Below are 72,089 nucleotides of genomic sequence, written 5' to 3'. Positions count from 1 at the left end.
AATGTCTTTTTTTTCCTTGGCTGTGGGATTCCTCATTAGGGCAAGAAAATGCGGAGATTTCTCTCAAAAGACTGCATCTTAGAATTGGGAAGTATCCTGAACTACTCTTTTTCTTCTATTTTCTTTTTCCCAAAGCAATTAAGGATTTTGTTCAATACTTTCTTGCTTGCTCAAGGACGAGTTCACAGCATAAGCAAACTACAGAAAACTCAAACCAACTCCCTCTCTCCAAACTCCCCCCAGCTGCTTTGCCAAGTTTGGCTTTTAAGCCTTTTCCTCAGATGCAGATAGTTTTATAGTAGGCTAATCATTAGAACAGAGTTAGACCTAGGAAATGCCGTTCTGGTTTGAGCAAGGAACTGGGAGATAGAGGACTTTGAAAATCTGCTGCCAGCCCAGACCATTAAGATCATAGGCCTAAAGCTCATGTCATTTAAGGACACGTGAATTAAAAAAAAGTGATCTGAAGGACCCTGTTCCTCCTAGTGGAGAGATCCTCCATTGGGCTGTCCTGCTAGGAGTAGCAGCAGAAAGGCTGAGAGCTCTAGAGCCTCAAAAACCTCATGGTTTGCACACTGCTTTCTAGGTGAGGCTGGGGAAACACGGGAGAAAATTTGTGCTAATGCTAAGGGGAAGGAGGGCTTGCTCTGTGAAGGGGTCAGTCATGCCTGCTGCAAGGACTGTGCTTGCATGTGCAAACAGCAGAGAAATGCCAAATGACTGACTCCTTACGGACACATGTGCACATCTTGGATTCTGTATGGAGTCTAATGAATTTTTGCAGAAGCATTTCACTCAGTGAAGTACCATGAAAGCCTACTTCTCTCTCCATTTTCATGACACTTTAGATGCTGCATAGCTTTAAGACCTCTACTCTGCTTTCAAAGCTCGTTGTGGCTGATCTGCCTGTTCAGTATTTGGTGGAGGAGAAAAGACAGACCCTGTGGCCATGTAGGAATTATGTATTCTGTAGGAAACCAGCTGATAATAAATAAATTAAAAAATAAATAATCTCGGCAGGAGTGCAGAGTTTGTGGTGTGGGGACAGTGCTGGCAAGGCTCTTGCTACCGCTGAGCATCGTTGCAGCCCTGTCCACCCTCCAGCTGCCTGAGCTGGCTCTTCCCAAACTCCATAGCCCCATCATAGATGAGCAATGCCTAGGCCAGCAGCCATGTGGAACGAAATTCTGTGGGTTGCAGGCCAGGCATGCCAGACCTCCTCACTTGCTTCCCTGATGTGCACAGGTAGAGCCTGAAACAGATGTAAAGAAGTTGTCTCAAGTCCCCCGGGGCAACATGGAAATCAGAGGGTCCCACACAAGGTGGGTAGCTCATGCTGCTCTCCCAGGTCCACTCCTGAACTTGGGGAATGTGCATACAGAGGGATGTGCATATGAGAGATGTGCACGGGCTACAGAGGTGGGAAAAGAGTGCACTGCTGAAATGTGAAGCAGAGTCATTGAACTGATTTCCCTTCACTGGGCTGTTGCAAGGGAGTGATGGAGGCTACAGCTGTGTACCTTAGAAGGAACGGGGCTGCTCTGTAAAAAGCCCAGGGTGAGTGATGCCGTCTCTGAGAAAGGCCCCTGGAAGGGAATGGCAGAACAGGACTCTGCTTTCCAGACCGAGCCAAGACCTTTTCCACTTCCAGAGTGTTGGCGTCCTTCTCTCCACGCTCCCAAGTCAGGCAGCGTTATTGCAAACCATGTCTAACCCTCCTCCCTTCCGTGTGCTTTAACACTATCATCCTGTTTTTCATGCCTACCTGATCTGTGTGGGTGCATCCTTTTCCCTTTCCTGTGGTCCTCAGCTATGAACTGAGGACAGTCACCTTCCAAGAGCCTCCTCCCTCTGCCTTCCCTTCTCTACAAGGGTCCTGCAGGAAACACCCTGTTGCACATTCCTGGCATTCACAGGCCCAGCACTCATTTATCAGGAACTTAGTCCTTTTTTTCTTTCCCTTCCCCTCCTTGCAAAGTTAATTTACAGGAAGCCACAGCCTCTGCATGGATATTGTTCCTCTCTTTTTGTAACCTCCTTTATTTCCCTGGAGATTTTTCCATGAGCAAGAACAATAAAATAAAATAAATTAATTCCTTGCTTTTTTGTTTCTTTCTTTCTTTTTTTTTTTTCAATACTCTGTGTATTTTAATTAAGAAAACAAAACAAAACAATAGAAACACCCCACCAACTGTTAAATCTTGCTGGGATGTGCTGGACATGATGTGCCTTGCGGAAAGATGCCCTCTTGAACGAAGAGACAGGAGACACGCTGGGGAGGCCACTTCCATGAAATGCAGCCTGTGACATCTGAGTTGGCCCCTTGCAGTGCAGACTGACTAGCTCAGGCTCAGATCTACCATGATTATATGAGCCTGAGGCTGCCATGCTCTCGCTAAGGTGCTCAGAAGGGTTTATTACCTCTGGGCTGAGGCAGCTGGACATCCTCCAGCCTTCAGCTGGCCCCATTCCAGGCAGCTCCTGTGTCTCTGAACCGCAATTCCCAGCTCTTCCAGATCTGGGGTTAGCAGGGGCAGGATTAACACAGGCCCAGGCTAAACCCTGACCTGCTTTATCGCTTCTGAAGCAGCTCCACAACAGCGTTGATCCACGCTCTGGAAACCCTGGAAGCCACTGCTCTGCATGTACCTACCGAAGCAGCAAAGCCTATGGCTGCTCTGGGGCTATGGAGCTGCTCTGCCTCAGCCCCGGCTCAAATCAAAGCATGCCTTGCTGCTGGGACATAGCCAGAGGTGGGTTGCCACCACAAAGTAGTCGATTTGCTTCATCATGTTGCTTGAGGACCCATTGACTGTGTTCAGTCCCCTCACCAGGACAACCCACCCATCTCCCTTTGCTGGCAGCCTGCTCCCACGCTTTTCTTAGCACCTTCTCCAAGGGACCTGAAACCCCTCCTATGCCACATGGAGGTGACTTGCATAGGACAGACCCACTTCTAGTTACAGGAGTGTATAAAAGCTGGTCACTGCTGGCTTTGCTTGCAAGGTGCAGGGACAGGGAGCCAGGAGATCTTCCCTGTGCTCCTGAGCTCCCCCAGAGCCTTGGGTAGGTCTCTGGTACTTTCTGACCTCCTGTCTCCAGCCACTGAGAGTGGTGGGGCAGTGGTCTTTGTTGGTGCCTCCAGACTTGACTGCAACCCAAAAAAATGAAAGGTGAAATTCCACAGTTGGCTGAAGCTGCCCTAAGGTGGAGCTGCTGAAAAGGGCAGCCGTGCCCTCTGCCCGCACCTGGCCGCATGACCCTACCGTCTCCTTTGAATTGGTTCTGGCCATCAGATGGTTGTGGGTGATTTACTGAAAACTATCCCAACAAAAGCAAACGAGCGCTGGCTTTCAGATGAACTAGGGAGCGGGTGGGAAGCAGGAGAGCTGGGAGATGCTAGGGGGACCGAGGGGAATCAGTGCATGGGTGAGCTGAAGAAGGTTGTGAAACACTGACATTTGAATAATGTTGCGCTCCTTCTATTGCAAAGCCATTTTTCTGTGATACAGTCATTTATATCCCTCCAAAGTGGATATAAAGTATTGCCACATTAGAATTTGGCTTTGTATAATCTTCAGATAATCAAGCCTAGTATCTCCTCGAAGAAATCACGGTTGCTTCACACCAGAGCATTTAAAGTTCTTTCAGAAGCAATGTTTTGCTGCAGCTTTAATCCAGCCCTTTTCAGTACACGATGAATAATGAGTAGAAAAAGACACGGATCTATTGAAAAAGTACATCTTTTAAAATTATCTTCAAAATTTTCTCACTAGATATGCAGTAGGAAATTTCTCTTTTGTGTTTAAGAAGTTGTGAAAAATATCTGCTTTGTTACTTGCTCATCTAAGAGATATGACATAAAAGTCTCCTAAGGAATAAGGAGGAGACTGTGGTTTTGAGGTTAAATTTACATTCTTAATTCTGCATTTCCTAATTTCTGAGCATCTGATTTCTCAACTTTTCCATTTCATTAACCTTTGTTATTTGCGTGCAGTATAAACTACTCTTGCAGATTGCCCAAAGGAAATCATACACATTTTGGCTATTCCTTGGCCTCTCCTGCAGTCTGCCATCCTGAAGACGGCTGAACTAAAACAAAGTCAGCTTTCATGAAAGCTGCCTCAATCTTTCTCCTTACGCCTCTCTTACTGCGTCCTTGGATATGTGTTTGCAAATGAACTTGGAGCCCTGCGAATTAGCATCCAAAACCTCGTATTTTAGCACTTGTGGCCAGATGGAAGCAGTTCACAACCACTACCCCTCCCCGGTCTGCAGCAAGTTGTTAACAAGCCTTCCTGCTTCTGTTCTCTAAGTACACAAGATGAAATCGATATTAAGACTTTTCATGTGACAGCCTTTAAAATGCAATAATTAAGAGCCCAGATTATTGTTGAAAACCTGGATTCCGTGTTGGCGGAGCTGGGCTATCTGCAAGCTGTGAGAAGTGTAATGGCAAGTTGATATTTGCCTAATCCCATGTCACTTAAAAGCCTTCTTTTTATGAGTTTTAGACCATCTAAAGGGGGAGTTTCTGAGATATTAATGTCCGGGCATGGAACCTTTGGGAAATTGACTATTTCCATGAAGGATCTTTTCCGAAACAGGCTATATGTGCTCAGCACCTGAGTGGGTCTCACACTCAGGGGCTGCACCCTGCTATGTCAGCATAGCTACCCCTGTGTGCAGATGCCAAGTCTTCCTGGCTGGCTGGTTCTCAAATTAATGCTTTTACATTGAAAAATACTAATGAATTGAAAACAAAATTCTAGGTTAGCACGTGGACCATATTCCACCACAAAATATTTTTGTTTCAACTTGTAAGGTATTAAAACTGTAGAATACAAAAGAAAAACTTTAACTGTGTGGGAAAACCCTAGAGTGAACAAGTCCCATCCCTTTGCTCTTTTCCTCCTCTTTTTAGTTTTACAGCAAATTTCACTTTTCTTAATTCTATTTCAGAAGGGAAAAGGTCTCAGGCTGTACTGTAAGGTGAAAGACACTGTTTTCTACCTAATTCAGACCCCACAACACATGCACACCTATATATGGACACAAACCTAAAGCCTTTAAAAATCTTCCCACTTATATTTAAAGTGTCCTAGCTCCCAAACAATGATAAAACTCAGACCAAGAGAAGTTCATAGGAAATACAATGACGCAGGTGCAAAATTTCCTGTTTTCAAAGATGAGAAATGTCAGCAAAAATGTCCTGACTTTAAACTATTGAGCCAATTCCTTCCAAAAAGACAAAGAAACTTAGAGATACCTTAGAAATCCACAAAACAAACCAAGTGTGAAGAATAGATTGAGCTATTTTTAATTTTTATGTGACCAAGGATTGTAACTGGGAATATCTGGAGAAATGGGCTTGGTTTTCCCCGTTATTTCCTTCCTTTATTAGCTCCTCTCTTTTTTTATTGATATGTGTTTACATTAAAATTTTTAGCATGATTTTATTAATATTCAACCACACCTCTCCCAAAACATATCTGCCTTTGGAGAGATATTTAGAGTAAGTGAAATTTCAACACAAAGAGAATTAACTATAAAAAGTTATGGGAAAGTGAAAAAGAAGAGACAGATTTCAGTTCCAAATAAGTATTATGACTATTTTGTGCAATTTGCTTAACCTATATATAAGGTAATGCATCTAGAACTACAAAAACAATTAAGAATGCCTCATCAAAGCATTACATGCAGTCCTTTATGGATGTTAAGCTTGCTGGGAAAGGCAGCGATTTGGTGATGAAATTCCCGTACAAAGTAGGTAGATTTTAAATCTTAGTCATCACTATCAATCTCCCCCACCTTAGAGGATTACTCAGCTGTCTTAGCGCAATTTGCCTTTAGTGTACCAAAGTATGGCGTCCAGTAACAAAGACGGGAACTTTATTGTCCCTGGGGGAAAACAGAAGATGATCCCCTGTGCTGCATAACTAACTGTCAGGATTAAACTCCAGTCAAGTTGTAACTGAATTTCCATCTGAGGCCAAAAGCATTTCTTAATGTGCCCTAATATTCATTGGAATCCGTGGAGTGTTTTCAAGTTGCTGTTGTAAAATGTATGTCAAGCCCTGCAGCATCTCTTCATGCAATATTCCTTCTTTGGTGTTTCCTGGTAGAGTATCTCCTCTTGGGTCTGACAGAGCTGTGGCCTCTTGCTACACACAGGCTAACAAGTTGTGGGTAATGGACAAGGATTTATGATGGAGCTAAATAAGTTTAAACCTCTTCCTTTGCCATTTAGTGTGACTGATGCTTTACACTTCTGGGTTTGCATTTGCTTGGGGAAGAACAGAAGGGCGTATCTCCACTAAACAGGAACTGGCCATCACTTAACTCACCCAAGCGCAATCATGCACTGAGTCTGCATCATTTTTTTTAAGAGGTACTTGATGAGCTAGGCAGGTGGGGATATATTTTTTGGAAGAACAGGGCAGAAGGAACCCTTTCGTTAGGAACCGTGTACAAATGAGCCACAGCAGTGAAGGACTGGAGTAAAAGAGAGGAGCACATTTAGCATCAGCTCCCCGGAGATCTGGAGAAAGAAGGGATAACAAACTCCTTGGCCTCACACCTGGGCAAGCTCAGCATCTCATCAGCACCCTGGCAGGGTGCCCAGAGGAAGATCCTGCCCAGCATCAGAGCCCGCTGTCTGTTCTGAGCAGATGCAACGGCAGGTCAACATTTGCACTTGGCAGCCAGCTCTGTCTGTCACACGCAGACACAACACATGCATCTTCCCTCACCTCCCAGGAATTTGCTTCAGATCTCACACTAGATTGAGGGATGGCTCATGGAAAGGAGTGAGGGAGCGAGAGATGTGGGTGTGCTACTTGCTGTTCAGGATAGTCACATCAGATGCCCACCCTGATTCTTGGGTCTCCTAATAGTTATGGGTGACCAGGGCAGAGTGAGGGGGACTTCTGGGACCATTTCCATTCTATTTATTGACATCATGACAAAAAAAGGACAAATCCTGGTTGCTAGAGAGAAAACAGATTGTTGTCTTTGATGACAAGTTTAAGGTACTGTCCTTCGGAAATGCAAAGAAAAGGGAATTTCTGGGAAGGTCAAAGTGTCCCTGGCACCTGGAAGCTAAAGATTGTCAGTCATTTTTGAATATGCTTTCACTGACAAATGAACTCAGGTGACAGCTGCCCAATGGGGAACTCATGAGTTGGCCAAGCCTTGCTGTAAGCCATCCTGGTGCTGAAGATGTTTTAGGGTCAAACGTGCTTTTGTTATGGGAAGCTGATGCATCATAGGCCTTTCCTCACAAATCTTCTCACTTCTTCCTTTATGGAGAGGGGAACTGTGGGAAGGCACTGGAGGGCTATCAGCTCTCAAGCACCCTCTCCACAAGGAAGGCTGTGACAGCAGAACAGAGGCCCCAGCCCTCATCCCTTGCTGGGCCAACTAACCTACAACCAACACTCTGCAGTCAGGCGGGTGGACCTGTGTGGAGGCAGAGATGGGATGGGGTTAATAAGAAGTTGCAACTGGTTCCTTCCCCAGCTTGAGGTTACCATAAAGCTCTGAGCGCAGCAGGGAGTGGTAGATGAAGCCTTTTACCTTCTTCATCTTGCAGGGTAACAATAATTACTGCTCAGCTGGAGGTAGGGCTATTGCTGCAACTGGGGCAGAAGCTTGCTTGATCTGTGCCACATGCATGCGTGTGACTTGGTTGCATAATGTGAATGATTAGTCCCCACTAACACTTGACAAGTTACGTGGGTGCTTTGGTTTATAAGGCTGTGTTTAACAAGTGGTAGGGAATCTGTCTGGAGCTGCCAGTTGGCAGAGGGAGGTTCACGTGCCCCTGTGGATGGGAGCTCTTGTTCCAAAGAGAGCACAGCAAAAGCTTCTTGCTCTGCTTAACCCCTCCAGGGAAATTGCTTAATGATTATTTTTAAAACTAGAGCTAGAGGCTCTTCCCTAGGTCAGGGTCCAACAAAGCTAGGTGCTGTACAGACACATAATAAACAACAACCCCTGCCCCAAGCACCCTTGCAGCTAAGGCACAAGTCAGAGTCAGGGAATTTGGGTCCTCTCCTCAATTTTACCAAGGTATGATGTGATGGTGAGGTATTTGCTTCACCTTCTGGAAACTCCATTTTCTTGTTTGTGAAGCAGAAGGAATTGCAGATGTTTTGCAGTGCAGTGCGCAGCTATGAACCTTCAGTGTCTGTTTAGGCTGGAGGTACTTCAAAAGTGCAGAGTAGTTGTAAAGATTTATTATTGCTAGCATCTTTCCCTGCTATACAGTGACACCCACCTATGATTTAATTGTTACTCATGTTTTAGAAAAGACACTGTCTGATTTTGATATATTTGGTTTATCAGTGGTGGACCCTGCACACACCTGAAAGTATAGATGATTTCACACTGTCCTTAACAGGGACTGAGGTGCACACATCAACAAGTTCCCAGCCATAGGAAATAGAGAAAATGACATACCTCCAGGGTATGACAGTCCTGAGAGCTGATCCAAGCACCCTACCTTCAAACAAGAAGTTGTTGTTGAGTCGATCTCAAATTTTGAGGGAAGATTCATCTCCATACTGTAGACCCCTAAATCAGATATCTATTGATGTTTCTGCATGAAGTCTTAAGCACCCCAGTATAATCATGGAGAACAAGCTGACATCACAACCAGAAAGATTTTTTGCTTAAAGACAACCTCTAGGGCTTGACTCAGTTGCCTACATTGAGTCATCTTGTATTGCCTGAGAGGTCCTGGAGCAAGTGCGACATCCGCACAGGGCCAGCAGATTTGATACAGCAACTATTGAAACCCATAGCTGGTGGTGGAAGTTGGTGAATTCAGGGGTTCCATAAACTGGGGTGGGTTTGAACATCAGGGTTGGTTCAAACTGTTAGGGTTAGAGTAATGGGACTTAGCTGTACCTGCAAATCCAGAGAGTCCCAGAAGTGTACACGTTTGTGAAGATTTGAACAGCTGCTGAATTTCATGGGGATCCTGTCATTTATACTCCTGCATGGTCTGATGCAATGCTCTTCCGCAACTCCCCAGGGGTCACGCTCCTGGGTGAGTCATGTCCCAGACTTTGGGGGAAGAAAACACCGAGCAGGGGACCCCAGCAAGAAGAATGGGATTCACCAAGCCCACAGTATCCTGGAGAGGCCAGTTTTATTGCACCAGCAGTTTGGTGGCCCATTCATGGCTAAAGAGAGAAGAAAAGAAAATTGTAAAAGGCTTTTCATTTTGGTCTTTTGTCTCTGGAGAGAAAGCTAAGGCTTTGCAAATCAATGCTTTGTGTCAAGCAGGCAGAAACTACTATGGTTTGGAGACATGGGACATCCCTTGAGATGCAGCATAGACAGCGTTGTCAATCAAACCATTATTGTTTGTGTCAGTGAGCCCCCTACAAAGCATAAAAAAAAGGTCTTTGGAATATGTGTAGTGTGCAAAAGAAAAAAATAGTGTAATTTTTGGCCTGCAAAATATATATATTCTGTAAACAAGCTGTTAAAGACCTGCCTGAGTTGATGGGCTGCACTGATTCCCTTTTTAATTAGCACATGAATAGGTGAGGTAAAGTTCCCTGCACACCCATGGAAGCAGAAAGATTTATGAACCCGCACCTGTTTGCTGCTGTTTCTGGAACATGCCCCACACCCGTATGTACACAGCAGAGATCCTGCTGCCAAAACAGGGAAAGCACATGCAAACTGAGTAGAATGGGGTCATTTCCCAGAATGCTGTGTTGGCAAGGGCAAAAATACGCCAAAGTAAGAAATTATTCTGATGTCCCCAGGGGCCAAGCCTAAATGATGGTCCCATTATGCCTGGATGCTGTGTAAACACATGGCAAAGGGCACTCCTTGCCCCAAAGAGTTTACAGAGTGAATAGTCATGGCAGAGGAGGCACAGACAGATTTATAGGAGAGGAAGCACAGTGTAGCATGACTGGGTGACTTGCCTGAGGTGTCAAAAGTGAAATGGAGATCTAACTTGGCTCTGGTTACTGCCGGGCCAGGGATACATCCCTGGAGTTGCACCCATGGGTTTGGGCAGGTGTCTGGGTTGTTGGGTGTCCAGGGAAGGCAATGTGGATCAGTGATACGGGACGGCATTGAACTGCTCTCCATTTGTGCTTTTGGTGGTTTGCTTTTGGTTTTTCTTTTTAAAACCCTCAAATTCTCTTGGAGCAGGTTGAGCTGAGGACACAGCTGGACCTCAGTTTTGACTGGGGGTAGACCAATTCATTCCAGAGATTTTAGTGTAAACTCCCCTCATGGCCACTGCTCCAGGCAAGTCTAAGGACGATGCGAGTGACACTAGGGGAGTAAGTGCAACAGGCCCATCCTGTGCACCAAATAAGAGGAAAGGCTTGTGGAAAGAAAATCAAACACAAATGGAAGCCATGCAACCAGCATCTGAATTAAAGCTTCCTACAGTCTTAGTCTGTTTTGCTCAACCTTAAGCCAAAGCTCAATAACTCACTTGGCCTTTGGAATGCAGTGAAAATTTCTCTCCACACTTAGGAAAAGGTCCCTAAAGGCGGCTATCCCAGAAAACCAGCACTGGGTAGAAAACTCTGGAGACCTGACCATCTACCCTGCGACCTTCAGCTAAGTCTTCCTGTGTCCTTGCCTAGCTGTCAAGAGGACCACCACAGCAGGGACCCTGCCTTTCTAGAGTCATTTGCCAGATTCCTTCCTTCAGCCACCAATATGAAATGCACATGGAGGAGTCAGGCTGATGGAGGGAGTCAGGCCTGGGATAACTCAGCTTTGCAGGACACATCCTTTCCTCCCAATCTCCAATTCCCTTTTGGTATTCACTGTTTGTTGACCCAGACCCCAGCTCTTCCTACAGCCTCATCCCTGTGTTTGAAATCATCCTGCATCTCCTTTGGTAAACATCTCCAGAACCTCACCCTAGCTCTCTGGGTGATTAAGTGCTGCTGAGATCACTCAGCTTCGTTAGACCACAAGCCTGAGTCTCACGATGGTACCTGTGATAACCCTGGTGTTTGCCTCCTGGCTCTCAGCGTTCCCAGTATGCATTCCTCTCCCTGAGCAGCTCCTATGAACTCTCCACCAGGTGCCAACAGGGGCTTGGAGCACCTTCCCAGAACTGCTCTTGTCCCTGTGCTGGCATGAGAAGGCAGTCCCCAGCCGTGACATCCACGCAGGGCACTCCTTAGCCACAGCTTGCACCTTCCACACTCATGTGAAGCCACACATGCCACTAGGCTCATTTCTTCCCCCTCCAGGCACCCCAGCCCATGTGACATCAGGAGTTGGTGCTGGAAAGGACTAAAACGCACCTGGTCTCTCCGGCATCTCAATGCTCTGTGCTTAGGGTTTGTGTAAACTGTGCAGAAGGAAAGCACCCATCTACCCCCTTTGATAGATTAACATCAGTGGCATACACTCTCTTGCAGACCTGTACAGGATCCTTGATACCTGACCAGGTTCTCAGTATGGATGACCAGAGTCCTGGTATGGTACAGGGAGGTCTAGATTGGAAATCAGTAAAAATTTCTTCATCAAAAGGGTTATCAAGCACTGGAACAGGCTGCCCAGGGAAGTGGTTGAATCACCATCCCTGGAGGTATTTAAAACACGTGTAGACGTGGGGCTTAGGGACATGATTTAGTGGTGGACTTGGCAGTGTTAGGTTTACGGTTGGACTCGATGAAGACCTTTTCTGACCTAAAAGATTCTATGATTACCAAAATGTCTGCAATCAAGCCCTCTCTGGAATCACAAACAGGTGGGTCACACTTGCTAAGTCTGTCCTCACAAATTCACCAAGCCAGGGTCTCTTCTCAGGCCTCTCGGACAAGCACATGCACATGGCACAGGACTACAGATTAACTGAGTTTGGAAGGGACTTCTGGATGTCTTAATTCCAAATTTTCTCGAAGACCAAGGAGGTTGCTCAGGAGCTTGTCCAGTCAGGATCTCGAAACCTTGAATTATGGAGATCCGGCACTGAGGAACCTTTTGGGGTTATTGCATTTCGGGTGCACAGCTTTGCATTTTGCCTTTGCTCACATGTCTGGGCTGTTCCCCCCCCAAAAAAAACCCAACAAAACAATTCTGAGAACAGCCTCTGCTATCCTTTGAAACATGCCCAGACTTTTTTTTTTTTTTAGATTACTGTTGTCTGACAGGGACAAAACCGGACACTGTGTTGACAATCAAGTGCCTGGGTGAGCCCATACCCTGGCTCTGCTCAATTTATTAGTATAGACTTAGCCTTGGGCATTCAGCTCATGAACTCTGCCAAGGGACAAGCCTTAGGCCTTTTCACCAGACATTGTCTGCAAAACCAGCAGTATGGGTGGTGTGTCTGCTCCATGCCTGCTGCACTTTGCAGCTTATACTGATGGAAACCAAAGTCATGGAGATTCAAGACCATATGGCCTTCCAAGAACTCACATGCAAGATTGCAAGGTTTGCTCTCTGCTTGTAGGACAGGGAGGATGGCTAGTGTAATAATTCCTTTTATCATGCCAGCGTAACTCCTTGGGTGCAGCCTTGCCCTAATGTGATCCCAGACTTAGTCCTGCCTCTCTGTGTCTCTGCTCCGGGCTGTGCCATTCCAGGTCAGACTGGCATTAGTTCAATAGTTTGCACACCACAGACCATTTCATAGCAAAGACATGCTGTGCCTCTTCTGAACAATGCTGACAGGCTGTGGCTCCACCAGAAATACAAATCAAACCACAGATGTGACAACCTTTCATACTTCACTCTGACACACAAATGATCCTCTGCAATAAATCATGTTGCACCCCTTCTGCCCCATGACCAGCAGAGTGGTCCTTTGCAACCTCCACACCTCACCGCCTGGTTGAAGATGAGCTTGTGCATTGAAGGATCAGCAACAAAACCAAATCACCTTGCAGCTTCTCATGAAGTGCTGTGACAGCAAAGCTGTTCATGGTGTGCAACAGGCATCATCACAGGCAATGGGATATATGGGACTTAGAGCATGGAGGTGCAGTCAAAGAAAACAACTGTTTGAAATTATCTCAAATTTTTAACTGGCTCTATGGCCCCCTCCAGAGACATGAACGAAGAAGAGGACTTTACCAGATTTATTTCTGCAAGAACAGAAGATTTACTCACACTTGGCTCTTTTTCAGGTGTCATAAATCGAGTCCACTATTTTTTCACAGATTGTCTTTCTGGATTTATCAGAAAGGACTTTATGGTTCAGAGCACCCTTTTCTCCCCAACCCCCCCTTCCAGCGACCTGAATAACAAGCCTGGGGTACAGCCTGTGTTTATAAATATGCGTATCGGTTACATTAATGGAAACTGATTTATTACACAAATAAGAGACTTCATCAATTTTCATCTGGACCTCTTTCAATGGGACATAAATTACACTGTTGCTACTGGGTTTGGATTTCTAAGTGGATTTATCGGAGCAGGGACTTTGCTCATTTATTTTATAGCTCTCCTTGTCTGTGGAATAATTATAGTTTTGAAGTTTTTCTCCTTCTCTTTTTCTCCCTTTATATATCCCCTTTATAAAATATTGGCTGATATTCTGAGGAGTGAGGTCAGACACCACTTGGCAAGCCCATTTGGGGTACCTCTCCTGAGCTGCCTGTGAAAGTAGCACAGTTTGCAGGACATAGTTCATTGCAGAAGACCCATTTAGACCATCTCTAACCCAAAACCAGAGGTGCTCAGTCTTATTGTTTGCTCTGGAGAAAGCTTGGCCTGTTGATCTTTTCTAGGAAGCAACTGGCCCCTTGCTGCCTGTTAGCACTGGATGGTATGTTCTCCTGCTGTAGCATCTCCAAAAGGTGGATGGGAAGGAGAGCCCCTCCATTTATCTGTCTGCATGAGCACGTCTGTCACATAAACACTGCTTGGCCACATGGACTCCCCAGCTCCTTAAATGTCTAAGCTTTTCTTAAAAATCTATAGTTTCCATGCATAATGCTATGAGGCACCCTGTGACTTGGTGAGGAGCTTTACTGGTCCCGGGATGGGAGTAAAAACTGACAGAATGCTGTAAAGAGGAGATCTTCACATAGCAAGGCCCTTTTTCCATTGCTAAGCAGCACAGCCCCTTGCAGCCGAAGAGCAGAGCTGCTCTGTTCCTCCCTGCCAATGTGACATGGGACAGCCTCTGGACTCAATCCCAGCCCTACCTGTGCACATAGGGTGAGAGACCAGGAGCACTGGGTTGGGAGGTGTGAGCACAGCCCTGGCTGCAGGAGGTGATGCTGGCTTCTCTGCAGGCCAGCCTGCGAGACCGAGACTGGCCAGCTCTGTTGGAAAGCCTTTAACTCTTCCCACTGTCCTCAGCCTCATCACGCACCCTTCTCCCCATCTGCATGCCCTGAACTGCTGCCCAGAACACTTTCTTCTGCAACTCATTTCTGGGGCCTCCAGAAAATGAGCCAAAGGCTTGCCTGTTTTTTTGTTGTTGTTGCTGCTGTTTTTGCCTGGGGCTGGAGCACAATCCCATGAAACAGAAGCCCAAGCTCCCAGGAATGCATTGCATTACGACACAGTGCCGCAGAGACTTAGACTATTTACATAATAGATCAGAAAGCCCGGCCAATTAGCTGACAAAGGAAAGGGCGTGCTAACAGGGCACTCAGAGTTCACCCTAATTAAGAGCAAGCCATTAGAGTGCTTGCCTTAAGATGTGAGTGAAGAAGGAAGGCGAGCACAGGGGAGAAGGCAATGATGACTGTGTGCAGCCCTGTCCAAGCACATAGGGACATATCCTCCTCAGCCACGGTCCCCAGGGCTGGATGTTCCCACAGCTCAGGAGTGTGGATGGGGGAACCCAGGCAGTTCCTTAGTTCCTTTTGCTTAGGGTGAGAGCGATGAGTTGACCAGCACCACAACCCCTCTCTGATCCCTGGCTGCTTGTCCCTCACTGATTCCCACCTTGCTGTAATGTACAACAGGACTCATCTTTGGTGTTGTGCTTTGATTTGACACTGGCACATCTCCCCACGCCTTCCTGCAAGCACATCGCCACCCCCTCTGTGGCTCAGTGCAAAAGACTGTCTTCTGCTCAGTGGACAATAAAGGAGCCCACACACATGCAGGCGGCAGCTGAGTGAGCAGGCGGGGGAAACCTCAGTCCCAATCACTGCCTAATTAAGTTAATTTGCTAATTGCCAGCATTTAGTCAGGGGAGGAGCGCCACCTGCTGAACCCACCATACCCCTCCTCTTGCTTTACCCTGGATGCTGCATGTTTCCAGGGCCCACCACCCTGCAAACCCAAACAGCATTGAGAGGAAGACGGTAAACCTGGTGTTTTCCATATCTCCACACTCTGGAGGTTCCCCTGGGTGTTTCAGTTGGCCGTGGTACCAGGAGGTACTGAGTCATGTAACTCTACTATATAAGCCTTGGTGGTCTTCAGTCTCTAAACAATGGAGACTCTTACTACAGACTTGGAAGCACAAGTTTCCTTTTTTCCTTTCAAGACTGATAGCTCATCAGTGTGATGAGTTATCACTTGTCAGCTGGGCTGTGCTGACAGTGCGTGTCTTCCTAGCCAAGACCCCCAAAAATATTAAAATCTTAAAGCATTTTCACGTTCCTTCCGTGCACTGCAGTCTTTGCCTTTCATGAGGGTTTAATAAAAAGTGTTTTGCTTTTTGGATGAAGTACGTAAAAGCAGCACATGATTGGTTACAGTTGTTCAGCTCACAGGTAGTGACTTCCACAAATGTTGTAATTCCGTTGCTTATGATCCTCTGCCTAAACCCCAAGTATCCCCACACAGGGAGCTTGAATTGCCAACCCACATGTCAGTCTACCACACGTCAGGCCACCAAAAACTGTAAGGCTGGCTTGCAAGTCCTGAGATTATCTTAACAATTACTAGCTTTGGGTCCTTTTTACTTATCTGCCAGCTTTTGAGCTTTCAGAATGCTTTTGATTTCATATTTCTAAGCCTTGCGTTACAATCAGAAGGGGTAGAAGCTTTTTTTATTTTTCCCTTTTGATGTTGAGCAAAACCTGAGATTCTTCACGCAATCTCCTGAACCCAGCAGCTGGGATTTTATGGAAAGAACATTGACAACTGCAAGATGTCCAATAAAATCATAAAAATTGGCAACGCTGGGGGGTTACTCCCCTCCTTTATTGCTGGTCTACAGGACAAGTTAATTGGTGTGATCCAGCTGTTGGCTGGTTTTAGGACAGATCCTTAAAAGCACTTATAATTGCCAGGGCGCAGAGTCCTCCCGGCTAACCACAGACACCTAACAGAGGTATCTAAGTTATAAGCCCAATTGCTCTGGCTGCTTTTTTAGGGCAGATTATCCCATCCTATAACAGATCAACTTTGAAGGTGCTCATCTCTCTTCTCTCGCTAAAGAAAAAAACAACTGCAGTGGCTGTTCTCCTCATACATGCCCTTCCTTAACCTACACTGCAACAAAAGTTCAGCCCCGTACGTCCTTTTAAAAGCTGGCCTCCAAGACAGTATGTCAGCCCCTTCTGAGGCCTCATGTTTTGCACAGATCACCCTCATTAGCAAGGGAAAGTGGAATAAATGGAACAGGCTGCACTCCTGGCGAGAGTTTTTTGGTTCCACTTGGAAGTCCCCCGATTCAAACAGATCCTTCCAAGCAGCCTGGTTCGTGACCGCTGAAGATTATAAAAGGGCCAGGGATCCAGCAACCCTGCAGCTCATCACTGACAAACACCACTGTCTGGATGGAGTGTTTTCAATAAGGGATACTTGCTTTGTTAGGAGCTTTTGGAGAGACTGTTTACAACAACAGCTCTAAAATTACCTCCAAATGATGTCCTTTGAGGAAGATGTTCTGGGAACCTTAAGACCAAAGCTTCTGAGCTGCTCTATCTATATCAGAAACATGAAAGTAATCAGGAGTTGTTTGGATCTGGAGACACTGTTGTAAACAGATGTTGCTTTAAAGCATCACGGGCAGATCTTCCTTAGTGGTCAGCCAGAGCTGGGCCAGCTTGGAAGAAGAAGGACGCAGCCCAAGATGAACTGATCAGAAAAAATCAGTCAGGGTTTCATTTCAATGCTCTTGTGGACAGTGTCAAATCTGATCTCACTATCCCAAATTTGCCATTCCTAGGTACCAAGATAGACACAGATCTTATGTCTGTGATTGTGTTGAAATAATGGGATGAAGAGTTTTGCAGCTTGGTTTTTAATTTTTGGTGGGGATTTTTGGTGTTTTTTTTTTTTTTTATGGTAAAGACAAGAAATCAGTATTAGCTAAATCTGATGGATACTCACTGAGTGTCTGGACAATGAGAACATCTAGAATAAAGCTGGAGGCAAATGCTTATTTTGTTCTTAATGGAGGATTTCTCTTATGGGGAGGGAAGAGGACAGGCAAAAACAATCTCTGCAGAAGACAGAGCACTGAATTGAGTCCTCTTCTTCTTCCCAAACCACAGGGCCTTAGGGAAAGATCATACTTTCTTAATAGTTTCTTTTTTCTTAGTTTTCGCATTTTAAAACTTAAAAACACACTTGGGTAATAATAATAATTTCAAAACCTTTTTCGTGGCTGCAAGTGATAGAAACTCATCCATATGAACCAAGGAAGCTGTTTCTCCTTCAGCATCTTGGGATTTGAAAGCAGAGTTGGGGGGGGGGGGACAGGGGATGCCTGGAAATCACAGGAATCGTCCCCTTGGAGGGACAGTGGAGACCTGGTCTTCAAGAGGATTACTACCGGCTCTGTGTGTGACCCTGGAGAAGTCACTGAGACCACAGTCATCCTATCTAGAGGGCCACCATCAGCTCCCTCAATTAGGAATCCCATTGCTGAGAAAGGCAGGAACATGGGAACATGATTCAGACCATCTCTCTCCTCACTGAAGGACCCTGGGGCAACACCTTGGCTTATTTGCTTACTTGCGTACGTGCTGTAAATTATGCCTTAATCTAGGCAAGAATCTCTCTGTGGTTTGGTTCCCACCCTGGAGGGGTAGGATATGCTGTTCCTCTATCTGAGTAGTCCGAGAGCTACTCGGGACACAGCTTATCCTTCACACGTGCTTTCACGGCACAGCTTGATCCTGTTTGGTGCAGCTGGATCTAATCTCAGGTGAGTAGAGGCTTCGAGGTTTGTTTTACCATGAAAAACGGGTCTCATGGGAGAGAAAAAAAAAGAAAAAAAAAAGTGAAATGCACTGACACTCACCCACTCCCTAAGAAGGTTTTCTTCTGCCTGCAACAGTCATCTCGCCAAACAGAAGGGATACTGAGCTTTTCCTCAAACAGTTTTGCCCTTCCCCAGTTCTAGGGGAATGACACAAACGTGATTCATGGGTCAGGACACTTAGGTGACTGTAAGGATATGCTGCTGAATTGAAGGGGCTGAGGCAAGGGGACCAATGGGAGGGAGGCCACGAGCTGATGTAATGTCTGGGTAGCTCAAACCAGCTCCTCAATCTCTGTTATTAGGTAAAGACAGGCTGTCCCTGGAGAGCACACAAGCTCCATTCCCCCCCTCTGCAGCCTTACACACGGTCACATTAGGGACATGCCCTTTGCACTCTCACCTAAGAGCTCCCAGCACACACGAGCATCCTCCAGCACTCCAGGCTTCTTCCTCCAGCAGCCGGAATAATGCAGCCATACAATGGGAGCATTGTGCAGACAGGTCCCCCAGCACCACAGCTCCAACCCCATAATGAAATGTCTCCACCACCTTTTACCGGAGAGAGTATTTGATTGCAGTCAAGTACCTACACCTGGAGGAGGTAGGAGGGGGTGTCGGGGTTGTGGGGAGGGGCTGCCCCCATGTTAGACTGACAGCCTGCTCAGAGCTGCAGCACGAAAGAGAAGGGGAGGGGGACTGGAAGCAGGGCAGAGAGGCACTGGCACAGTTTTGCAGTGTGATGAGGTTGTACAGCCTCAGCTGTAGCAAGAATCCCTGGGTGCTTTCTTGCACACACACTTCAGATGCTGAGGAAAAAAAGAAAAAAGCACAATGAAAAAAAGAAAAAAAACCCCAGCCACCACCAAGAAGGTCTAGAGAGATTAAAAGTGGGGAAAAGTCTGCACTGCAGAGAGCCATACAGACATGTTAACTCAGGTCCTTGTTCTGCACTTGTTCTGCAGCTCCCCATTTCAGTGCACTGACGGAGGGTGCTATCCTTAGCACTTAGATGGGAAGAGGTTAAGTCAGCCTTGGTTGAGGAGGGAATGGCACTAAATCTACACGCTGGCCATACCTGGACTCCTCAGGTAGTGTGTCCACCTACAAGGGTAGAAGAATCATTCTTCAATGGGCACCTGCTGGTGGCAGCTTTCTAATTCAGAGGGGCAGACTTGAGTGCACAAGGTCTCCCTGGTTGGAGGCCCTTTGCTGGTATGTGCAGATGTGCTCCTCAGGCTCCATCTGCCCCACTGCCCCATCTGCTCCCTAGGGCCATGTCTAGCTCAGAACTTGGGAAGAGGGCCAAATCTACAGGATGGAGGGAGATCGGGATAGATAACGTAGAGTGTCTTCAGTAGCAAAAGGCTGAGGTTCAGTTCAGTCTGAGGGGTTTGTGGTGTCTGGGGGTAAAATGGAGCCACAGAGGATGGAGACAGATGAAGGTGGAGGCAGAGGAAGGCTGGCTTTGAGGATGGGGCTGATAGGATACTGGGAGAGATAAGGAGACATAGGGCTGGAGTCCTCGTTTATAGGGTGAGATTTGTAGTTGAGCAGCAAACGTCAGCAAATGAATGGGTTCACGGTCCCTACTGATGATGTGAGGGGTGTGGGTAAAGGAAGTTTTGGGAGCAGCCCTTCTGATGATAGCACAGAAAAAGGGGGCTACTGAGCATACTGATCTTGCTGCCTGTTTGGGACGGTCTTGGTGGGCTAGTTTGGAAGTTGTGTGACTGAGGACAGAGCTAAAGCAGGTAAGCCTGATGGGAATTACACCACGGAGAAACTTGGGTCAATAGGGAGGGCAGAATGAGGCCCCATGAATGAAAGAGAAACAGGTGAGTCTTGCATAAGAACATTTCTGAGTGGAGCGTGAATGCTGGCGTTCGTTACAAAACACCAGAAACAAGCTGAATTCCCCAAACAGTGTTTATGGGAACGAGCTCTTCTTTTCTGGGGGGTTTGTTTTGTTTTGTTCAAGTCCGTCTGTCACATCTTGCACATTTCATTATTTAGGAATTTTTGATTTCAGAAGATAAAGTAGTCCCAGAGGAATATTTTCAGGGAGATTATTTTAACAAGCACTTTTGTACCAGGAAATCAGTGAGTTTAACCTAACAAGCAACTACCAGGCCAGGGGGACAAATAAATCTAGTTCCCACCTATTAATTTTACAGCCTACATAAAGCAGTGTTGAAGTCAAAAGTATATGTGACCCAAAAAGACATTGCTCATTTTGACACATATATAGCTTGCCCCCTGCCTGAACCCTGTCCCTTAGCCTAAATCCAGGAAGCGGGCTCCCTTTTGTAACGGATCATAGTCCTGTGTGTCAGGAATGTGTTCTACCTTAAACCAAATGTCAGCCTTTCTCAGGGAAGGGATAAGCTGATAGAGATGTTCGCCCCAAACGGGGATAGTTTTCCTGTTTTGCATTGTGCGAGATGTATTTGTTTTATTGCACCACTCAGTGATTCAATCCAGCCAAGCCCACGCAGGAAATATTGGGATTTTGTCTTGCCAAGTTGACATGTGAAAAGAGCAAGCAGGCGAATGCTTCCACTTTAGGAGTATTTGTAATGGGTTACTGAACTATTAGACACATGAAGGGAAAAATGCACCTCAAAGAAACAACCGCATCCCATGGATGGAAGTGACCTGGATAATGCAGAAACGCCGCTGACTTTCATCTTTGGTGGGGAATGCAGTGGTATGCAGCGAGAAAAAGAAAACAGAGCTTTCGGCACACACATAAGTTAAAAATAAAGCACGGAGTCTGAATGAAGAGGGTGATTAACCAATGGAATAAATGAGAAGGGAAAGTGATGGATTATCCACCACTTGAAGCATCTTGAAACGAGGGCTGGATGCCTTTGAGCAAGACGTGCTGTCGTCCAGCACGAGGCACCGGGCCCCAGGCAGGCTACAGCCTAACATAGATTTTTTAGCCTGTGTTGCCAATGCACAAGTGGAGGATTTAGCTCCAGTTCTCCTGTCTACAACCGTATCGTGAAAGGACGTGAAGCAGGTGGCAAGAAACCTTTGATGCCAATTTCTAGTGAACCACATTAGCCAGAAAACTTAAGCGGTCAAAGGAGAAACATAAGTAATGAGATAGTTCATTCTCTAATCCTAGTGAAAGGAGTTTTTTTGGCTCAAGCACCCGAGCACTGAGTCTCTTGATTTCAGCCAGCTTAGGGTTGGGCCCTCATTGTTTGAAGGCTCTCAGAGCTCCTTGCAAGTAAGAAGCAGCTCAGTTGGCTGAGAAGAGATGTCTCTTCAGGGGGAATTTAATTCACTCAGGCAAAAATAAGCCCCATCAACTCTATAGCTGATATCCCAAAGGTTTTTAATTACATTGCAATCAAGACAGGTCCAGCAATGTTTCCTAATTAAATCCCGATGCATCGGAGATGATATTTTGATGGTGGATGATGATACCCTCTACATTACACATACATATCTGCAATTTCGTTCAAATATATTTCTAGCAAATTTTGAAGCCAGACCCAAAATCATTGCAGAAAACAACTGCTGTTCGGTGGCTCTGCGGGGTGGGTCAGAAATCCTTGAGGCTGAGTGGATCCAGCCCCTTGGGAGCCCAGGGACAGGGGATGTGTGAGTTCTGACTCACCTCTGGAGCTGGAGTGATTGCGTTGAGGGAGTCCATGTGAGACCTGGGGAGTCCTGAGAGCAAACCACCAACTGAGTAGGATTCACTTGGCACAGACCTAATGGCTGGGAGCTCCTGGGAGCCCCATCTTGATTTGGAAATGTCTTTGAGTCACAACAAAAAACACCGGAAGGGGCTGGGCACTTGCCTGCATCTGCAGAAAGGAATTCCATGGGCACCTGATGATCTCTGCAGGCTGTAATACAAGCCCTGAAAACATATTGATGCCTCCAGTACAACCCATAAGTGAAGAGCTCCAAATCCATTCACAGTCCCATTTTAGGTTCCAAGGCAGATGCTCTAGGCCTTGGCAGCATCTTCAAAGTCACACAGGCAAAGTGAGTCACAGCCTGAATACCTAGTCCTGGGATCAGCCTTTCTTTCTCTCTCGTGCTTCTCATCCTCTGCTCATCTGCCTTCCTTCAGCAATAACAGCAGCAACGGTCTTGGATTCAGGGAGACCAGATGGGTTCCCCCCTGCAGATGGCCCCCAGAAATTTTCAGAAATGCTTATTTTCTGTAATTTTGTTCACTTATTTTTTTCTGTAGTTTATCATGGAAGGAGAGACCAAGACTGGGGAGTTACTTGTTTTCTGTTTAGGTTTTGTCTGCTTAAGCTTTGGGACACTGAGTTATTGCATGACTTTATCTAAAGCCTTTTCTCCAGTTCAGAAAAGCACACTGCAGTCCTGATGAATGCGGTGCTAAGCCTCGAATTATCCTGTCTACCTCAGCTTTTTAATTACCCTGTGATTTAAACGTCACCCCCCCCTCCGTTTTTCCTTTGTATTTCAGCACTTGCAAAGCCCTCAGGTTCCCCATGCTTTAGAATCACCAAAGCCACCTGACCTCAGAGCTCTTTTGCTGGACCTGGACCTGTCTGTGCTTCGAGTCAGGTACAGGCATAGGTTGACCTCAGACTGATCTGGAAAGGGAAAACCAAGGCTTAGGAATGCATCTCCCCATGGCACCAAATCCTGACCAGGCACTGACAAAGATTCCAAACTTGGCTCCTCCTAAGCAGAATGTGGATATTTTCAATCGAAAGGGAGGTCCCCAAAGCTGTCACTCACCTGCCCTTGCTGCGTTGGTTTTCCAGATGAGATATGCATTCATGCATTTGTGCTATATGTACATATATATGCTGGTCTCTATGACAGTAAATGAGCTTCTAGGGCTGCAGACTTATTTGGTCTGGGGACTTACGATTTCTTTCCATTTGAATATTTCTATTAAAAAAAAAAGAAAACAACAACAACAAAAAAGAAACCCAAACCTTGACTTTTTTATTTTAACAGAAGAGTTTGGTTTAAAAACCAAAGGCAGGCTTGGTTTTGGTAGAAAAAGAATCTAGTTTTTGAAAAAAGAAAAGCATTTCTTTTAGTTTCTGAAATCAAAGCCAAACCACAGCCCAAACACTTCTACTGGAAAAAGATCATTGCCATATTTATATTTCATGTACATGCATGGGTGAAATGTCCCCTCTTTCTCCAAGCAGTTACAAAAACAGAGCTCTAAACCCAGCTGTTGTTAATGTCCACAGCTTTCTTCTATTGCCTCCTTTTCCTCCTCTGCTCTGACCTGATTTTTCTATCAATCCTCCTTGTCTCTCTCATCATCTAGGATGATGCCTCCTGTACATCTATCCTGTCTTCTTTCAACTGTCTGCATTTGTGTAGGAAACCTGCTTATGTCCCCTGAAATTGATACCATGCTGTCCAGCCATCTCGGTATTCCCATATCTTCTGCTTTCATAGGGATGTGTCACTTCTTCCAGCTGCAAAAGACAGTGGACCCTCCTAAAACCCCCTATCTCGTGAAAGGCTCTCCCTTTGGGGAGTTCAAATTATTGGAAGAAAAATCTATTGAAAGCTGTCATGTACAAAATTGCTACCTCTGGTTGAAGATATCCCAGACCCACAAAGGGCTGAAAATGTTCATGGATTTCTGCCCTGCTCTTTTTCTCCCCTAACGCTGGAAGGAAAATAAATCCACTGAGTGTCTCCTTGCATAGCTTTCCCCCCAGTCAGAGTGGAGCCAGCACCACAGAGTATTTCAAGGGGACGTCTTCAATGGCAGCTTGGGCTCCTTTCCCCATCCACGTGGTTCAGATTTTCATTTTATTTTTAATTTTGCTGTGTTAGGTGCAGCTGAGGTCAGAAATCACCCGGTGACTGGGAGCACTAAGCTCTCTTTCATATTCTAGGATATCACTACACAGATGCACAAAGCTGAGGGACAGGTAACACCCACTCCTCCTAAACTCCTGCTCTTCTGGAGAGTCACCGAGGACGTCTCAGGCCAGCACTTCTCATTGCACTGGTGAGCAGAGACCAGCCTGGCCAGCCTTCAGAGGTGGGTTGCAGTGTCTGGCCCTCTCAGCCCCCAGTCACAACACTCCGGGTGCAGATGGGGAGGACGTGGGACCTCTGTACATTCACCTCCATGCATTCCCCAAGATAATCCCTGTCTTCTCTAAGGGACAACACCATAAAAACACTGCAAAAACACAACACATGGTATAATGCTGGATTACAACACTGCAGAGGTTGGATGAGGACCTTCCTCTTCCCCCGGCGCTAGAGGAAAATCTCCCCCATGCTGCCCTCAGGTTCCCCCCAGAGGAATTATGCCTCGGTTTATTTTTAGATACACACAGAAATAAACACCTCTGCCCCCTCTCCACTGTGATTAGCAGAGACATTGTGATGATAATGATTATTTGAGTTTCCTCAAATGAAGCAAGTATTCAATTATATTTTCATTCTTTGGAATGAAACTTAACCCAGTTTGTTTTCCGATAAGGCCATATGGAGAGAGGACACAGCTGGTATTTTATCCAAATTAATATGTGTCCTGGCTCAAAAACAGGTCGTGTTTGTAATGAGCTCAATCTTCATATAATAACACTGTTGAAACAATAAACGTCACTTCGGCTCCAATTTGGTGTCTGGACTGCAAGGCATAAAAACAGTTCTGCTCTAAACTGTCAGGGTGAAGACTGGATAAACTCGAGAAAGTTCAGGTCAGGTGAAATTTCACACACGGAGACTATTATTGGAGCGAGAAGGCTGGAGGAGCTATTACGGGGAGCATGTGCATCACTCCTCTCCCCACAGACCGTAGTCAGAGCCGCTGGTGACACATCCCCGCACGGCTGCATCCGAGACACCCCCAGCAGCTGGAGAAAAGCACTAGTTGAGTGCAGATGTCTCATTTTCCCCCAGCCTTGGGAAATGCAAGGTGCTGGGGGGGTGACGGTGATTTGGGGCTGTGCTCAGCTGTTCACTGGGGTGCTGCTGTCAGATGTTTTTTGGAGGGCTGCTGTGTGGGTCTAGGGCTTGTGGATACTGGAGATGGCAAAGTGCCTTCTGTAGCTACAGCACTGCAGAAAACCCCCTGGGCAACATCACCCACCCTTGGAAATGCAGCCACCCCTGAGCTGAAACATCACCGCTTTTAGTCCGAAAGAGCCCTGGAAAGAGGCAGGGGGAGGCGGAGAGGTTTGCTCCTGCGGGGCAGATGAGCAAAGCAGCAGAGGTGGGATGAGCCATATGAAGGGGTGGCAAAGCTGACAAAGTCGACCCCCATTGCTTGCGAGAAATCTGGCACAAACATAGTGGATAATCTGGTGATGAGCACTGTAGTCATTGCAGTTTCTTGTGGTCCATTCCCACCACTGCCAGTTTTCCTCCCTCACAAAGAGGGGCAAAGTCATTAAGCACACCTACTCCAAAGTTAATTGATGGCTCTCACTAGCCTGGGATGCAGTCAAGCCTGTTACATGTGTGAAGGACTAATTCTGCATAGGACCCCAATACTCGCCCTATCCCCTTTCTTTCAGCCTTTGAAACACATGCTGAACTTTTACCTAATGAAGACAGTTCTCCCTACCTTACAAGTCTCTTTTTCTTTGCTAGGGAAATTCTACTTGTTGGTTCTACACAAGAAGGTATGGAGAGCCTCATCCAAGACAGAGATGAGTAGTTGCTGCTTAGATCATATACAAGCCCTGCCAAAATTCGCAGACTAGGTGTTCCTCCAACAGCCTTGCTGCTAAGGCTGGATTTCATCAACATTTTCATATACGGTAGGTCAAGCACTCAGAAAAAACATCCAGAAGTGGGAGTATGGGGTATCTATGCTCATCAGTGCTTAGAGCTCTTGCCCAAGGAAGTGGGATCCTTGAGCTGAATCTCTTTTCCAAGGATTTGAATACATCTCCCGCCTCCTGTGTGTTGCGACATGAAGAGAGCTGTGAGATAGGACAAAAATAATCTCAAAATTAGCCTCTGTGTGTAGGAAATAACATGTTCACTGGGCCCAGCAAGTGTGGATTTGCAAGATTGCATCAGGCTCACAAGCTGCAATATTGGGAGTTATGCTGTCTTAAGGGATTGCTCAGTTCATGTTTGATTACGGGTACCTCATAATGTGCAAGAAATATTGGGAGTTGGCAGCAGTCTGGTCCAAAGGGCTTTAGAGGTCATCAGCAAGTCCCTGCTGCAATTTTTATTTCATCAAATGTTAAGCACTTATGGGAAAACCCAGATATTCCCCATTTACTTTGCAGACACTCTAGGACCCCAAATATGGTAGGATCTGTATCTCTAGAAGTATCTGCTTTTTATCTCTGACCAGTACATCTCTATGCATTGCACAGAAAGGTAAAAGTAATCCCCCCACCCACATTTAAGCCCATTGGCCACACTCCTGCTTATTGACACCCACATGATTCAAACTCTATCCTAAAATTAGTTGGCTCCAGTCTGGTCACTATCCTGGAAAGCTCTTCTGCTCTGCATGTCCGTGCTCATGTGAAAACCAAAGCCCTCAGAACAAGAGTTGAATAAAAATAAAAAATTAACGGAGTTTTCTACCACCATAAGGAAAGGAGCAGTTTACAGCCTGGCTGTGAGCAACTGTGATGCTCTTCTTAGTGCTGTGCTGCAGGAAGGGGTGAGGCTGGACTGCAGCTTTCCCTGAGAATAGAAACCGTCAGGAAGGAACTGAGGAGTGAATGTTTCCTCAGGATCAATGTGTGGAGATTCCCTGTCTGGGAAAGGGAGGAGATGGAGCGGAGCAGGAGCTGAGATCACTGCATCCTCGAGGGACGGGTCTCTCCAGGTCTGCACCGACACCGGCGGCAGTTTCCTTCCCATTTTACCAGGCAGTGCTACCCCTTTCACAGCATTTGCATCTGTAATAGCAAGTACAAGAAGCATGCCCCGGCTCATTGCAGGTTTTTTTTTAATTGCTTATCCCTGAGAAGGCGTCATGCGCTGGGTGCTATGGGGTCTCTCCTGCACAGAGGCTTTTGAATGCATGCTGCCATGAGGAATCACGCAGCATGGGGCCTCTTATCCAAGCATTGTGATCCCAAGCAGAAAGGGGTGAAGAGTAAAGCTATAGATTTCCATTTTCCATTTCCTCTTCAGGGTCTGAGGCTGGAGCCCAGGCACTATCATTTGCAAGGGTCCAGATTTTCCTGCTTTTAGACCATGATGTATCAACATAGGCATTCAACACGGTCTCCCACAGCATCCTCATAGGGAAGCTTAGGAAGAGTGGGTTAGATGAATGGACAGTGGGGTGGATAGATAACTGGGTGAAAGACAGAGCTCAGAGGGTCGTGATTAGGGGCACAGAGTCTAGTTGGAGGTCAGTGACGAGTGGTGTTCCCCAGGGGTCGGTACTGGGTCCAGTCCTCTTCAATATATTCATCAATGACCTGGACGAGGGGATAGAGCGCACCCTCAGCAAGTTTGCCGATGACACAAAGCTGGGGGGGGTGGCTGACACACCAGAAGGCTGTGCCGCCATACAGAGAGACCTGGACAGGTTGGAGATTTGGGCAGAGAGGAACCTTATGAAATTCAACAGGGGCAAATGTAGGGTGCTGCACCTGGGGAGGAATAACCCCATGCACCAGTACAGGTTGGGGGCTGACCTGCTGGAGAGCAGCTCAGCTGAAAGAGACCTGGGAGTCCTGGTGGACAACAGGATGACCATGAGCCAGCAATGTGCCCTTGTGGCCAAGAAGGCCAATGGCATCCTGGGATGCATCAAGAAGAGTGTGGCCAACAGGTCGAGGGAGGTCATCCTCCCCCTCTACTCTGCCTTGGTGAGGCCACACCCGGAGTACTGTGTCCTGTTCTGGGCTCCCTGGTTCAAGAGGGACAGGGAACTGCTGGAGAGGGTGCAGCAGAGAGCTACCAAGATGATGAGGGGACTGGAACACCTCTCTTATGAAGAAAGACTGAGGGATTTGGGGCTCTTCAGTCTGGAAAAAAGACGGCTGAGGGGGGACCTTATCAACACTTACAAATACTTAAAGGGTGGGTGTCAGGAGGATGGGGCCAGGCTCTTTTCAGTGGTGCCCAGTGATAGGACAAGAGGTAATGGGCACAAAATTGAGCATAGGAAGTTCCACCTAAACATGAGGAGGAACTTTACCATGAGGGTGGCAGAGCACTGGAACAGGCTGCCCAGAGAGGTGGTGGAGTCTCCATCTCTGGAGACATTCAAAACCCGCCTGGACGTGTTCCTGTGCAACCTGCTGTAGGTGACCCTGCTCTGGCAGGGGGGTTGGACTAGATGATCTCCAGAGGTCCCTTCCAATCCTATGATTCTATGATTCTATGATTCTGTGATTCTACGATTCTATCTGTATCTGCATCTCCAGCTTAACGATCCCCTGGTCCCAGACCCTGAATTCATTCTCCAATCAAGGTAAAATAGCACAGCAAAGTGGGTACTTCTTGCAAAGCAGCAGAATGCCCCTCAAGGTTAACACACTTCTCCTGGAAGGTCCCAGTGATGCAGCACAAAAAGAGGCAACTGGTATAATTGCAGGGAAACTGAGGCAGGGGGAAGATGCATGAGTCACCCAGCAGAGCTGAGTGAGACAGCAGCTGTAGCCAGAAGAGAAATCCAGGGCATTCCCATGGCTGCAGAGTGCCGTGTGCCTATTTATATCCCTGGTGTCAGTACCCACCCACTTCCTTAAGCCATAACCTCATTGCTGATCACTGCTAATATAAACACGCTAAGGCTGCACTTGACTATCAAGAGCTTCCTTGCTCCCAGGACCCATAGCTCTTGAACACTGTTCCACTCCCTGTGGGCTGAGGGGATGGCACTGGCTTTCAAGCCACCTCAGTGGACATGGCAGGCTCAGCTTTTTGACCATACTCTCTAGTGCGCTCCATGGGAAACATCCAAAGACTGAAGTCCAAGGGACACAACCCAAATCAGGGCAGAACTTGTTCATGGACATTTTGGCTTTGGTGGGTGACAGAATACACCTTTCTCTTTACATTTGTAAGAGAGACAAGACAGATCTGGCCCCTATGACGACCAATATTACAGCTTTTGAACCCATTTGATCATCAGAGATGACCACTAGAAAACTCATGAGAGCATGTCTCATACTTTGCCTTTTTCCCTAGACTATTTGCCATGGAGTAGGACTAGTGAGGATCTTTATGGAGAAGAGATGATATTAATCCTACTTCTGCCTACTGCTTCTTCTCTGGCTGAGGATGTGCAACTCACTCACGCTTTGTCTTCTGCATAAAAGGGGTGACGCCAGATTTTAGGTACTGTTTTTCATTAAATGTGCTATAAGAGTCTGTGGGTCCCTGTGGTCCCCAGGGCAAATAAGTGACATCAGCTTGCTTAATACCATTGCTTCCTAATTTTGACCACTCCCTGCTGTCTGAAATGATGTGCTTGAAATCGAAAAACTCGTGCTCCTGGCACCTCACAGAAGATTGGGCCTGGCCATATGTAAATAAGGTCATACATAAATAAGAATAAATTGTGGAGAAAAGAATATGGAGAGGGGAATAGCAGGGAAAAGAGTGGGACAAAGGGATAGGAAGGTGTACAGACAGAGGATACTGGGAAGAACCGATAGCAGTGGATATGGGAGGATATCACAGCTAAACACTGGGTGCTGACATGATGTATTTCAGCATTTAGCAGTATATATGAAAATTCCCAGCATAAAGAATTTACTTTATTTAAAGCATTTCTCTCCATATTCTTTGCTTTTGTAGCACAGAGCGCGCAGCAGCATCTCTTCCCGCGTGGCCCTGTGAACCTGATGTCGGTAGCCTGGAGAGGGATTCCTTGCCAGGAAAGAGGAAAGGGAAATGTTCCCTGTTTGGAGAAGACCACTGCCAGGTGACCCCATCCAGGCCTGCCCAGTCCAGGGGTATCTCCCAGGCCAAAAAGTTTGCAAAGGCTCTTTCTTTTTGCCCCAGGGTGAGTAAACAGATAGGAGCTGTAGTGCCTTTTTTATTTTGGTTATGGTGTTGGCCATGTCACTCGCTTTAAGGCTGTTTTTAAAACACAACTAGAGAAAAATGCAGCGCTGACAAGAAGGCATGTGTATTTTTTTAAGTTAAAAAATGTGTGTGCATGCATATGTCCTTACATCTCGTGTACTGAGTGTTGTTCAGGTGCCATGGTCCACCGTTTGATCCTCACCTCCTCTCACCTGGGAAGAGATGCTGCTGGGCACATCAGAGGACATGGCACAGGGCATTTTCACTCTATGTACTACCAAGCATTTGGGGTCAAGAGGCTGAAGATGAAAGGAGGAGCCAGTGCTGCTAAGGACGTCCTTTAATCCAGACTACCCTGTCTCTCCCAAGAGGGTGGGGTTGAGATTTGACTCCTATCTCCTACAGTCTCAGCAGCATCAACAAGGGCCATTTTTGCCCCTCACACTGCCGTCCCTACTGTGCAGTGTGCCAGTTCCAGCTATCAGGACTCCTCTCCAGAAGGTCCCTTGGGAATGAAGATTTGCCCCCTTTAAAGTACCATTTTACACAGGAGTAACATGGACTCCATCCCAGGAGCCATCCATTTACCAAGACTGGGTTCTTCCTTCCAGCCTCATGCTGCATAGTTTAGTTTGTCCCCAAACTCGCAGAAACCCTCCTGGATATGGAAACAAATGTCCCAAACAATGTATTTCCAAGAACTTTCCTTTTGGGATAGGGCAGATAGGTGGCTATTTTGTTTCCCCTCCCCATGCACTTCCTACTTTTAAGTTAAAAAGATACACCTGTTTTTTTTTGATGTGTCACCAAGACTATGAGGAAAACTTTATCTGGCCTTGAAAACCATGAAGCAGTTCTGGCACAATGCCCTCTCTTCTGCCTGCTCATCCCTTTGGGCCACCACGTCTGCTGCAGTAAGTGGTTTAATTTGGCTGGGCCAGGACATTTTCCTCGGCTTCCCTTGCTTTGGTGATAAGCTGCTCTCTTGAGTGTAGAGATGGAGGCAGTTTTCCAAGGAGATTTTCTGTTGAGCTGAGCTCCTCTTCAGATACCAAGTGGAGGAATGCATTTTCAAGAGTCTGTTATCCCCAAGGGCTTCCACTGCATTGCTTATGGATAGAGACAGAGAAAATCTTGGCATGTGTCTGGCAGAAATTTTCTATTGAATCTTTTCCCTTTATCCAAAGATAAATAAATAAGAAATAAACTTTTGGTTGAAATGACTGTTTTGGCAAGAAATGTTTGTTTTAACAAAAATATTCCAGTTTTTGTTATAATCCGCCAATTATTGGGTTCTAGTTACTTACAAAATCTCCGTTTTATTTTTTTAATGCAAGCTCAGAAATGTGAATATTTTTCTGCTCTCTTTTCTGCTCTTTAATAAATGAGTGTCGACTTTTGCAATCATAAATATCTTTCAGAAGGAAGAAGTAATTTCCGAAAAGGCTTTGTGAGGTAGCCAGTAAGTGTAAGGCCTGATGTGAAAAAGCTGCCCCTAATAACTCTCCTTGTCCTCATCAAAGAGGCCAAAAAAGGATTTCTTCTAGTCCCTCGAATAAGGTTTTGCTCTGTCCCAGAATCCCTTTATGCACTAGTAATACCCTTAAACCTCTCAATAACTGAGAAACCTCTGAAAAGCAACTGTATATGTTCTTTTTGGTTGAACTCCTGACCTGCACAGAAGAAGTCAATTCTGAATTTTCTTCCACCCCTGGAAGGAGGACAACCTTATTGATCACTGTGCTCTTTTCATCACTGTCTCCCACTGGCCTCTGCTCTGATGAAAGCTGTATGGAGCAAGGATAGTCATTCTGTTGTGTCTTTGTACAGAACTGTGCACACTAAGGTCCTTGTTAAGATTACAGAAATCAGTTTGTCCTGATTTCAGCTGTGAAAGACTTAATTTTCTTTCCAGTGTTTGCTGTGAAAGGAATGTCAATAATGCATATTGTTTTAGTTGTTGCTAGGCGATGTTTATGCTTTTCAAGGATTCTTTTCAGCTTCCTATAGAAGCTGAGAAGGAGCATAGACAGAACAATGGAATGGCCAGTGGAATATTCTGTATCATAGATGTCATGCTTAGTATATAAATGGAGGTTGTCTGAGGGGGGACATCCGTGATCACTGCTCAGGAAGATACCAATTCACCAGGTGGTGAGAGTGACTTGTGTCATCATCATCACCATCATCATCATCATCATCATCATTATTATTATTATTATTATTATTATTATTATTATTATTAGTTATTGTTCTATTAAACTGTCTTTATCTCAGCCCACAAGGTTTTTTTCATTTATATTTCCCCTCTTTTTCTCCCTTTTCTCCCTGCCCTTCTGGAGGAAGTGGGAGAACTGCACGAGCAAGTGCATGGCCTAGCTGCTGGCTGGGGTTAAAGCACGACACAATTTTTGCTGAAAACATTCTCACAGTGTTTAATTTCAGGTATAGGAAATCTGGGTTTTGTGCCCAAGTAAAAGATCTCCATCTGTCTAGCTAAAATGTCCTTTTCTTTCTCTTCGTGACTTGTTTTGTCCCAATGACAGAGTTGCAACGCTCAGGTCCATGGCTGTTGAACTGGGATCCATTTGGGTAATTCTGTGAAACATTACTAGAATGACTACTCTTCCCTTAGGGAGAGACAGGGTGGGAAAAAGAGTAACTAAACAAAGGCTCTCTGCTGTTCACCAGCTGGAGAACTTCGGCCAGGTCCAAAGACGAAGTATTGGTTCCAGCAGAGCTCTATGATTCATCATAAATCTCCAAACTAAAGACTGAGAAGTTTCCTGGTGCTGTGGGAAGGACACAGGATTATAGAAATCCTTCTTGTAACAGTTTTCTGCATGGAACATGACTTATTTCATTCAAAGACCATAAGCATTGAAGCATTATTATTTCAGCTAACCTGCTTGAGATAACTTGCCATAAGAGGCTGCTAATCTGTATGTTTGTTAGCTAGAAGCTGGAAAACTTATTCCTGTGTTGCATGAAAATTAGATGCACGGAGAGCCTAAAAGATCAGCAATTTCCAAAAACTTGAGTCAAATCCATGGAGGAAATTTTCTTGGTGGTTTTTAAACAAATATATTCCCTGACTTGATCTGGAAGCCCCCAAACTTCAGATCAAAGTCTGCCATGGGAAATGCTATTGCATGTTGAACTGATTCTTACATTTTTCTCTGGAAACATCTCCTGGATATTGTTAGAGACAGAGGACAAGTGAGATGGACCTCTGGAGGTCTGACCAAGTGAGACCAGTCTTATGGTGTTGGAACTGGTTCAGTCCTGACGGCTTGTACGGGAGGTAACTTCTGGAAAAAGGTTGACCACAGGATCTAAATCCTTCAAGGTCCTGCTAGCGTCAGTGGGACAGGCTTCCAGATGGGCCAGATCACAATTCACTCCTCCAACTTCAGTTCCACTTTCATCCCAAAAACCATTTGAAGAAAATGTCATTATTAATCTTGCATAAACACAGAGAGGCATTAGAAATCAAGTCCAACTGTGTTCATAGTCAACAGCAGCTATCCTTCCTTTGTAGTTGCTGTCATGGATAAGCTCTGGAAGGAAGGGTGGTAGACAGATAGGCATTTGTTGTTTGCCAAACCAATCGAAAGTCTGATAAATTTTTGTAAAGGAGTCATGGAATCAGTCTGAGGCCTTTATGCTTGAACAGGAGCAGAAAGGGTCTGGTAACTCCACAGCACCAAGTTCATCCTGGTGCTTAATTAACGGAGGGTGAGCAAAAGTTGAAATTTCCCCCAGTTGCTTACAGGAACTTGTTTGCAAGTTTCTGTAAAGGGCTGTGGAGAGAGTTCAACTTGCAACACACCAAGGCCACAGAGCCTGCCTTTCTGCTGCTTCATGCAAAGAGATGAGTTACCAGCATGCCATCAGGATTTAGGGAACTCAGGAGCGTTCTTGGTATGTAGACCTTTGCATCTACTTGTTTTAGGTCTCAAGGGTTGGTCCTAAGAGTTGAACAAAAGGGGAGCAATGACAGATTTTTTAGTGTCTCTTTAAATGCACGGAGAAGCAAGATACAGGAAAACTAGGCATAATTGTTTCAAAAGAACCCATATGATTTAGTAGCCTACATGCCATTTTCAAAATTGATCAAGGAATCAACTTGCACTGAGGAAAGTGTGTAGATTACATCTAGAAGACTTCAGTCCAAATGACTTGCCCAGCTTCACACGATCAAGGCAGTGCAATTAAACCCAGATTATAACCACAAAATAACGTAGGTTGGAAGGAACTGCAAGAAGTCTCTAATCCACTCCCCTGTTCATCCTGGCTCCTTGTGCACATATTCCCAAGAGCAAACCATGGCCTGGTGGTCATCAGGTGGTGGAGAAAAGCCATAGCAGCAATAGACATCTGCTTGTCAAGAACCCGAGACGAGGTGTTCATGTGCTCCTTGCAGTTTCTGCAAGTCCCCTCTGTATCATACTCTGCATGCCTAGGAAACAGGTCAACCACATTAAATCAATGCTTTAATTAAGGACATTACAGGCCATTGTGATACTTCTGTGATAAAGACCACAGTGACTACAGCTTTGGAGGTATCCAATATCTCGACATCTATTATTTCTCTGTAATAAATGCAGCTCTGTTGCTAAGCTGATCTTGGCATTCCATGACCATGGATATGACCCCTGCCCTGCAGTGTTCAGGGTGCACTGCCAAATGTCAAACAGTGTCCCTTCCACCACGTGCCTTGGGGAGATTGAATCACAGGCCAGTGGATCTCATCTGACATTTCCAAAAGTGCTGGCCTCTTCATCTACCCTGGTGGAGAACTGTAAAGAGCATAGGGTCATCACAGATCTCTTGCTTCTCCATGGTTACGTGTAATTCTTCTGCCCACCTCCAGGCCAGGTCCCCACCAGACATTTTCAGTGTATACCTGTGTTAGAAGGATGTCAAAGCCATAGCTCACTTCTTTGAGACTGTCATGCTGCAATAAAATAACACCATGGTCAAGGTGGCTGAAGCTGAACCTGAGATGCAAGCTGGAATTAAACAAGGACGAAGAGACAACTTTTACTCCATTCCCTTTTCTCTTGCCCTTTCAGGCACTGCCATCTAGGAAAGGAACTGGAGCTGCTTCGTCTTCTTATCTCTGCATGGACCTCAAAGCCCCCATGGAGTGTCATAAGAAAAGTGGGGTGGTGGTGACCAGCACATGACACTGATATTTGTAGTTTGGCAGAGATATCTCCATTGCTGGAGTGTTACATTTCTGAGTTGACAGCAGGGCATTTTTATTCAAAGAAAATGCACATATCTGTGGTCTTCATTGCAGTGTTCACTACACAACAGCCACTCAGAATCAGGCCAAAAATGATGGTTGGATTTTACTGTTTCCTGAACAAAAAGTTCACTCAAAATCCTGTTTCTGTCTCTCTCCCTCTCTCTCTCTCCCCCCCTCTCTCTGTTTCTCTCTCCAATTTTGATTGCTTCCTCTACACATCCATTTCATGACAAGCTTATTTGTTGCTTTTGGCTACTGGGTCAGTATATATAGGGGATTACAATGGAGTCTCTGTTCCCGCAGTGGTTGTTAAGTTGCCTTAAACAAGTGCCAACTGCAGTCTAAATCTGTTCATCTCTCTTTTTTTTTTTTTTTTAAAACATATAAATATATTTTAAAAAAATAATTGTTCCTGAGATTTATTTGACAGTCAAGATTTCCTAACACCGAAAAAGCCTGTAGCTTTTGGTTGAAAGTCTTTCATATACATATATGAATATGATTGATTAAAAGAAACCAGGTCCAGACACCCACCATGGAGAAAATTCCCACTGGAAACCACAGTGGAGCCTCTCAAAACCTGTCCCTGGAAGCTGGAAACGTCTCTAGCCATGAAACCGAGAGGACTTCACAACCTGGGGGAATCTCATTTGCCTTAAAAATTTCCTGTTTGATTCCCCTAAATGCTTTCATCTATCCTGTCCAGGAACCACTGGTGCTGACATTAGCAACAGATGTCTCTTGTGGACTTCCCAGATCATTTTGCACTTGATTTTTTAAGTGAGTTGAACCAAACATGGAATTATATAGAAATCTCCTCCATTTCACAATTTTTAGAAATAATTTAGTTTTAATTTTGAACACGTATGTTTTCGCACTCGCTAGTACCATTAGATTTCACCAACAGCAATCAGCCTTGTGTCCTATAGAGCTTCATAGCATCCATCGGTGAATTTTTCCCTATAAACAATACAGAACTGGAGTGCTTGCATGAGACATCTGCTTGGAGTTTCTTCTTGGCTTGTTCTCGGGCTGTAAAGGTGATCAACTGATGGAAAAAGGTCTGTCTGAACAAGGCTTTCACAGGGTAGATGGTCAAAAAGCCGCTAGAAACCTATAGGCAAGATCACTTTTCCTATTTTAGGTAGTGTAAATTGAGTGAGTGTCCCAGATCCCACCCACCTGAAAAAGCAGAACCTGCCTTGCCCCCGAGGCTCAAATCTGTAGACTTATATTAAACACTTTCCATCCTCAGTCTTGGAAAGTTCCCATTGATCTGTGCATCAAAGACTGAAAGAAATATCTTAATAGCTAACATGCACACTTTGAGGGAAACCCACCCCTCTGGGATGATCCTGGTTTCTCGGCCTCTCTGGGGCAGACAGGGACAGCACTTTCCACCCCTTCCAGGTACGCTACCCCCACTCTGCCATTTGTTTTGGGAGGTGTCCCCTGGAGATGCAGCATCCCCACAGTGCAGCCCTGGTGGGGCTGCCCAGGACCATGGCTGGGCAGTCGTCTTCTGACAAATGGAAACCTCCCCCTCCCCTTGTCATCATGGAGATTTGGGAAGACCAAAGCTGTGAAAATGTAACGTTTGACGACTGCTGGAAAGAAAGCGGTAGGGAAACACATGAGAATGTCAAATGCATAATTTTCCTGAGTGAAATCTTTTGTTTCAGAAACACTGTACTATTATTTTTTAACTTGGTCTATGATCCTTGTTTTGAAATAACGGTTCATAGGAAACTGGCCTTTATTTTTTTTTCTAAAACTTTAGAAAAAGTAAATAACCTGAAAATAATTTGTTGCTAATTAAAGGAAACATGTTGGTTTGAATCAAAATGAATATTGCAAATTTCTTTTAGAAAAATATCCCTTTAAAATATTTCTGGCTTTGTTGACTCCAGTTGATTTTTCCCTTTTCTCTTTCCTTGCTATCTTCCTGATTTTCAAGTTCATCTAGTTCAGCTGGGACACCCAGATGAAAACTTCAACAGGAACAATTTAGTCTTTTATTTCTCCCTGTACCTGTTCAGGGCTTCTGAACAGTGGATTCAGACCTGTGAAAGCAAAAGCAAGGAAAAGATGGTCTCATTGGAAAGTGCTCCTGTGTATCTTTTAGAAAATCCCTAGAGTAATGGGTTTTTTTTCTTCCAAAACCATAACTGAATAAAAATTAAGAGGTTCTGGCAGCCTTCTGCCTACACCAGTATCAGTAGAGGTTTTTCCCATTGAGATCCTAAAAGAAATACCCATCTCCCTGGTCCCCTACTATCCACGCTGCCTGGATGAGAGTCGTCTCCTGATTCTCAACACCCCTCATAATTTTGGAGCAAAATGATTATTTTACCTCGAGTCAAACCCCAGCTGATGCTCCAGAAATAGTAAACTCCAGAGATCACTGTATAGGCAGTGAAGCTAAGGCCTGGAAAAGTCTGGTTCCCTCCACAGTCCCCCAAGACCATTCTGGCAGGTCTTCTGCACTCAAACCTTGTTACCCTGCTAGCTCATGCCATGCCCCAGGACATGCAAAACACACCCTTGGCATCATGCTATAAAAAACATCACTCCAGCAGGCTGCAACACAGCCTGTGCTTCATTTTTTGCACGTTGAATTGAAACCCTCTCCCACACGCACACAAAAATGATAATAGCGGTGTTTCAGGGCTATAGGTAGCAAGTGGCTCTGAGGAGCCTGAGTCCTGTGGACATCCCCAGCCTGCTCCGATGGAGCTGGTCCTGAGCGCATGAACCTTTGTGCTGGAGCAGAAGCCTTTAGCGAGGTTAATGCTGTCTTTCCTAATCAAAGTGGGGCTCAGCACCCCAAATGATCCAGGAACTTCTGCTATACACACCTAGCACTAGGACAAGTACTTGCCACCTTGCTAAGTTGGTGCAGGGATGCCTGGGGCTGAGCCTGCCATGCTGCTGGTGCAGTGCCTGGCACAAGTGCTGTCTCTGACTCAGACACTTCAGTGCTACTTAAACACAGGTGTCACCGAACAGCATGGAAAGTGCTATCGGATTACCAGACTCTCTTCGCTTGTTGCATGTGCAGGCCAAACGGGGCGGGGAGGGGGGGGTATTGGCAGAACTGGAATGACAGAGGCTGTTAACAGGGCTGAATTCAGCTGCTGTTGGCAGCCCGGTAGAGAACGGACCCTTTGCACGACAGGTGGGTTGGGAAGGAGATAGTGCTGAAAGAGGAGCGAAGGGGGAATATCCCAGGGGATGCGAGCCAGCGTGGAGGCCCACTGGCAGGAGGGAGCGAAGGAGTGAGAGCAGGGGATGGTGGATTGCAAGGGCAGAACAGGAAAGCTGCCCAGCACAGCTAGGCATGGTGCTTGTTTGCCTGATAAATCTAACCCCAAGCGAAAAAGAAAGAAATGATGAAATGAAGAAAACTAGCGCCAGTTGTGTGGAGAGAGCCCTGAGCGGACAGCATTGTTTTATGGTCCAGACTGCATGACTGATTGGATTTCCCAACAATATTTCTCAATGCCTAAGTGTGAGAGGCCCCTGGGAACAATAACTTTCCTGCAACTCAGAAGTTGAGTGATGAAGCTGTGGGTTAATAGCAATTAGTCTCCACACTGGCGGCTCCCTCTGCCACCTCCAGTTCTTTTTAATTTGTTGCTGGCCCCACAGCAGTGTAAATAATCCTTTGTTTTAAATCCACTGTAAATCTGCTGGTGACATAACTGCGGCTTGGGTTATACAATGAGGATCCTTGATGAATGCACTTGGGCAGGCTGGAGGGACTGGTGTACCTGCATTCTCCTACAGAGATTCATGGCTGGCCATCGAGTAGGGGGACACAGGTAATTTTACAGACTTCTGTTTTCAGTCACCATACAGATTTTACTACCGGAGAGGTCAAGCAAGGAACAGCCACAGACACTTAATCCAGGCACCAACTGAAAATGCAATTATCAAATGCCTAATAAGAAAAAATAAATGAGCTCTCCAACCCATGGCTCAGGAACATCTTAAGTTTGGAGAAGCATTCACTGCATGATGAACTGGAGCAGGGAGAACAGGAGCAGCAGATTTAAGGGAGAGCTGAAAAACAGTGTTAACAACTCAGTGGCTGCCAGAGGATCCACCTGAGATCACGAACACAAACACATCCTTCATCCAAGGACTTCATAAACTGATGATCCTCACCTTTGCTGGGAAGCACAGACAGATAACAGCAAGTTGGCAATATCAGACCTTCCTCTCTAGATAAGCATCAGTTTTGTTGGGTTTTTTTCTATTTTTTTGTGATTGTTGGAGGATGTTGCTTGCAACATCTCACCCATGATCTGTGGCCTGTGAACCATGTTATCACTAAAAGAAATGTGTGGTTTTTCAGATTAGGACTGAGAAGTAGGAAAGCTAGGACCTAGCTAGCTCTCCACAGGTGTTGAAAAAGGGGTCACATTTTGGGACAGAAAAGCTTAAGAATTGACATGGATGTGGCATGGCACTAAAAAGGAGTCTGGGTTGGCTGACACTAATAACTGTGAGCTACCACGAACTTGTGAATACATTTGGCACCGGATGTCAAAGCATGAGCTTGGCTCGCTCACCTCGTGGTATCCTCAAGCTCTGCCTTGGGTATCCAGGATTTTTATGGGAGGAACTGGATGTCCTTTTGCGTAACTTATCAGAAAAAGAGGCCATACCTCTAAGTGCCTATCTACTTTCCCTAGACAAAACTAAATACTGCTTAGTGGCCAAAGAAGCATGCCCACCAACTTGGGGATCATGAACTGGCAAACCCTCCTGGAATGAGCCATCTAGTTCCATCAGCAAACATGAAAGTGAGGGAACTTTCCTGTCTATTCTTTCATGGAGATCTTGACCCACAAAGAGGGCTGTTTTAAGGAACTGGAGAGATCCCTAGAATTTGCCTACCCTAAGAGACCACAGATGAACATTGAATGAGGAAATTCTGCTGAACCCCACAGTTTTTCATGAAGGCTCTTCGTGAAGTCTCAGGGGACCAGGCCATTCTCTGAGCCTCATTAGGCACCTACAGACCATCGACAGTAAGTCTCATGCACTGCAAAGGTGTTGGAGTCACTCTTTGCACCATGTAAAGCGAATCACCCCTCTTCTCTGTGTTAGGGCATCACTTTCTAGCATGGAAGAGATGAGGCTCGCTCATCTTTGTCAAGTTTTAAAGGAATTAATATCAAAACAGCTGAAAGTGGATGGGCGCCCAAGTTCTTTCTGGCTTTTTTGTTGCTGGAATGATGATGGACAGTTTGGATTGTTTAATATGATTACTGTAATCCTGGAATGGAGGACCTTAAAAAGGTTTCTGCCTACATACACAAGACAAACTTAATTCCTGGAAGGCTGAGAAGTGTGGCTGGAATAGAAAGATTTGCTTACAGAGCTGTGCACTGGAGCATACCTATCTTCTGCCAGAAGTGGCTTTCATAGCATCAAAGACATCTAGGACAGAAGAGCAGAAAACATCACCAAGTGTTAGCCCCTGCAAAACATAGGCTGTTTGTTTAACATTGTTTCTCCTTTGCTTAGAGGCGTTTGTTTTCTTTTTTTTTTTTTATAAAAAACCCCAACATATCAGACAAAAAACATATTTAAGAACCTTTTGGCTTTTCTCACGTTCTTTTAGTTTCTGTGCAGACCTTCACTCTAGACTACAGCTGTGAAACGGGCTCTGTGATTAATGACAGTGATAAAGGGCTTGCTTTCTCCCACCTTTCCTGAGGAAGAAGATGATTAATTGGGGCAAGATAGAGGGCCTCCCTGAATTTGATTAATACATGCATTTTCTCAGCTGGTGTTGTGACCCGCCTCAGGTGTGCAAACCACCTTTGTCACAATGACCATGCAATAAAATCCAACTAAGCCCCTAGGCTGTGTCACTGTTTCTGCTGTGTGAATTAGTCCGCTCTCCAGGGGTCAATCAGGAGACTCAGAAAACCAAATCCTCAAAGCCCTCACAAGGTATCAAGTAAAACAACTCTCATAGACCTGGACTGTTTCTTCAGATTATGCATCCATTTGCTATTGATTTCTGATGGATAATGCTTCAGGAGTCAGGTGGGTGAGCAGCTGAGGGTTAGGAAAACAGAAGTATGGATCCTTTTACCCTCTGGTTTGAATCTGTCCAAGAAATTGGGTTCTATACTCAGCCACTGTTGCATAAATCTGCTCTGCTTCCCCTGGATGTGGTAGGTGCTGTGAGAGGAACGAGTAGCTGGTCTCTGCATCCTTCCTCAGGGCCCTCACTCCACATTAACTCCATAATCTTAAACTGGTCCTAATTGGGGTCCTCAAGCAAAGAGGCTTCTTTTGAGGAGGGAAACCTCAGCTGCTAGCGTTTATTTCAGTGCTCTAGTTTTTCCTTTTTGCTTTGGTTTTAAAATGGGTTTGTAGTCCAGTATAATCCTAAACTTCTTTCTGTCATGGTTAGATAATTAAATCCTGCCTGAGTGAAATGTCCCTTACAGATCCCATCATGGTGAGGAGATGCATGGAGAAAAGGAATGATCCATTCAGGTGGGCTCTGTGCCCCAGAGACTGGACTTCCAGAAATAGGACACTGTAGTGAGGAGCAGAAACCGTGACCTGGACAGACATATATGAAGAGAGGACAGGACAGATCAGTGTGACCAGCCATGGCAGGGTCTAAACTCCTGCCACAGAATATTCTGGGCTGTTTGGGAAAACTCATTTATAGTTTAGCCTGAACTCCGGTTGTCTTGCTGATTTACTGCAAGCCCCGCTTGGAAATCTGGAAAGGATGCTTCTGGAAACAACTCTTTCTGAGCCCTATGGTAGATCAAAACCCCAGCCTTGGGGAGGGCCAACAATGAAGGCATCATAATATTTTTGTTCTAAAACCAGAGCAGAGAAATTACACTTCTTTAGCCTAAATTCCTGCACAACACAGGCCAGAGAACGTCATCTGGTAATTTCTGTGGTTCAACCTTGTCCTTGGACAACTGTCCATTTTCAAAGCATGGGACTTTCTGAACACTTTTCCTTCTGGTCTGACATTTTACTTGCTTTGTGGAGGGCCAAAAATGGCTAGCTTTGTGTTTGGGCATGCAACACATTGGAGGAAACTTGATTCCATTTACTTCTGCGGTTAGTTTATTTAGAAGAAATCTACTCACCCTTTTTTGAGTCATTGTTTTGACAAATATTTGACCTCTGAAGTACTTCATCATCTGGACTTGACCTGTGAGTAACTGATTTTTACAGTTAACTGGAAGTTCTAAATAAAAAAATTAGTTTGGACCTACTGAGACAAAAGGTATTTCAAAATATTTGGTAAACCAAAATTGAATGAGTATTTTATTTCAGGTCTCATGGAGACCTGAATGTTTGAATTCAGACAAGTTTAAAATTTTAATTCAGAATGGGAAGAAAATTAAAAATCAAGTGGAATTTTGATTAAAAAATAGAATATCTCATTACAAATTTTGAAGTGAAAAGTACCGACTGCTTCAAAAGATTTTTAAATACATCTCTTTGGGACAAGCTATCTGGTGACACTGAGACCGCTCCATGAATATTTCACTGTTGCCAAAACTGCAGGAAAACTGCAGGTTGCTTCTGACAACAGTTTCAGCCAAAAAATGCCTGTGCTTGGCAGCTGCCACAGGGAAATGGAATTACAATGTGAGTCTCTTCTTGAGCAAACTCAGGAACGTCACCTGGCTTTCATTATTTTGGTTTTGTGCCAGCCATAAAATTTGCCTGTTTCTGTGTGTATTTATGCAATGTCAAAGTGCAAGTCTAAAGGCTCTGGGCTTTACGCTACTGGGCCTGTTTGGAAAGAGAGATCAAACATTTCCAGAGCTGCAGATCTTCCTGGCTGTATCTTCAGACCAAGGGAAGTTTCACTTTCTCTTCCCATGGCCTGAGATTACCCAAAGAAAGAAGACTTTGCCCAGTTTCCCAGAGTTCATTTCCATCACTTTTAGGACTGAAAGTGATATTGTCCAGTTTTACAAGTGAAGGCAGAAACTCGTCCAAGCCCGTAAAACTCCACTCTTAATGGTGATCATTTCCAAATCAAGGTTATAAAACACCAACCATTTCTTTTTTAAGATGGGTCAATTAAAGGGCTCCATGTTATTCTTAAGTAAAAGATAAATGCCACTTTCGGGTGGAGCGCCAGGTTGACCTTTTCTTGAAAGGCGACCCTGGGCGGTACTGCTGACATTTCCAAAGCACAAACCACCAAAACGTCTGTGGTGAAAGAAGACAAAATAACACTGATCACTTCTGAAGGTCCCCTGAATTACCTGAGGCTCTTTCCTGCGACAGAGGACTTTGTCACCTGTTTGTATTACAATTATTTTGTCAGTTTTTTTCCTCCAGATCTGCAGAAAACAGAGAAACCTTGAAAAACAAAGGTTTTGGGAGGAGAGTGGAATTCTGCCTGCATGTCATCTCATTTCTCTTTACTTTTACATTCTCTTATTTTCTCACATTCTTTTAATATCAACCTCAGAGTCTCTAGTACTTAGTTTTGGGTATTTCACAGGTAAAAGTGCCATTCATTAGAATAAAGAAAACTTCCAAATGTGTCTTTAAATTTGTGAAACCTCATGAAAAATACATGAACTTTTCCTCTCCCTGAAATCCAAATAATTAAAAGACCAAAAAGAAGCAATCCCCCACCTACCCGCAAACAAGAAGTTATTTTCACCTGAAGGGAAAACTTCTAAAAGTGCTCACGACTTGCTTAACCTGACATGACCTCAGTTCAGGAAAATACTTTAAAAAAGCACTTAATTTTAGGCAGTGTTCATTTCTGCTCGCTGCCAGGGGGACCATACAGTGTTTTGTGACTGAGCCCCTGCACACGCAAAGCCTCTAATTGTCATGACAGATGTGTTTCACTGTTGTCCCTTTAGAAGCAGATGCGGAAAAGATTGTTAGCTCCTTCTCATAGCTTTTCTTCAGCAACATATTGTCTTCCGCAGGTCCTCTCTATCTCGTGGTATTATCCAACATGACTGTGAATGGCTGGGCAAAACAGTAGGTAGCTGGTCCATATATCCCCAGTAGGGATATAAACGGCATCGGAAATGACATGGAGGCTATGCCTAGAAAAATAAATGAAATTTTGGTTTCAAGAGCACTCATGTGGGTGCTTGAAAGCTGATAAGGTGGTTGTGATATCAACAGTTTTCCTTCTATAAATGCATAGATAGGTACAAACATATTTTCATGAAAATTTCTGTAGGTGAATATCTCTGGGACTTCTCCTCTGTTTAACCAAATGAGAACTGGCCAGTGGATTCTCAGTTTAACAGAGTGGCACATAGACGTTTACGTATACATAAGGACATCAACTCCCCCCACCCTTCTCCTCACAACCTGAGCCTGAAACTCCATTTGCCAAGCTGAGGTTGCAGGGCCTTTTTTTTTGTTTGTGTTTGTGATCTGGACTAATCCGTCTGGAATTATAGATAGCTGAGGAAACTCTGAAATGCATATTTTTGGGAAATCTGCTCTCAGGGAAGCCATGTTTTAATCTAAAAGCATCCTGAGAGGAGAGCGATGGTGAACTCGTCCCATACTATTGGAGAGCTTTTTCCCACAGCTGGCCAGGACCTTTTGAATCCCCTCTCCTGCTCTCCTCACTGCTCCTGTCAGTCTCCACCATCAAGTGATTCTTGATGCAAGGCAAGCAATCACAAGGCAAATTCAAATATTTATAAGGATCAGGTAGAATTTCATGTCCTGCAACCAAACAACTGCTTTTTTTTTTTTTTTTTTCTTTTGGTGTCATGTCTCATTCCTTCCATTTCTTCCCTGGACAGCAATTTTGCAAGAAATCTCCTTCCCACCTTTTCCACAGCCTGACTGTCATTCAGACAGCCTGAAAGATGACAGCAGAACTGCCCTTTTTAGAAAGAAGGGGAAAATGCTGAAGCAGCGGGGTTTGCATTCGCTCTTGGAGTTCAGTCCAGCTCGCCTGAAAACAAAACAAGAGAGGCGCATAAAAAAAAAGGAGAGAGAAAGGAAAAAATGCAGCTTCTGTCTCTGGTGCTGACTCTGCCTGCACTCTCCCTGTGCAAAGAAAGCGGACACAGCAAATATCCCTGTGAGCTCCTCAGAAAGCAATTTTTGCAAACGCTGTATCTTTGCCTGTGTTGCTTTTAGCTGCCCTTTCTAACCACGGGCTGATGGCCATTCTGCAAAGGGTGCTAGCATAGCCAAGCAAGCCGCGCGCTGCAGGAGTCAAAGGGGGAGAAAGCAGAAAAAAAGCTAGGATGGAGAAAGCCACCTTGGGTAGGAGCACAAGGACCCATGTCTCATGTGTGGGACAGTTTTCAGGACTTAGCAGAAGATTTCAGAGGAGGATCCTCATTGGTGGCTGATCTGCTTTCAGGATCATGCCAATGAAAGCCCATTCATGTCCCATGATATGCCAAGGTGAGCAATTCAGAGCACAAGCCTTTGAGCTGCAGCAACCAGGTATGAACACTTCTCTTGGTTTGGCCTTCACAGTCTCCTTGAGCCTCTGTCCTCTACAAAATGAGGAGCTCATCACCCTGAGGGCATCACCCTGAGGATATCAAGAGTTGTCTCTCAGGCGTTGAACTGCATTCGGGACCTCACCTAGGAAGATCTGAAGGGTGCTGGCCTCCTCAGCTGCAGTCTGTGTAGGCAGAGAGGAACCGGTACAAAACCGTAAGTCTGTCAACACTGTAACTATTCCCAGGGCTGAGCCTTCCTGAGCTGCCTTGGAAATGAAAGGAGATGCATGTCGAGACATGGGGCTCAGCCGTAGAGTCATAGCTGCCATAGCTGTGCCAAACCAGAGCCAGACACCACCACGGAGACACAGCAGCTCCCTGGTCAAGCCCTGCTCTGCTTCTGCTGCCCCTCCTGACACTCTTCTGACTAGACCTGAGATGCTGAACCTGTGCACCTGGCTCATGGGTATGGAGAGCTGCCAAGAGGAAGCAATATCAGCACAGTGCAAAGCATGACGTGTCTGGAACACCGCCTGCTGCCAAGCTGCTCAGTTTAGTGCTTGCAGCAGAAAGCTGGCACCCCCTAAAGAGCATCCAACTTTGGACTCGCTAGATCTGCGCTGGACAGGCTGACCCAACTCTCGTCTCAGGTCCGGCCACTTGGATGAATCATACTGACTTCAACACATGAGCGCCCCTCCTCAATGCCTGAGTCCTTTGGGACATGCTTCAGCAAGGCACCATCTCATACATAGAACTGATAACAGAGAAGGGTATACAAGCCCTCTAGAGGGTCAGTGGACCTTTGTCCTGGTTTGAGGTAAAACAAAACCAACTTTCTCTTCAGTAATTTTACTTCTTAGCTAGTCCTTTTCTAACTCTCTGAAATTAACAGCATATTGTGCTGAAAACTGTTCGTTCTCAGAGCTCGTTCTCCTCCTGCAGGGAGGAGTGGCAGGACAGGTGACCCAAAACTGACCAACAGGGGTATTCCATCCCATCTGCCCCATGCTCAGTATAAAAGCTGAGGGATTAAAGGGTGAACTCTTCTTTCTTCCATGGCTGACGTCCCAGGAGGATCCTGTCTGTTCATCTGCCTTTGATCCTGATCCGTGTGTTCCTGACTCCAGCTCTGGAATCCAGTTCCCACCCATTGCTGAGTCCAGTCTGGGACTTCCCCAGTGCCTGCCGGTGACATCATCCTGGGAGCTTCATACAGCTTTGTATATATTGTGTCTATTTCATTATTTTCTTTTTATTTTATTATTAATTATTAAATATTAATATTTCATTAAAGTAGTTTAGTTCCTTCTAAACTCGTAAACCTCTATCTCTCCTCCTCCTCTCCCTGTGCGACAGGTTGGGGGCGGGGGGGGCATCTGTCGCCAGCCTCTGGCCAATTTGGCCTAAACCACAACAGCCTGACGCCAACTCACAGACATGTGTCCCAGACGCGAACCGTTCCCCTGGTGTCCTGCAGACCAGGATGCCAGCTGTGGTTTACAAGATTTGCAGGTGTCTTTCGGCAAGTGAGACAAAAATTGTCAGCAGCGAAGGGTCTCATTTGACACCTATGGCTGAATCAGACCTGACCCGGTAATCAGGACAATCCCAAGCCTTGCCACTGACATGCAGTGTCTTGTGAATGGGAGCCGCGCTCTGCTCTGAAAGGGCTTGCACCTCCCCTGATGAACTGTCGTTCAGTTCCAACGCAATAAAGCAGCAATTGCGCGTTTAGAAATGATTATTGAAAGCAGATTTATTAAGGATTAATGAGAGGAGTGTGGGAGTGATAAAAGCATTCACTAATCCTTGGGATGGGCTGGTTTTGATAATCATCTAGAATTTGAAATAGCAGCACAGCAAAGTCCTTATCATATAAATCTGAGGCAAGGTTTAATATGACAGTTATCATATGTTTAAATATCAACTTATTATTAGAAACACATTCATTGAAAATTAACCGTGTAATAGATTGTTATCTGTGACACTGCTTGCTTGAATAAATACACATGTTTTCACAACCAATTGAGAGTCTATTTGAAACGATAGCTTGGTTTATTATTGCTATTTTTTTTGTAACGCTGCAGAGTGTATTTGTTTGCTCCCCATTCTTGACATACCAGAGATGTTTTTCATTCCTAAGCTGTGTATGCTTAGCCAGCACCTAATCATAATAACAATAATAATAATAATGCATTTTATTTTTATGGCACCCACCAGTCACAGCTCTCCGGCTGTTTCATAAACAAGAATACAAATATCCAGAGAGCACTAAAACATCCATCAGAAAAAAAGCCAAACAGAGTTCAAAATAAAATGCAACCCATGTAATTAAAGCAAAATAACAACGCGTGCTTAGGATGACAAGTTTTCCAAGTCTCTTTTGAAAGCAAAACAAGACAAGAGCCCTGTTTTGTGGCGATTCAGCCAAGAGGCAGTGGGAGATGGGGGAAATTCAGGCTACACAGGAGGGAGCGTCTGCCCATCTGGGTGGGCTCCAGCATGGGCACAGGACAAGTTGGCTCAGCATGGCTGTCCCCTTGGGTGTTATCTATTTTATTGAGCAAATCCAATGCCCTGAGAGGTGAAATGTGTTGGCTAGATTTTCTCAGGAAGCCAGCAGCGCTTTAACTGGTATGTGATGATATTTCTTCATTCCCTAGTCCTAGCAGTGAGAGTGCTGGGACTGGTGTGGGTTCTCCAGAGGCAAGTGGAGGAACCCTACTCTTGTGACATTGCACACTACATGTATCAGCCACAACAGACTAATAGACCAGACCTTAATGGCCATTTTCCCTCCCTGCCCCACATCCCCTCTTTACTGTAGTATCAATCCCTGCTCCACTCTTCACCCACACTGGGAAGAGCGGGAAGAGATCACAAAAAACAGTGGTTCCACTTTGATCTGTGGGTAGTTTCCTGGCAGAAGATCTGTGGGGAAATTTTGCTCTTCTTGCCAGTTTGAATAAGATGGAAAGAACAAGGTAGAACAGAGACCTTGCAGAGTCAGCGTATGAGAAACGAGAGGTGTCTGGGGGTACTTGAGCGAGTGGAGTGCTGACCTGTGCTAGGGACATAGTGATTGTTAATTCTAATGACTGTAATTATTATTATACAAGTGTTAATCCCGCGTTTTCTTTCTTCAGATTGCTTTTGGTGAACTTTATCAGGAAATGCTTCTGACTGTGTGGGTCTCTCCTCCGAGAGGCTGGCTTGGATCTTGGAAATCAGACCCAGAGGAGCTGAATGGAGCTTTCTGGAGGCTGGGATAGGATGCCAAGACAGCACGACTTCACCAGGCATCTGCTGTTCCCCCAGTGCTGGGCAAGGAACATGGTTTGGAAATTGTACACCTTGTATTTGCAGGTTTGCAAAGGGGGCCTCAGAGGACTCCAGAAGTATGCTTCCCACCCTACCACATCCTCTAAATCACATAAATACCCTAGAAGAAGTGACACAACAAATTGTGTTGTGGCTGATACCCATCCAGGTTGGTTCATGAACCCCCTGTGTCTCTGTTAGCTTCGGTCACAAGAGTCTCCTAACAACTGTGCCAGAACTGCCACTGGCTTTTCCCTCCCCCCTCACCCAGGAGGTAGGATCAGCATTAATGAAGGTGATTTTTTCATCTCACCTGAGAAGGAGCCTCCAGCAGCCAATTCAGACTAACACATCTAATAAAGTGCTACCTGAACTAACTTAGCGTCCCCTGCTAATGTGCCACCTCACTGCTCTTTTCCATTTTCACGTTGTTATACAATCCATTGCTTGTCAAAAGACCTGATATAAAATTTCAAAGTTCCTACTGTTGGCTTTTTTCATGGGGAAAATCTGCTTTCTCCATTTGCTTCTAGCATCTCAGCCATCTCTGGATCTATGTTGCTACTTCTCCTCTCATTCTGAGTCTTCAGGTCCTTTCCCTCCCACCTCTCTGCCAACAACCAATTGATCTCAAGTGAGGTTTCTAGGTGTGGAAAACAAAAACTTATTCCAGGCTCGTATTTGTTGAATGTGTGTCATGCACAATGCACAACTTTGAAGTGAAATTACTGTCAGACCTACAACACTTCACAGAAAAAAACCCTGCATGATAAATTTCCAAGTGAATTGGTATAAAGCGCTAGCTGGAAGTACATCCTCTACTTCCCTCCTACTCAGTCACCTAGCTGGGAATTGCTAGAAATAGTGCAGAATCCTCCATTCACCTATCTATCCATACCACTGTTCCTTCTCTCTCCTTCATCTCTCTCTTTATTCACCTGTTTCTTTATTCCCCTCCAAAATCAAAGTATCAAAAAGATACCCCAGAGTTGTCTCTTTCTTCACCAACCCCAGAGATTCCATTCAGTTGCTTAATCATAGGCATAAAGTATCATCAAATGTGCCCTGAGGTACCTGAGATATCCTCAAGAGCCTGAGCTCTGTAACACTTGACATGTGGAAGACACATGCCCTTCTGGAGTGGCAACCAGTGGCCAGTTGGGATGTCCTAGAGCATCTCAAATGACAACAGACATATGTTCAGGGAACTGAATCGAGCCACAGGTATCCACTGATCAGCTCTGCATAAAGGGAGCTTAGCACCTTGCTCACAGCAGTCTCACGAGGCTAGATGACTAAACACGGAGCTGGATCTGCCTGCGTATCTCTGCGGCGTGTGAACTCTGGCTTGCATTTCAAAATCAGCCTAAGACGTTCCTCTGCCTGCACAGGGCAGTGCAGTGACAATCAACACGTTGCGTGGTAAGCTCAAGGAGGCTTAGCTTGGAGACAGCCTGGGCAGGAGCTTGTTCCAGACTTGTCCACAGGCACAAAAGAAAAACAGCAAAGAATGAGAGAAAGAGTTTCCAGGAAACACTAAAACAGTTGCAGTCTTGCCCTTTGAAAAGTGCAGATAATCAGCAGCTTAGCACTGAATCCCAGGTTAATTGGCTTGTATTAGGTCTCTGTCCTCCCCATGTGTGTCACCTCCTGCCAGAGGGTGGTGGGAGGAGAGACCAAGCAGAGTCATGAATACACACCATTAGTAGAAGGGTCTTAGAGTGACTGGGAGGGGGACCTAGCTTGGGGGCAGCACGACTTCCTTGGTTGAGCCAGAGATCAGCCATGAGATTGCTGGTCCGGACAGGCTGAGTAGCAAGGGAAGGGGAAAAGAGATAAAGGCTGGGAATGGACTTTGACCAGTGTGTGATACAAGAGCTTCCAAATATTTGAAGTGTGTGAAATGCAGAGCAGGAAGAACAACCCTGATAGCAGGCACTGCTGCTTGTGGATGTCCTCACCTCACACAGATCCTTCCCATCCACCGTGTGGGGACGTAGATCAGCTGCTGGTGGCTAGGCAGCTAACAATAGCAGGTACCTGGTAGCCTCCATTGGACCTGCATCAGCAAACCACCTTTGCTACATGAACTTCAGTGACTTGCTTTACATCAGCCCTGCCAATGCTGGTGAGGACTGGAAAATAAGGGATTTACCAAGGTCACATTGTCTGTTGACAGAGGAACTGTGAATAAAGTTGTGATAAACTGGCTTTTTAAAACACAGATGTACACTTGCATGTACATTTGCCTGGGAGTAAGTACATAGAAACAAGGGAATCGAGAAAATCTTTTTCACAAAAGACCTCGAAATTGTTAGTATCCTGGCACTATGTGGCTCCACTTCTTGTTAATTGAAAGTCTAAAAATAATCCTACAAACTCTATATTTAGTAGAAAAGTTTCCTTGGACCTAGGTGAGATATGTTATTTTGGATGTGAACATATTGTAAGGAAGTACTTAAAATATTTTACAGCCAGGTTTTTCCGGCATTAAAAACAAACAGGCATTTTGACTGGGAAAAACGGGGACAATCTAAAATAGAATCATAGCAAAATATGGTGATATTAAAAGCACTGGGATCTTTTTGGCAAAAACACTTTGACAAGACTCAGATGATTTCACAGGACATTTTGGTGATTTTCTTTCACCTTTCACCCCTCTTCAAAAACAGGTTCATTCAAAAGATTTCACCGTTTCACCAAGTCTAAACAGATTAAGCTATAGGTCTCCTGAATCCAGTCCTGCATCCTAAATTTAGCTCATTAATGACAAATGCAGTAGTCTGCAACCCAAAAACACTTGATTTAGGGAGGGTCATAGCATTAAAACTGGACTGAAATCAAAGGAAGGAAAAGTGCAGGTTGCCTATCAGAGAAATTGTCCTGACAATGCTATGTCCAAGGCAGTCCCCTTGCAGAAGAGAAAAGAGGTTCATTGATTATTCACAAAGGTTATGTAAACTATGAATCAGGGGGCTGCATTAGGGATCAGTCCTCCAGCAACTGGATTGTGTCGTTGAACACCATGATGCAGCCTGCCATGGAGAGTTACCGCATGAAAGGGTAGCAAGCGGGGACCTGCCACTGTGCAAATGAGTTCACCTTCTGCAGGGACCCCTCCTAGAGCACCTCCTTGGGTCTGGCTGGATTTTCAGCAGGTCAGGGACCCTGCCATGCCTGCACCAAACTGCACTGGACAGCCCCAGGTGGCAGGAGGCAAGGCAATCCATACTCACCTGTGGAGCTAACCATTCATCCCGGAAAATCTTCTTCATTAGCTCTTAGAATAAAGTTACGCTCAGGATAGAAGGAGAGGGATGGTGGTGGTAGGAGGAAGAGGACACTCTGGGCTGATGGGTGCAGTCCAATTTCTCTGAGACGGAGTGAGCTGTGGTGATTTATTCAAGCTGGCGAGGTAGGCAGGGATTTTTGGCCTGGGGGAGCCTGGGGCAATGAGTAAGCTTAAACTTCTGAAGGGTGGAGCTCAGAATTCTTTTTTATATTATGCAAAAGTTAAAATAGGAAAGAAACTGATTCATTCTCACCAGCCCCAAGGAAGACATTCCTCAGGTTAACGTTAGGTGTGTCTACTGGGAATGTGGTGTAATAGAGGTCAGGAGGTACGTGAGTGACACCCATGTGCATCCCCCAAGAGAGAAAGTCTCTCCATGAGATCTGAGGACCATAGGGAGGTCCTAGCCAGGACTGCTCTGCCATGATCAAAAAATCAAAGGATGCCTCTACATTGAAGTGCTTATAGCCTGATTGAAGGAAGATGATGGGGAGAGAAACACGTTTGTCCCAAGAAGTGGTGCACAAGGGAAAATGTAAGCAACAGTCAGATGCCAGGTCAGTCCCCAAGTGGGATCTTTTCTCAAGAGCTGCAGTCGTCTGCTCCCATGAGCCAAGAACTGCCATTGACCTGTTACTGTATTTATCCTGCCTGCCCCACTTGAAGCAGAAGGAGATCCCTGAAAGACGAAAGTGGAAAGTGTTATTGTAAGCAGCCCCAGTTCACACCCTGCTTTGAAGGGAAAACACATTGTCTGTCTACCAGCCAAGTTTCCTCCCTTCCTGGGACTGGCTGTGTTGGCAACCAAACAACAGCAACCAGAGAGAGACCAAGAGTTTAAACAATGACCGTGGCTCTGTCGCGTATGGAAGGACTTTATGGCGCATTTTTCCCCCCCTGAAATTTCTGCTCCCACTTCCCTTTTTTGAGAAAAAGGGCATTTTCAAGAACCTCAGTGCAGGCACAGCAGTTACCCGCTGTGCCAGCTTCTCTTGCATAGACAAGAGTGCTCCAAAACCCTTCTTCCAGCTGCCCAGGGAGCAGGTTCACCTGTTAGCTGGCCCGACAGCAGGGACATTCTCTCTTCTGCCATCTGAAGACTCATCCAGGATAGTGGCAGCAGGCAGGAGTGCTGCTCTCTCAGTACTGCACCACAGCATGAAGAAATGATCTTGCCCATGAGTCTGGCCCCCAGGAGAGCAGAACTTTGTTTCTGGCTGTGTTCTTGAATAACTTATTTTACCTCTCTTTCCATTTCCTTAAAGGTCAGGACAGTCTCCCTAAGTACCACTGCAGTGACTAACAGCATGGAGCCCTGATCTAAGCTTCTTGCTGCTGTGGCAGAAATAAGACTAATACTTTTGGTTTCCAAAACCCTCCCACCCTCAGCTCTGGCACTGTCACAGCAGTTGCCTTTCTACTGAAGGGGGAATCACAGAGGAGAGCTATTCAGTCATAATATTTACGAGTCCCTAAAGCGGTTATCAATTTCCAAGTGGAGCTCATATGCACCAGAGCCACCACGGCAGCAAAGACACTGAAAAATCTCAGCATATGCTCAAGTGCCTGTCTGTTTGGCAGTATGAGTCAGCCTCAAACACAGAGGGTTTTTAGGCAGGCAGTGATACAAAGCAAATGCTAAATCTTCTAGAAGTGGAACCAAACTACAGCCTCAAGTTTGGTATGGAGTCCTCTGCATAGTGGTGTTGGATTATGACTTCAGGGAGGGGGGAGGCAGGGAAGGTAAAAGGATGATGGGGCTATGCTTGGCTACCACTGGTCCCATATGGAGATGTCTACTCTCCCTCTCTCTGTGCTTGCTCATCTACAAAATGAAGGGCTGATTCTAGCTAATGAACCATCTGCCTTGCGTGTATGCTCAAGGCAAGAGAGAATGCTCCCTTGGTGGGTGTTTTCCAGATCAAAGAGCAAATTTGGACTATGTCTCTGCTATCACCACCAATTTTTATGCCACGGTAGAAGTCAACAAGGAGACACCTTCAAAGTCCTTCATTGCAGGAGACTCGTAGCAAGTTGTGGCAGAGTTGACCCAATAAATGATTATCCCCATGTGGAAGATGGCAAGTGGAAAGCACTGCAGGACTCAGTCTAGAACAGCTCAGGAAAGGTGACCAAGATCTTTGTGGGGATTAGATCTGAAGCTGTGTAGGTGGTTGAAGATATGCCTTCTGCTCTGAACTAGTCACACTGTGCAAAACATCAGCATCCATTATAGGCAGCCACATACTTTTTCCTGTTTGTTTTGCAGGGACTTGCCATGCCTGGGCTGTGTGAAGGTTTCCCAGATATGTTCACAAAAAAGCAGCTCAATTTACGAATGAACAGCACCAGTAGTCTGCCGGAAGGAGCCCAAAGTTCATCGAGACTCTTTTCCTCCATGTGCTCCAATGCCAGGAGCTGCTTTGGACTCTGGACAGTCTGCCTTGAAGAGTGCTGCCCTGTGCCCGTCCCTCACACTCTCCTGTTTGAAATAACCCATTCTCACCTCTGCTCTGTTTCTGGCATCTGAACTATGTCTGGCCCCTGGTACTCTTCTCTGCCTTCCCAGGGACAGCAAAGGATACAAAGGGTGTGATCTCAACGTTTCCCGTCGCACTCAGACTGATAGTGGAGAGATTAGAGGTGGAAAGAACACCTATGAGGTCATCTCTGACATCCCCGGGGAGCAATCCAGGATTGTTCCTTTGCATTTTATTATCTGGTGCTCTGTCCAGCTCAGCAGTAACATGACTCAAACCACGATCTTCCCAGAGCTTCCCTAGGGGAGGCAAGTCGCAACCTTGTGTTTCTTACTGTCAGGAAACATTTCCTGATATTCAGCTTAAATTTTCCTTTCCTTAAATTCATTCTATTTAGACCTATTCTCAGACAGACCTCACCCTGGACAAGGTCTTCTTCTCCTCAGAGTTCAGATCCTTTTTGGACTTTGCCATTCTGAATGCATTTGTGAGTCCAGTTTTGCTGCAGCAAATCATGCTGGGTAGCCCCTCTTTCAATGTCTGAGTGCCTCAGGCTCATCAATGCACTTCTCATTACAGCTCTGTGAGGAAAAGAGCACTTTCATAAGGCCCCCACCCTCCAAGATAGGTGGGTACCCAAAAGCCAAAGGTATTTTGACATCCATAAATGACAACTAATGCCCCTAAGTATGGAAAAACTGTGCACAAATCATCTATAGATGAAACGCCTGATTGCGAGCAGTCCCTATAATTGGGATCCCCCATTAAATGTTTGAACCTGACTCACTAGCAAATTGCTCTCTCTGTTTTTGCTGTGGATGCTCTTGGGCATCTTGGTAGAAGCTGCAGGCGAGAAGCTTCTTTTCTGCCTCCATACAGTAACAGTGAAGAGGAAAAAGGACTCAAGAGCAGGCTGCTCATGTGTTCAACTGATGACCAGTTGAATTACTCAACCTGCTGGCTTGCTTTGCTGACTGAGCCCAGGTGTTAATTGCCCTGGTGCTTTTTCCTAAATGTATGGCTCTGCATATCCTGTCCTCTAATATTTGTGGCATTATGTCTTTGCCGCTTGTGGACAGCAAGTTGTACAAGGGACACAAGAACTAGGTAGCTTTTACTGAAATAAAAACTGGGAAGCAGAGTACAGAAGAAACAGAGCTGAGAACTCACTTCTAAAACTTGTTTGGCTTTAGAGCTGAGCTACCAAAATTGGGAGCCATTTGGAAGTCACCGGTCTCTGAAAGCTGTCAGGCAGAGACAGCTTTAGAATTAGCAAGCAGGAGAGGTGCTTCAGTAGGCAGCAGGACCAGGAATAACTAGCAAATTAAAGGAGATGCTCTTGGTGTTAAATAACAGCTGGTCCTATGCTGAGAACTGCATATGGCAGTGGTGAGGCAATATCTTCTTTCCATGTGCAACAGCAAAAGATTGCCCATGCCAGGGGGATCCCCAGATAGGATCCTTCAAAATGCTTCAGTTAACAGGAGCAGCATTAAGAGGCTGAAGTGCCTCAAAGTTTCTTGGGCAGAGAATCTCTTTTTTTTGCTTCTTGGTTGCCCAACATGTGGTACTGTGGGTGCTTGGTCTGCACTTGGGGCTCCCGCTTATAAGGGCAATAATAATCAGTATTACTGAGAAAAGGAAGTATTGTCTTGGATTGGCTCCAGAGGCAGAAATGACAATAATTCCTTGCTGGGTGCAAAGCCTGAGCAGCCCACAGCTATGGTGATTCAGAGATGTTATCCAGGAAAGTCTGTATGTATGCAGACAGACCTTCTTCATCAGCTCCCTGGAAGCTGCTTCTAGGGAAACATAAAAGAGCAGTTATGTGTTTTTCCATGGCCGGACAGTGGTTAGGGTGCAGAAGTTGATGCTCCTCTGTATATCTTTATGTTTCCGGCAATTAACCAGCCTTCCTTCACATCCCTGATTGCAAAGTCAGCATGCCATGAAGGACTCCGGCTGGCACAGGCCAAGCGTTCCCTGGGCAAACAATGTCCAGCCAGGCCCTCCTGATTAGCTCTGATTACTCTGGGGATGCTCATACAATTCCACATTAGGAAGAGTTGCTTTGTTGTTGGGGAAATGCATGGGCAGCCTCACTAACATGCTCACAGGGTGGATGAGCTCACAGGGGAGGCTGGGGTTAGCAGCGTGCTCTGGGCACTTGTAATGCATCGTGTGCACTCAGCAAGAAAACAGAATCCATCTGGCCTAATGGGCACACAAGGCAGCAGGGAATATAGGCTTGCAAGAGATCTCAGGAGGTCACCTAGAACATGACCCTGCTCCAAGACAGGACCAGCTATGGCATCATTAACAGATTTTTACCTAATCTGTTGGTAAGTGCCTCTGGAAATATCTCCAAACCCCCTTTGTGTAACTCCGCTTTGCTGTCCTGTCTATTAGGGAGCATTTACTGCCAGTTAATTTTACTGTTCCTGCAACTGAAACCCAGGTCTTCTTGTCTGATGCTTGTGGCTTTGGAAAATGGGTGATTCCTTTCCCCTCTGTAACAGCATTTTATGTGACAGTTCCCACCATATGACCTCTCCTGCCAATGTTTTCTTAAGGTAAAAAACCCTGCTCTTTTGGTCTGCCTCCACAGATCTCTAGATGTCTGATTCTGCTTGCTTCCTTCTGGCTGGTCTCCAGTTGGTCCATGGCTTTTTTACAGTGCAGCACTCAAACATAGACATGGTTATCAATTGCAACACAGAACAGAACACGATTATGGTATTGTCTTACAGACTGCCTTACTGACTTACAGATGGAGTGTGGGGTTTGCAAGCTTTAACATTACAACACTGTTGACTCAAGTTCAGCCTATGACCCTGACTGTTTCCCTAGATTCCCTTCTGCAGCACTGCTGCCAAGCCAGACAGCCCCCTTTTTTTATATGTGGAAAACTGATTATTCACATTCTTGTCCCTGTCCAATTTCATCTCAGAGTTTTTCTTGAGTTTGTCCAACTCAGTTTGAATTCTAACCCTGCTCTCCCATGTACTTGCAGTCTAGCTTAACTTGATTTAGTAAGCGTAGTCTGTATGCTAACGACCATCGTCCTAGTCATTAATGAAAATACTGAATAGCCTCAGGCCTAGGACAGACCCTTGCACAGTGCTGCTCAGCGTATCTTTCTGGCAGGACTGTGACCCAGTGCTAAGCACCTTCCAAGAACACTCTTTTAAATTGTTCTACTTGAAATTTGCCATCTCAGAGCTATGTCATTTGGACCACTGTCTGCACTCTGTTTACAAGAATGTTATGTGCAACAGTGCAAAACACAGTACTAAAGCAGAGGTGCGAGATTTCTTGTGTACTGAGCCCATTAGTCTATCAACAAGAGAAATTAGATAGGAATGAGACAGCCGGCTCTTGACAGATCTGGCTTGGCTGGCAGTCAGCATCTTGTTGTCTTCTGTGTTTGTTTCCTTTCCCTGTCTAAGAACTTTTCCAGGAAGTAAAGTAAAGCTCGTGGATCCTTGACAACTGTTCGTTGATATATGACATGTAGCTAGGCATCATCTTTGGCGTTCCCAGCATGCTAACTGGGATGACACAGAAAATGATGCAACTGCTAAGAAATCAGGGGGAGGAAGCAGGAGAAACTGGAGAAGAAACAAAACCCAAATTTGCCTTGTTTTTTAAATGAAAGTGGAGGTAAAGGGGGAGGGAGCAATTACTGCACAGATACTGATGCCAGTCTTCTTGAGCAGCTGAACAGACACAAACTGGTTTTCTAAGGATTTGTGACTCTTAGTTGATTAACTTTTTGATAGAGTTATTGTAAAATGCTCTGTTGTTTGTGCATAGATCTATAACATTTCCTTCCCTTCTCTGTTCTGGTCTTTCTTCTGCAGGGTCTTTAGCTAACATCATATGGGATGTCAAATATGACAGTAGAATTGCCTGTTGACATCCACAGCAAACGAGTTTGTGATTGTATGTACAAATTTTCCATCATATGCACAAAAGAACAATGTATGAACAAATTTATTACTGTATGAACTTTATTTCTGGCCATTTACTTCTTCAAAATTTGTAGGATATTAATTATCTTTGGTATCTCTTCCCATGGATAGAGTGATGTTTATGTCCAGTGAAGATTTCTAACAAAAAGCAGCGTAACCAGAGACTGTGTAATTGCACAAGCCTTATTTTCATCAATTTCAATGGTAGGATCAGACCTCTCATAACTTTCATTACACTGTTCTGAACACTGGCTGAGGTCTATCAGACCTTCATAACAGCACCTGTTTAGCAGCTTTCCTGGAAAAGTCGGAGTCTGATTTATAAATGGAGCAAACTCACAGTTTTTGGACGCTGAGATTTCTTCCCTCCTGAATGAGTGCTCCACTGAGATGCTACAGAGCACAGCACTTTGCAGGACCTAGCCTTTGCTGATCTTGACACTGATTTTTCCAACCCATGGCTGCAGTTCAAGGATACCTAGCAAGGCCAGGCATTCAAACGTGAAAACGATTAGACTTCTGCGGTCAGTTTCTGTGTTGTGATTGCCATGCACACCCTGAATACTCTGGGCTAATGTTTTCATTTAATCATGGCTTTCTTGGCTTTGAATGCTCTTGGTGTACTGGAGCTACAAAAACATTTTGATATCCTTAGATTTACCCAAACAGTTTGGCTTTCCCCTGACTTTGAGGCAGCACAACAGGCAACTTGACTCTTAAGTGAAAGCAATTAAGCAGGCATTTGAAAAAAAAAAAAGTGTGAGTGAACTTTACACTGATCCTGTCCTCTGGGATCCTCTGATGTAATATAAGCTGCTCAGGCATTTTTGGCTGCTCTTTGCATGCATTGCTACCGGCTGCAAAGCCTCAGATGGAAATGAAGTACCTGGTTCTAAGTCTTTTTATTCAAGTTTAAAAATGTCATCATCTCAGTATCTCTGACTTGCCACAACAAGAAAATTGTGTCATCAGATTGCCACAAATGCCTCCTGATTCTTCCCCTGCTTGCTCCAGAGCAGGCTTCTGGAGGTAAGCTCTGACACTTAAACACGTGCGGTGGCAACCTGCAGTTCATGGATCCTCCTAGACTTCACTGTGTGGGAATGTGGTTATAAACAAAAATGAGTCAAAACTGGGCTTTATTGATCTGGCCTTCGGGTAGTGTTTGAAGGACGTTTTGATGTGAATTACAATAACAAGCTAGGCTTAACAAAGCTGAGGAAACACGGTGGCTGGCTCTTGGAACGTCCCTGGGTGACTAAGTTCCAGATAACATTCTGCCATATTCATGGAATTTATGGTCCCTTGTTTGCAAAAAAAAAAAACAAAAAAAGAAAATCAAGACTTACTCACGTTGTCCATCAAGTTTCCTGAATTTCTCTTAGAATTTCCAGGAAACCAGGCAACTCAAATGGCTGAGTAACACCAAACAACTTTCCATGGCTCAGGGCATAAGGTTACTTGGTGTTTCGTGGAAGCCATGTAACTTGTTTCAAACAGCTCCTGGAATGAGAAGGTCTCTGTCAACAAATAACCTCGTTGCCCTGGCCAACACTGGGATTTCTGTGCTTTTAAGGCTTGATTGGAGGAAGGGTACATGAGGGACGAGGAGCAACTGCTTACAGAGTCTTTTACAGTGGCTCAGGGATTTTGAGTGAAAGGTGTTCAGTGCATGCTTAGCATCAGTGGGCTGGAGCAAGTAGAGAGGCTTAAATCCATACAGACATGCAGGAACCTATGTCGACTTGGTGACTAACGGTGATCCTCAGATAACCTGCCCACAAGTGCCCAAACTCTATAGGTCTTCTTTCCTGGCATTAAAAAAACAAACCATCCTGAATTCTGCTTCTGAGGAATGCCTAGAGGTCCTTGGAGGTACTTCTGTCTTATCTCCTTCCCACACCGTGCTAGCTAGGATACCACCTTGCCTCTCTTTATGAGAGGGAAATGAGAGCACGATCAGAAAATTTGGACACATCATTCAAAGCAGGAATGTTACTGGAGTTGTCCTGGTTGCATCCGTCTTTCACCCTAGAAATTACTTTGACACTATAACAGAAGTTTGTTGGGTTTTTTTTTTGCTTATTTGGGGTTTTTGTTGTTGTTGTTTGTTGTTATTGTTTTGGGTTTTTTTTTTTTTAGTGGCAATATGGTACAAATTCCCATCCAGTCCAAGACAGACCTTAATGCCCAGAAATATGTTGGTTTGCAGGAGCACTGTGGCATTCTGTGGATGAGTCCAGAAGAGATTCCACCTCTCTGGATCTGCACATGTGGGAAATTAGTGGGAAATTAGTAGCATTTGCAGAGGATGAGGCTCTAAAGCACTTTTGGGGAGATATTGGAAAGGAAATTAGAATAAGGGACTCAATAGCAAAAGCTGTTTGTTTCATGTGGCTAAATAATTTAAAAATCGGTGGCAGCTGCTAAGCTTTAGCTTGTGCCACTGTAACAATCAAAGCCAGTTAATGATCATTCCTCATGAGATAACAAACTTTTTTGGAAGTCTCAGTGGTCTTGAAAGAAGAATGGAAGAAGACTTTCTGATAATCCTGTGTGTACTTGGGAAAAGGGAGTGACTAGGACTGAATCCCACATCTGCAAGAAGTGATACTTCACCTTGGCTTCCTGCGTCCTAACCAGGTGTCTGTTTTGTCAAGTGGGAGGGAAGGAAGGTGCTGTAAGTTACTCTCTGTTCTTGACATAAAAAGTGTACACATTTATTTCCAGGAGAGAAAGACAGCCTAAAGATCAAAAGACAAGGGAGATTTCTCCTTTCTCTATAGCAGCGAGAGTTTTAGGATGTGTCCCTCTCCTTTGTGTGTATTTTAGGCCAATGCTGCATGGATCCTTTGTCACTAAGCTGGCTTTGGGATTCCTTTTTGAGGCATCTTATTCTCACTGCTGGTTGAGACTTTAAGAGCCAAAACCCCAGTTCTGGAGTCCACTCTGGACTGAGGTGAAACACAGAATCACAGGGTTGGAAGGGACCTCTGGAGATCATCTAGTCCAACCCCCCTGCCAGAGCAGGGTCACCTACAGCAGGTTGCACAGGAATGCGTCCAGGAAGGTTTTGAATGTCTCCAGAGACGGAGACTCCACCACCTCTCTGGGCAGCCTGTTCCAGTGCTCTGCCACCCTCAAAGTAAAGAAGTTCCTCCTCATGTTTAGGTGGAACTTCCTATGCTCAAGTTTGTGCCCATTACCTCTTGTCCTGTGCCTGGGCACCACTGAAAAGATCCTGGCCTCATCCTCCTGACACCCACCCTTTAAGTATTTATAAGCGTTGATAAGGTCCCCCCTCAGCCGTCTTTTTTCCAGACTGAAGAGACCCAAATCCCTCAGCCTTTCTTCATAAGAGAGGTGCTCCAGTCTCCTAATCAAGGCTATTTACGGCTCTCATAAAACTAAAAAAAAATCCCACTTTGTGTATTTGTTTGCAATATAACCTAGTAATCTATTACTTAACTTTTTTTGGGGGGAAAAAAAAAAGTGGATTGTCCTTTATTCATCAAGCCTTTGACTTGAGGTGTGTCTTAACTGCCTGCAATCCCCAGATTCATACATGAAAACAGAACTGCTTTCAGTTACTAGGATTTACACCTTTTGCCTAGGTTAGTGGGTTACACGGGACTAATGCTGAGGGTCTTGAATTTGTCCTTGCTGATGATATACGATTTAACTGGCAAAATAGATGGTAGCATCTGCTTCCAAGACCTCTTGCAAATGCATGAACCTGACCGCTGTTACAACACCCTCCCCTCCTGTATATTGTTGACTTCTTTGTCCAGTTCAACAAAACATGACTCATGAGGGGAAAATCACTACTTTTCCCCAAGAGGCTCCTTTGCAGGCTGACAGTTTGTCTCACCATTGAGAAACATTTCCTGATAATTCCACTGAAAGTTTCCTCTGCTTCGTTTTGGCTCATTCCTCCTAGATAACAATCTTACATTTATATATAGTGTTTGAGCATTAAAATCCCACCTGACGAGCAGGGTGAGTGCCTCTGAATAGTACTGAGATCCTGTAGAAAGACCCCCTCCCTTCCTGCTGTATAAGAGGAAAGTTTAAGACTCTAAGGACCTCAGCACCCCTTCTATAAAGCAAGAAAATAAATCCTTTGAAAAATGGATGTACTTATGCCTTGCCTGCCGCTGGAGTGAAGCAGCTGTACTCTGCTAACACTATGCAGGGATCTAGACCGAGAAGTAAAATAGAAGTATTTATATCCCACAAGAATTACTGGTGGGAAATGGGGTAAAATGTAACATTGATCCAAGGAAAAAGACCATGTTGAAGAAGGCCATTTCCTATAACTGGCAAGGTATTTCACAGCATTGTGACTATTTTAGTTTTGGATTATATATGGGCTTTTTATTCCAGTGTGGCCTTTCTACTCTACTAATATCAGGAGGATGAAGTTGGGTGGAAGTTAACTGAACACAGGAAAAGAGCTATAGCCAAGTTGCCAAACTTATGTAGAAGGCACATGCTGCAGAAAAAGAAAGGAGGTGTAAAGAGTGAAGTCTGCAAATCTGTGTGCTCCGTAGAGTGAATGACAGCCACACAGGCTGCACCGGGGTGCTCTAAAGTGTACTGTGGGTCACTCCCAGCTCTGCAGGGGTCATCATCAAACCCATTTTTATATTCCTCTTTGTTTAGATGCTGCTTACCTGGGAGCATCTTCCTGGGAAGTCCCATGAACATCTTCAGCCCACCTGGCCTCTGTCAGGGTCAGAACCAGGAACAGCACTATCCAACCTTTCCACACAGTAGAAGGAGTGATGCTTCACGATACTCGCCAGTCCTATGATGGCAATTCTCCTCCCATACAGGACAGAGATTGTCCTGTGGGCATTCAGTACCTGTGCATAATCGGGGGCACAGGCGAAAACCAAGCCATGGTGTCCCACTCTGACACTATGGAGGGATGAAAATGCCCATGCTATGATGGCAGGCATGCCTTAAAGCTCCAAATTAGATCACTTGTCTGCAAATGACTGCAGTCTCCACTTGCTTTGCTCTCCCTTCTGCTCCCAGTCATCATATGGACGAGGAATGTGCTCACTGTCTTATAAACGTTATTCTTACAAGCCCATTCCTCTAAATCATTCATCTTCAATGGTTCCTCTTATTTGGTTTCACACCAATTTCTCATCTTCCTTCTGGTATTGATTATGGATGCACTTCTTCAATACCTTATGTTCCTTCAGTTGGAATGACCTTCATTTCTTTCACACTCCATGGACAGTGAAAGAAGAATAAATGTATGTTATAAATCCTGCACCCTTCAAGCCCCTCTCTTGCATTGCAAAAATTTGCTTTGTTGGAGGTAGAAAGAGGGAGAAGATGGATTTTGTTTGGGCATCTTTTGCATCCTGTCTGCCCTTTGGCTTCTAAAGAAACATCATTCAAAAGGCTGTTCTACAGAATTTGAGTGCACCCTGGATTAAGCTGAAGTGCAAACTTTCAGTTTGGTTCAATGAAGCAGAACAAAACTGTCTGATTCAGAAATGTCAAAACATTATGTTTTTCTCTGAAGTATTTCAGAGCTAACATATTTCCTTCCTTTTCCATGAAAAAGTTAAATATTTGCATACGGAGCATATTTCTGTGTAATCTCACACACAGAGAGAGCAAAAGTTTAAATTTCATTACAACAGAATTTCTTACAGGGCAGGAGTTCCAGATTCTGTCCCTGGTTGAAACAAAACTTACAATTTCCTTAATAATTCATCATCTTTCTTTGAGATAAGGAAACCTGGCCCTAGAAAGCTGGAGTGACTCACCTGAGGTTTTCAAGATTGGCCTCGTTTTTTGGCAGTGGCAGGTATCTTGGGGCTTTGGTACACAGGCAAAGCCTTTAACAACTAATACATTTCAAATACATCAATGTAGCTAAAAGTGGTAGGAGAATCCCAGAACATGTAATTGCAATCATCTTCTCAAGCTTCTAAAGTGATGCAGAGCTTCATTACCTGGCTCTCACTGCCTGTCACTGCTGATAGCGCATATAAAGTGCTGGATCCCCAATCCAACAACAAATGGCATCTCAACAAGACCAGAGTGTCAATAATGGGCCAAGAGTGGGACAGACTTCCAAAATTAGATTCTTATGCACATTATCTTGAATATACATTCAGACAAGACTGACCAGTCTTTTCAATATCATGGGTTGGGGTTATCAGTTTGAATTTACTTGCTTGGTTCACCGTAGTTCCCAGCAAATTAAGCTTCTGTCCTGCCTCATGAGAAGGCCTACAAATAGTCTAGGTATTCTCCTTTCAAGTGGGAACAATGGTAGCTCATGGACCATAATACGCGGCCAAGTGCTGGTAAAATAGGAAGCACTTGGCAGCTGTCAGATTTAATTTTTTAATTTCCTACCAGCAGTGTCCATCTCTCCCTCCTCAATTCAGTCCTGGAGAAAAGCCAGTGCAGAAGAGATGCTGGATGGACGCATTGTCACTTGGTGCTCTCAAGACAAAGAAAGAAGAGTGGATAAATCTGAGGTGGGTAGCAGAGATGTGGACATTCAAGATAACAGCAGAGACGTGGGAGTTTAGAACGAGATAGCAGAAGCAGGAGTATAAAGTGACAGCGGCTAATTTCATTGTTATGATTTTATAAATAAGTTTTGACAGTGTTAGATTGTTCTCCTTGTGAGTTAATACATGTCATGTTGTGTCTACATGTTTTGGGCTCCTATTCTCTAACCAGTGGCCGTCTTGGAACATTTTAGACTCAGATGTGGCTCCGTGCTCAGGATACATAGAAACCATGACACTAGAACACAGCTGAGCCCCATTGGAGGTGTCCTCCAAACAAGAGCAAACCATGACTTCATCTTGTATCTACTGCCTTCTGTTTGAGAGTGACTGAGGCAGCTACCTCCCGCAAATACAGGCCTTGCTCAAACCAGAAAAGATCATAAATTTTCTCCCAGAGTTCCTAGCAAGGCTTGGAGGAGTTTCATACAAAGGGTCATGGCCATTTGACCAGAAAAAAGTCCCCTCCTCCAGGTCAAAGTTGTATCTCCTCTTCTGGTGTACACATAATATGAAGAATTTTCAGAGCTACATCATCATCTGTAATTTAGAAACCAAAGAAACAATTGCATTGGAAGGCACATCTGGAGGTTGTCCAGTCCATTCTCCTGCTCAGAGCTGAACTAGCTTCAAAGTTAGAGCTGAAGATCTCAATCTATTTTGATCTACCATTTTAAAAAACTCTACTCCCTTGGCAATGGTGAATTTAAAGGAGGTTTGTCTAAACTAGACTATGAGTTACTGCTGTGCTCCCCATGGCTGCTTTAGACTTAACAACATAAGCTATAAGTATTTAATCTCTTGCCTGGTAGAACAGTTCAGAAAATGCCATGCATTTCACTTCTCTCACCCCACTCCCGAAATATTATTCCGTCACTCCCCTCAGCATAGTAATTCAGAACCACATTTTTTATTTTCTTCCTTTTTTTTTTTTTTTTTTGGCTTCAGTTCTGAATTTCTTTCAGTAAAAAATCTGGGCAATTTAAAACAAAACAAACTTATAATGAAACTTTTAAAAGTCTATAATTCATCACCAAAGCTTTCAAAGAAGTATTTTCAGCTCGGTTAAAAAAAAAAGAAAGTACAAGAAGACAGAAATATGCTACTTTTAATTAAATTTTCTTCTGATATTTTATATTATCTATACAGCTGTTATCAGCTGGGATCCTCTGACCCACATATCATCAGGCATGACTGTTAAAGGTGCTGGCCTCCGAAAGCTTATTTCCTTCTGCTCCTCCATCTCCCTTCCTTGTTTTGAGGCTATCTGTTGAAACAGAAGTGATATTCTGTAGTCATCATCGCTGAGTCCACATTGGCTCCTTTTCCAACAACCAAAAAAATCTAAGCTTGGCTTCATTTCACCTCGATTCATCCCATATAACTATAGGGAGTTAGCGGAGGGTCTGACCTCATCTCCTTTGCCACTTGATGGAGAGAGACCTACAAAAGGCAGCTGAAACCTATGTAAGGTCTGAATTGCCTTTTGTGGGCTTCTCTCTTTCTTCATCGGGAGGAAATAGTGCCTGAATTAAGATCTACACTACATATATCTTGTTAACTTTATCTGGACTTAAAACAAATCTGGCTGAAATTCAGAAATTCTTCTTTAGGTTGAATTATGTAGGTCATATCCCTGCTAGTGTTATCTTGTCCTTTTCACTTGATCCCTTTAGCTACGTAGTTTAATTTGTCTGTTTAAACTGCTTACACTGTATCCCAATGTTAGTTCATAGAACCATGGAATCATAGAATCATTGAATCTTCATGGTTGGAAAGGACCTTTGAGATCATCGAGTCCATACTGTCGTGGTTTGGCCTCAGCCGGCAGCACAGAGCCACGTGCCGCTCGCGCCGGCCTCCACGGAAGGATCGGAAGAAAAAAAAGGCAAAACTCTTGGGTTGGGACAAAGGCCGTTTAACAGGGCAGCAACGGGAACAAGAAAACAACAACAACAACGCGGACAGAGGAACAGACGAACGCGGTTACGGACCCGCCGCTCCCCGCCCGCAGCCGGGACGCCCCAGCCCGCCCCAAGCGGCGACTTCCCGCCCCCTCCCGCGGCAGCTCCGGGCGGGCACGGCTCACAGGGCAGGGGATACCCGGGAAAATTAACCCTGTCCCCGCCGGAACCAGGGCACATACACACACAAAAACCCCCCTACAATCTCTGCCGCTAGAGCATGCCCTGAAGTGCCACATCTAGACGTTTCTTAAACACCTCCAGGGATGGTGACTCAACCACCTCCCTGGGCAGGCTGTCCCAGTGCCTGACCACTCTTTCAGTAAAGTAATTCTTCCTAATCTCTAATCTAAACCTCCCCTGCCGCAGCTTCAGACCGTTTCCTCTGGTCCTGTCATTATTCACTGGGAAGAAGAGGCCAACACCCACCTCTCTACCACCTCCTTTCAGGTAGTTGTAGAGGGCAATGAGGTCTCCCCTCAGTCTCCTCTTCTCCAAGCTAAACATGCCCAGCTCCCTCAGCCTCTCCTCATATGACCTGGTCTCCAGACCCCTCACCAGCCTGGTAGCTCTCCTCTGGACACGCTCCAGCACTTCAATGTCCCTCTTGTACAGAGGGGCCCAGAACTGAACACAGCACTCGAGGTGAGGCCTCACCAGTGCCGAGTACAGAGGCACGATCACTTCCCTGCTCCTGCTGGCCACGTTATTCCTGATACAAGCCAGAATGCTGTTGGCCTTCTTGGCCACCTGGGCACACTGCTGGCTCATGTTAAGCTGGCCGTCCACCAGCACCCCCAGGTCCTTTTCTGCTGGGCAGCTTTCCGGCCACTCTTCCCCAAGCCCGTAGCATTGCTTAGGGTTGTTGTGACCGAAATGCAGGACCTGGCACTTGGCCTTATTAAACCTCATACAGTTGGCCTTGGCCCATCGATCCAGCCTGTCCAGGTCCCTCTGTAGAGCCTTCCTACCCTCAAGCAGATCAACACTCCCACCTAGTTTGGTGTCGTCTGCAAACTTACTGAGGGTGCACTCAATCCCCTCATCCAGATCATTGATAAAGATATTAAAGAAAACTGGCCCCAAAACTGAGCCCTGAGGGACACCACTGGCGACCGGACACCAAGAGGATTTCACCCCATTAATCACAACTCTCTGGGCATGGCCATCCAGCCAGTTTTTAACCCAGCAAAGAGTACACTTGTCTATGCCATGATTCGCCAGCTTCTCCAGGAGAATGCTGTGGGAGACGGTGTCAAAGGCCTTCCCAAAGTCCAGATAGACAATGTCCACAGCCTTCCCCGCATCCAGAAGACAGGTCACATGGTCGTAGTTCTTTGGGTTCATTGATGAGCCACAGGAAATTCATCTCAAAGCAGATCAAAACACCTTCTTCATATAAGATTGTTGTTTTATCCAAACAAGGGAAATTGAGAGAATGGAATATGGTGAGATTTGCGTGTCTGCACGTGATGTTGGAATTACTTTAACTGGCATTTGACCTATGTAGTGACACGGCTGTGATTCCTCGAGATCTGTCTTGAAAGATATGGTGACATTTCCTGACAATGAAATGAGGTCAGGAAATGGAAGAGAAGAGTATATTTATGGCCATGTTCAGGACAGCAAGAAAATAATGTAGTGATCATAAATGATACACAGCTTCAGCACAATTCCAGAGGGGCTGAATTGCTTAGGCTGTGTCCCAGGTCATACCAGTTTTGTGTATGTTGCCTTTATGCACTTGAAGATCACGGCCATAGTCTGGCACCTTGATAGTTTTACCTCTGTCTCATGGGGTCAAGACACAGATGAAACGCTGAGGCTATGCTTGTCACCTTCTAAACGGCTCCCGCTGTGACCAAATTTATACTGCATTTTGTACAGGTCAGTTAAGAGTCATGATGATAAACCTGACAATTCTAGCATGTGGCCTGAATGTGACCACCTGCTATTTGTTCACTCTGATGTGAAGGGATACCCCCCAATATCACAGTCGTTACGTATGACTAAGGCACTGCAAATCTAATTTTGACATAGAGGACCATGTCTTTAGTGTATCAAGGCAGTGCATTACAATTCTTGCGTAGCATCCCTTGGATTTAAGAAGCCAACTCTAAGCGTCTGTGAAATGCACTTCCAATACATCTTCAGGACACAGCTGGATATTGCAATGTTCTCAGGCATTTGTTGCTTCAGACAAATGCTCAGTGCTACTCAGTGCTACTGCCCCTGTCCCGCTCTGTGTGTTTGCATGGTGCTGAGCCGCACTGTCAGATGGCTCCTTTGCTCACCAGTATCCCTTCTCACCTTCTGTATGCAAATGGGAACTGTTACCAATGCACTTGGTTGGAGGCCAGCAGCCTGTTCAATTCGGAACTGCAGGCTCCTGGGCACGCTGGCTCCCAAGTGAGAGTTTTATTTGAAAAGCTCACGGCACTTCTGTGTTATTAGAAGCATTTTCCTGGCATGATGCCCTTTATTCTTTATCCACTAGTGCTACTGAAGAGACAAACAGTTAGTATAATATTAGCAACAAGTAACACCTAGCTTTTTTCACCACTGGGTCTCAAAACTGTTTCCAGATGATTTCATCATTCCCAGTTTACAGCTTGGGAAACTGAGGCATGGAAAAGGGACAGATTTATAAAAGGTCCAACAGTCCTCCTTGTCCTTCTGTGCACTTTCCGCTCCCAGATATATTTATCTCCTTGCTTCACAGCTGTAGCTCTCATCAGTATGTAGGTAGACCTCATTACTGTGGAAGGAGATGGAAAAGAGGCCAAGAGGTTAATCATTGTGCTCTTGTTAAACTGTACGAGCTGCTTCTGCTCCCATAAATTTACTCGTTCGTGACTAAGACAAAGCCTGGCCCTCAAAGTCTTTCTCTTCCCTACTTTCTAGATAACTGTAGTATCTCAGAGATATGTACAGGCTTCTTGTTACGGTATTTAAGAGAGATTTGGGGATCTTCTGGAACAAAAGGGTCCAAAGAAGCCATTAACAATTCAGGGGTAATTCTGACAGGGCTCAGGCTCTCTCCCACGTTAACAGAGAAGGACTGGGTTGCATGAAGATGACCTTCTGTACGTGATGGATTCATCCCACCTCACTCAGTCCTTGCCTGCAATGTTTATATAGGTGCTTAGTTCTCCGAGACTCTCCTGATGGACAGAACAGGGGTTAGGCACCTTCAGAGAACAATTTTGGTGTTAGAAGACAGGGAGCACCCTGGCCTACCACAAAGCTGTTTTGGAACCTCATCTACCATCTTACACTTTTGTCAGAAGAAAAGCAGCCTAGATGTTTAGCTTCAGTCCAGCACAGGCCTGATTTAATCCCAGTATGTTATAATTTTCTGTTTCATCTGAGGAGAAATGGAAGGGGGCTACTCAAACCTTTAACATGCTGTAGAAGGAATCTGGTGACACTTTTTTGTCCTGGGTACAGACTCTGCCGTTGCCTCTCCTCAGGGCTAGATTGCATCTTGCCTAACAGGCTGTGGTGGAAGAAAGTCACAGGAGGCAGAGCATGTTCTCCTGGGTCCAGGAAAGCAGCGAGCAGAGCGTAGGAACACGCACGCTGTGTGTGGCCTCCAGCGTCCTATTCTGCAGGAAGACCGTGGCAGAAGGTCCAAGCACGGGGCTCAGCACCAGGAAACTTGGAGTTCGCGTAGACCGTGCTTTGGCCTTGGGCGAGCCGCAACAACGTGATTCCTTTCCATTTCCCCATCTGCAAAAAAGTATGAAAAATACTTACCCCATATGGAGGATTAAATGTTTAGGAGGGAATCCAAACTCCACTGAAGTCAATGGCAGGTCTCCCAGTGTTTCACCAGGAAAAAATTTTAAAGTGCTAAGTGTTCTGTAGCTTTGCATATGAAAGGGAAATTCTGTTTTGGAGAGTTTCAGCTACTGCCCAAAATACAAGAGCCCTGGTCACATCAGTCTATCTCCTGCTAGCTCGGGAGCAATCTCTCTTCATCTTTCATTTTAAAGTTTGATGTGGACTGAAACCAAAACCACAAATCAGAACATTCCTGAATGTTAGGACTGTTTGAACTTCAATCTGGATCTGCATTTGCAAATGTGCTTTATCTTTATAACACAGGCAAAGCAAAAATCCCCCATCTGGGTACTTTTGAAGTGGGGAGGGTCTGCACGTAAATTTTGCAGTGCGAGTTCCTAATCTAATCTCATCGATGCATTCTCCTGTTTGGCTTCTTATCTGTCTACCTGCCCAGAACATTAGCTTTAAATGTGTGGTCTTTGGTCCTCCACAGCAGGAGAGGCAGGAAAAGTCTGTGGACTATTGCTAACTTTGAAAAATGTGACTAAGAATGTGAAGTCTTGCTAGACAGAGGCCTGGATTTACTGTAGGTGTGTTTGTCCTTCCACTGGGATTTTTTGGGGGATCAGCAAATAACAATAATAATAAAGGTTAATAACCACTTGCCTAACACTTAAACTTTCATTGATTTGATATTATTTTAACCAGTCAACATCACTAGCTTTCCCTAATTCCTGTCTTGTTCATGGGCATACAGTATCACCCAGTGGTAGAAACCAGCTTGGTCAAAAATATTGCTGATGCTAGTGTGTAAAAGACCAGTGACAGACCCTAACCAAGAAATGCTGAAACCTTCAAAGTCTCTTTTTCTGGCTGAAACAACTTTTTTAAAAAT

This window comes from Chroicocephalus ridibundus, chromosome 5 (assembly GCF_963924245.1).
Source record: "Chroicocephalus ridibundus chromosome 5, bChrRid1.1, whole genome shotgun sequence".
NCBI lineage: Eukaryota > Metazoa > Chordata > Aves > Charadriiformes > Laridae > Chroicocephalus > Chroicocephalus ridibundus.
Note: the sequence above shows the minus strand (reverse complement) of the source record.